Below are 72,089 nucleotides of genomic sequence, written 5' to 3' on the forward strand. Positions count from 1 at the left end.
GAGATAACGGTGGAGTCGGTAAGGACTATTAAGGAATTTCGGGATGTATTCCCGGATAAACTTCTGGATTACCCCGAATAGAGAAGTCGAGTTTGGAATCGACTTACTACCGGAACGACTCTGTGTCTATTGCGCCTTATCGGATGGCACCAAAGGAGTTGGTAGAATTGAAAGCTCGATTCAAGAGCTATTGGATAGAGGGTTTATAAGACCAAGTGTTTCCCGTGTGCAATGCAGATCGTTAAGAAGAAGAAGGATGGGACTATGCGAATGTGCATTGATTATCGGCGGTTGAATAAGTCGACTATCAAGAACAAGTATCCGTTACCAAGAATTGATGATCTGTTCGACCAACTAAAAGGAGCCTCAAGTGTTTTCTAAGATCGACCTTCGATTGGATATCATCAATTAAGAGTTAAAGAGGGGATATTTATAAGACGGCGTTCAGACTCGACACGGACATTACGAGTTTCGGTAATGCCATTTGGGTTGACTAATGCACCGCGGCATTCATGGATTTAATGAATCGGGTATTTCACCATACTTGGATCGGTTCGTAGTCGTTTTTATTGATGATATCTTGGTGTATTCAGAAACGGAAGAGAAACATGATGAGCATCTTCGTGTAGTGCTGCAAGTGTTAAGGGAGAAGCAACTTTATGCAAAGTTTAGTAAGTGCGAGTTTTGGCTTAAGGAAGTTACCTTCTTGGGGCATGTTGTGTCTGCCGAGGGGATCAAGGTGGACCCTCGAAAGATTAAAGCAATTTTGGAATGGAAGCCACCGAAGTCGGTAACGGAGATTCAAGTTTTCGGGGTTGGCGTGTTATTATCGGAGATTCGTGGAAGGATTTTACGTGTTGGCGACCGTTAATCTAAACTTATAAGGAAGGAGCACCTTTTGTTTGGTCGATAAGCGAAGAGGCTTTTGAGAAGTTGAAGAAGGTTTTGACGAAGCGCCAGTTTTGATTCACCAGTAGTCGGTAAGGATTTCACGATTACAATGATCGTCACATGTAGGTTTGGGTGCGTGTTGATGCAAGAGGGTAAAGTGGTCGCTATGCTTCACGACGCCTTAAGCCACATGAGGTGAACTACCTTACTCATGACTTGGAATTGGCAGCAGAATCTTTGCACTTAAGATATAGAGGCATTACCGTATGGGGAGAAATGCATCATCTATACGGATCACAAGAGTCTTAAGTACTTGTCGACTCAAAAGGAGTGAATCTTAGGCGTGAAGGTGGATAGAGTTGTTAAAGGACTATGACTGCTCGATCGAGTATCATCCGTAAGGCGAATGTCGTGGGCGATGCGCTAAGTCGAAGGGTGGTGGCGAAATTAAAGGCGATGTTTGCTCGTCTAAGTTTGTATGATGACGGAAGTTTATTGGCGGAGTTACTGGTAAGACCGACTTGGGTAGAAACAGATTAAGAAGCAGCAGTTGGAGGATCGAGTCGTTGATTGCTCGGTTTGACAAGTTGAGAAGGGGAGAATCGACTTTGGGTTAAATAGTGAGGGAGTTCTTTGTTTTCGAGGAAGAATTTGTATGCCGAAAGACTCCGACTTGAGATTGATGATTTTGAAAGAGGCACATAATGGACCTTGTGCTATGCATCCGGGAGGGAGTAAGTTGTATCGAGACTTGCGAGAGCAATATTGGTGGCCCGGGCTTAGCGAGAAGTGACCGAATTTGTTGGGAGATGTTTGACATGTCAACAAGTGAAGGTCGAGCATCAACTACCTTCGGATTGTTACAAAGATAAAGATACCACTTTGGAAGTGGGAAAGGGTAACTATGGACTTTGTAAGTGGGTTGTCGTTGACACCTTCTAAGAAGGATTCGGTTTGGGTGATTGTGGATAGACTCACGAAATCGCTCATTTCATACCGTCTCAACCGATTACTCACTTGAAGTTGGCGGATTGTATGTGGCGGAAATAGTACGGTTGCATGGTGTGCCAAGATCGATAATTTCGCATCGAGACCCAAGGTTTACATCTCGGTTTTAGCGAAGTTGCATGAGGCATTGGGAACGCGATTGATTTCAAGACGGCTTTTCACCCTCACGGATGGGCGATCGAGAGGGTTATTCAGATTTTAGAGGATATGTTGAGGGTTGTGCTATTGAGTTTAAAGGCATTGGGAGGACCATTTGCCCTTAGCGGAGTTCGCGTATAACAACAGTTACCAAGCAAGTATTCAGATGGCTCCATATGAGGCACTATATGGGTGAAGGTGTCGCTCGCCTACTTGTTGGGCAGAATTGGGGGAAAGGCAAATACTTGGACCAGAGTTGGTGGCAGATACTGAAGACAAGATTAAGGTAATCAGAAAGAGGTTAAAAGAGGCGGCGGATCGACAAAAGTCTTATGCCGATCTGAAGCGTAAAGATATTGAATATGCGGTAGGAGACATGGTCTTTTTGAAAGTTTCGCCTTGGAAGAAGATCTTGAGATTTGGTAAGAAGGGCAAGTTGAGCCCACGGTTTATTGGGCCTTACCGAGTCATTAAGCGGATAGGGCCGGTGGCTTATCAGCTAGAGTTACCTCCAGAATTGGATCGCATTCACGATGTCTTCCATGTGTCCATGCTAAGGCGATATCATTCCGACCCAACTCATATCGTTCCAGTTGCAGAAATTGAGGTACAGTCGGATTTGACCTTTGAAGAGGAACCTGTGCAGATACTTGATCGTGATGTCAAGGTGTTGAGAAGGAGGTCAGTCCCGTTGGTGAAGGTACTTTGGAGGAACCATGGTAAGGAAGAAGCTACTTGGGAGACCGAAGAGGCAATGCGTCGTGAGACCCTCAACTGTTTGGACTGTAAATTTCGAGGCGAAATTTCTTTAAGGAGGGTAGAGTTGTAACATCCCGATTTTGGGTTTCGCGATTCTTGATATTTTAAGTAAATTTCTAAAATTTGGTATGTGATTATAGAATTCATAATTTGGGTATGTTAATGGGCTTATGGAAGGCCCATGAGTTGGCCAAAACCCGGAAGAATTTTTAAATTTTGGACTTAGGAGTTAGGGGTTCTGGCTAGGTGCCCTTATATTAAGTTGTGGGTAAAATGTATCACACAAAGAGCTTTGGTAAAGTGGCAAGGGTGACGCCACTAAGCTCCTAAAAAGGTGGCGTGTGGAGCATAAGGGAAGTCCTGGGTTCGATTCCCTGTGTTGGCAAATAAGAGGATTTATTTTTATGTGCAGGAAGGGTAAGTGTTGGAACTTAAGTGGATTCTGTAAGAGGAGAGTTGGATCGAGTCAAAGGCATAAATTAAGGAGGGATAAGGGGAGAGATTTTAGGGATGTGATATGGAGATAGAGTTGGTAGAATAAGGGAGTTTGGAGAGGGATTTTCGGAGGGGTATTAGGTTAGTAATTTGGCATTAGGGTAGTAGTTGTGCCGATTTTGCTCTTTGGTGTGTAGCTTTTCTCTCTTTCTTTTCGGCCTAATCTACCTCCCTTCTACTCAATTATCTTCCTTTTTCTTCTTTCAAATCAGCCCACTATTTCCTTTCATTCACCATTGTTTTCCTTTATCTCTATTCTTGTCAAGTGTCATAAAAAGTCGAATCGGTGAAGATAGGGGTGCCGATTCTTTGTGACCAGCAACCTTTTCTTCCTTCTCAATAGTTGGCGTTCGATTCCCTTACCTTTTGGACATCCGGATTCAAGAGGAGAAAGACGTGGTAAGTGTTCAAACTCTAAACGATTCCTAGTGTAGCTTTGGTCAAAAGTCAAACTCCAAGTTTAGGGAGATGGTCAATATGGGCATAGACTCTATGGGGTCTTCTTTTAATATTTTTGGTTTATTTATTGAAGGAGCAGCAAGGTGTAGTGTCGTTTTGGAGTAGCTTGATCACGGAGTAGCTAGGCCTAGTCATCAATCGCGACAAAGGTAAGGTGCCTAAGGCCATTATGGATGGTGGCGAATGTGTAAGTGTTAATATTGGAAAGTTCTTATTTTGGTTCAATTATTACGAGCTGATCTAGTTAACAATTGATTATAGGAGAAATCGCATAGGAGATCTCGTCAAGGAAAATCGCAAATCAGGTGTGTAAACGAACCCTTTCATAGCTTAAAGCGATAAAATGCCGAAAAGCCGAAATGCCGGAATTCTGGCATTTCGAGGACTTGTGAGCAAGTGAACGCCCACTAGTTGGTTAGAATCGATGAGACGATGATCGAGAATGATGGAAACGGTAAGAATGTGATTTTTGGCGTTCTTGGTAAGTTGGGCCTCGAAGGGCCGAAGTGGGGCCCATTGGGCTTTCGGGCCCATTTGGGTAAAATTGGTAGAAAACGAAAATCTGTTAAATGGCATGATGAGACTGTTAAAACCGTTATGGAATATAGGCTAAATGGGCCTAGATGACGAAATTGGCTAAGTAGGGCCCATTAGGGGTTTTAGGCCCAATAACTCGATTTCGCTAAAAATGGGCCAGAATCACTGTTTGCACCCATGAATTGTTAATAATCGTTAATGAACATGGAAACCCTAATTTTTGGTAAAATTATGAGATTACCCTTATACCATGAAAATGACCGTTTTGCCCCTAGGTAAAAATGACTATTATACCCCTAGGGTTTATGTATGATCTTAATACATGGGATTTTGATAAATATGGTATGTATGATATGCACATGAAATGTATGATACGCACATGATATGTATGATATGCACATGAGGTAATCATAAATGCATTGGGTTAGGTTTTTATATGGATGGAGGAAGTGAAAAAGGGCTTATGCCCCAGTTATAAAAGGGCTTATGCCCCAGTTATTGAAAGGGCTTTGGCCCCAGTTATTAAAAGAGTCTAGGCCTCCAGTTATATGATAAAGCAGCTATGCTGCCAGTGGAGAGTTTGGCGGGGTGGGTCGAGTTAATCCCCACATGGTGTGTTGGTTGGTACGGGTGGAGAGTAGCGGATGGTGGGTTGAGTAGTCTCCCCAAATGGGTTGCATTCTTTCATTGAAATTATATGTGACATTGAAATGGGCCTAAGGGCCATACCGTTTCTGATAAAGGCTTCGCCCAAGATATGAAATATGAAACATGAAAAGGCTTCGCCCAAGAATATGAAATATGAAAAGGCTTCGCCCAAGATATGAAATATGAAACATGAAAAGGCTTGCCCAAGATATGAAATATGAAATATGAAAAGGGCTACTGCCCAAAGGCATGATTGAGATTGGATTTGGGCTTAGACCCAATAGGTCGTTATTGTTTTGGGCTCGAAAGGGCTTGTTGCACAATCGAGTTTCCAAACTCACCCCTTCCTTAACCTTGCAGTGAGCCTTGATGTGGGACTTGGGCGGAGAGGATTCAGAGTGGCCACTTGATCATCTTTGGGCTTTTAAACAAGTATTGGTTTTCATTTAAATTACTTTAATTATTATTTACTTTTGGGTTGTAATAAGGCCAATTTTAACTTTCCTTTTATTTCTTTTCGGGATTATTTTAATTTTAATAACTTTAAAAATTGGTTAACAATTATTCAAATGGGCTAGACTTAGGACGTGTTTTCAAAATGATACTTGTTTTCAAAATATCTCAACACCACGATTGATCGATTTTATCAAAGACGTCCACTTAAACAAATTTAAACTCGATATAACAAAGTGTGGCTATGGTTGTGGGCATGTCTAGGATTGGATCCAATCAAAGAGCTTGGTACTTAAGCAGCCTTCATGGCTCACCTCCTCTGTCTCGGATACCTACCTGGTGCCCAGCTTCCATACACTTTGTTAACTCAACAAAACATATGGTTTTTAAAACACTAAAACGAAACTCAGATTTTCAAACTCCAATGTGGCACGTCAGATTCGGCCATAACGTCTGGGCCGGGTTTGGGGTGTTACAAAGTGGTTAGTTATCAAATTTAGTGGAGGTTGATAGGAGTCAGTAGGTAGTTTTAAAAATAATAATAGATGGAGGGATTATCTCCTAATTATGCGTCCACTCCCTTATTCTGTTGTTTTACATTTCCATTTTTTTGCTCTCCATCTTTTAGTTTTGTTTCTTTTTACGTTAATTTCTTGGAGTTACCGAGAATGCTTATGGTCGTCTCTTCTCTGTTGTTTTTTCCTTTCTGGTTCTCATTTCACTTTCTTTTTTGTCATTTCTTCTTCTGTCGCCAGTGATAACTTTAGTTTTTACTATTCATTTTTTCCTATTTTATTGTTGTCATTTGGATGTTTTTGCCAAGATAGTCATTTCTTTTGGGTACTATTGTAGTTGTGTGAAAATGAGCGTGAAGCTGGGGTATTCTTATTTAGATAAGTGATTTCGTATTCTTTTGTTAATAGTGTCATTGTTGCTCTTTTTTATTTCAAGAAAGGTATGTGAGTAATTATTGTTTTGGTTTCTGATAGAAGAAGAATGTAAAGTATGCATCAATTCTCTAGCAGTTTAATTGCGATTTGGAGCTATTGTTGGTGCGAGGGTAAGTAATTATTCGCTATTATAGGGGATGGTTTTTCAACAATTAAATTCGTTTGGCGATAATTATGTCTTATTAGTAAGTTGGATTTTGTAAAATCATGCTAATTAGTCTGTTCTTAATGACAATTTTAGGATCTGGAGTTGCGAGTGTTGACTCGACATGAAAACTGATCAGGTGTGTAACGAAAAACTCGAAAAATAGTGAACAACGAAAAGCCAGAAAACATTTTGTTGACGTCACATGGACGTGTGCCAAAACATGTATGCCACACGAGCTGGGTTAATTGGGCCACGTGGGCCACACAGGCATGTGTGATGTTGTGTGGGTATGTGTGAGGCTGTGTGGACCACATTGGCATATGGGCCACACGAGAATGTGTGAGGCTATGTGGACCATACTAGCTAGTTGGGCCGTGTGGGCTACACGGATGTGTGGGCTCATTTTTTGAAAATTTTCATCTAGGCTTGTTTTGACCCATAATACGTATTTAGACTCTCCGTAGGGTCCATACTGCAAAATTAAGGTGTGAAAACATGATATCTATTAATATGATACTGTAGGTAATATGATTAAGGTATGTGAATTAAGTACGCATGATCTAACTATTGTTAATTCTGATGGCATGTATCTGTGCTGCTATGTTGGTTTATGAGTAAATGATTTCTGAATATGTTATTTTGTATTTCTACAAAGCTGTTATATGACCGTGCATGTAACGTTATGGTGAAACTAATTTGATTCTATTGGGTTTGTTATATATCTGTCTGCAAAGCATGTAATCACATGCTTACTAGTTTTTGTTAAAGATATGAATGCATGTTTAACATGCTTATTGTTCGGTTTTTGTATTTGCATGCCATGTCACATTGTATGGGGTTGGGATTATATGGTATGTAGGAAGTTTTGGCTGTTTAATGATCTACTCTATCTGGTGGTTTAACCACATACTTCTGTTATGGTAGCTTGGCTGCAATATAATGGCTCGCCACATATATATGATCTGACAGTTTTAACTGCAACTCTGGTGGCAATGTCTACAATTATTTGTTGGTGTGATTTGGTTTGACGAGTTCTGGAAAACTCTATTTTGGTGTGTAGCGGAGTTGGGTAGGAAGTTTTCTGAAAAATCTGTATTATGATTTCTAAAAATATCACATTGACATAATCATGCATTCTCAGTTTTTCTCAATTACTCATGATGAATTTCTTTGTGATACTCTTATTTGTATATTGTGATATGTATGTTCTATGTTTGAGTTTCGTTATACACTAGGCTCTATAGCTCACTCTTTTTTTTTTTTTGACCTTTCAGGTAATCAGTAAGTTTAGAATCGAACGGTGTTCGGGAGCTCAAATTATTTTTCAGTTAATTAAAATAAGGTTGTTTTCGTAATTAACTATTTCGAGACTATAATTCTGTTTTTAGCTAAGTTTTGGTTTGCGTTTCATTCATCGTCTTTTGGTATTTTAACATTAAACTGCGAAATCATTCATGTGAAAAATAAAATAGAATAAAATAAATAAAAATAAAGAACACATAAATTTTACGTGGAAACCCTTTCGGGAAAAAAACCACGGGCAGAGGAGAAGAAAATTCACTATGTCGAAAAATTTTTTTACTCAAATACAAGAGGAATAGACTATGTCTATTTATAGGCTTGCAAAGCCATATTCTAGTAGGATTGAAACACCTTATCCTAATCAATATAAAATAGATGGAGTTTAATAAGGTTTAAAACCTTATTCTAAAATAAAATAAAAGAAGTCTAGTTCTATATGGATTTTACTTTTATTTTATTTTCCATCGTATTTTATTTAAATAAGAATTTGGGTCACTTAATTCTAACAATCTCCACCTTGACACAAATTCTCAATGAACAAGTTCTTCATCGCGAACTTTCAATAAACAAGTTCTTCACCTCTTCCAAAAACCCCTTAAGGGTTTAACTTCAACAATGAACACCAACCAAGTCTAAGCAATGCTCAAACTTGGTTATAGGAAGTGACTTAGTCATCATATCTGCAGGATTTTCATGAGTGCTAATTTTGCTCACAACAATATCACCACGAGCAATAATATCACGAACAAAATGATACCGAATATCAATGTGTTTTGTTCTCTCATGAAACATTTGATTTTTGTAAGAAAGATGGCACTCACCGTCACAAAATCTCGTCTTGATTTGAAGGTCTTCATTGAGTTCACTAAATAGTCCCTTCAACCAAATAGCTTCTTTACAAGCCTCAAGAATCGCCATGTACTCGACGATTGGTAGACAAAGCGATCGTAGTTTGCAAAGTGGCTTTCCAACTAATTGCACAACCTCCGATTGTAAAGACGTAACTCGTGAGAGATCTTCTTCTATCAAGGTCTCCAAAAAAATCAGCATCAACATACCCTATAACTCCATCTTTAGTTCTTCCAAACTGTAAGCAAACATTAGTAGTGCCTCGTAAGTATCTTAAAATCCATCGAATCGCTTTCGGTTGTTCTTTACCAGATTCGCCATGTATCGCTAATCGCACCGACCGCATATGATAAATCGACGTGAACAAACCATAGCATACATGAGAGATCCTCTGCACTAGAGTATGGAACATGTGACATGTACTCAATCTCATTATCGATTGAGGAGATAAGGCCGATGAAAGTCTGAAATGGTCGCTAAAGGAGTACTAACAGCTTAGCACTCTGCATATTGAACCCGCAAAGAACTTTCTCAATGTACCCTTCCGACTTAGGTACAATTTACTTGCTTTTCTATCTCTGAGAATCTCCATACCAAGTATCTTCTTTGCTGGTCCTAAATCTTTCATCTCAAATTCTTCACTTAGTTGGGCTTTAACCTTTCTTATCTCTCTTTTATCTTTTGCTGCTATCAATATGTCATCAACATAAAGAAGTAGATACACAAAAGAACCATCACTGTTTTTCTTAAAGTAGACACAACTGTCAAAACTACTTCTTTTGAAATCATGAGAAGTCATAAAGGAATCAAACCTCTTGTACCACTGTCTTGGTGACTGTTTCAAACCGTAAAGGGACTTTTTCAAAGAAGCAAACATAGTCCTCTTTTTACGAGACTATAAAACCCTCTGGTTGTTGCATGTAAATATCTTCCTCAAGTTCTCCATGCAAAATGCGTTTTACATCTAACCGCTCAAGCTCCAAATCATGCATGGCCACAATACCAAGCAAAGCTCGAATCGAACTATGCTTAACAACTGGAGAGAACACATCTGTGAAGTCCACTCCTGGAATTTGACTGTAACCCTTTGCAACAAGCCTTGCTTTATATCTGGGTTCTTCAACTCCTGGAGTCCCTTCTTTCTTTTTAAACACCCATTTACAATGAACAGCCTTTTTACCTTTAGGAAGTTTTACAAGATCCCATGTTCTGTTTTTGTGGAGTGATTCCATCTCCTCTTGCATAGCAAACATCCACTTTTCTCGAGTCTTCACACTAATCGCCTCGAATAATTAAATGGTTCTTGATTCAGCATCTATATCTTCACCACATTTAAAGCATAAGCAACTAGATCAACCTCGGCATACTTCTTTGGAGGTTTAATTTCTTTTCTTGTCCTGTTTTTGGCGATAGAGTATTGCGGTGAAGAAGCAACTCTATTCTCAATTTTGTACTTGGCTTGAGGAGTTGATTCAGATTAACTGATGCTCCACCGCTTTTGGTTTTCTTTATTGGAAGAGTCTTTAAGAGATAAGTTAGGTAGCATAGCGCTTTCATCAAAACAACATCTCTGCTAATCACAACTTTTCTATTTTCAGGACACCATAACTTATAGCCTTTTACACCAACTTTATAACCAAGAAAACGCATTTAATGGATCTCGGTTCCAATTTTCCATTATCAACATGAGCATACGCAGACACCCAAAAATCTTTAAATCGTAATAATTAGCGGGATTACCGCACCATACCTCTTATGGAGTCTTTTTCTCAATGGCAACGGATGGAGATCGGTTGATCAAAAACATGCAAGAGAGGTCGCTTACGCCAAAATGACTTGGTAAGTTGGCATTTGACAACATACATCGAACCTTCTCCATGATCGCTTCGTTCATTCGCTCGCAACGCCGCTTTCTTTGTGGAGTATGACGAACTGTCAAGTGTCTCATGATCCTTCGACTTGCACAATCTATTAAACTCATCGTAATGTAACTCTAAGCCATTGTCTGCATGCGGAGGTATTTTATCTGCTTTTCCGTCTGCTTTTCAATCATAATTTTCCAAGACTTAAATGTGGAAAACACATCGCTTTTCGCTTGGAAGAACGCCCAAACTTTTCGGAAAAATCATCAATAAAGGTTAGCATATAATTAGCTCCACCTCTCAAGGCACTCTAGACGGCCCCCACGATCGTAATGGATATACTCCAACGTTTCCTTCGTGTTATGGATTCCTCTAGTGAATCGAACTCTCTTTGCTTCCCAAAACACAAAGGTGCTCACGAAATTCAGTTTGCAAATTCCTTGCCCATTAAGAAGTCCTCTTTGCTTAATTACGCCATGCCATTCTCACTCATATGCCCTAGGTGCATATGCCAAAGTTTAGTAATATCATCATCGACAAGGAAGAGGAAGCGACAATTGCATCACCATAATAATAGAACCTCAGAAACATATAACTTGGCAATCTTTCTTTGCCCTTTCATCACAACAAGGACCCTTTGAAATCTTTAAAACCCCACTTTCACCGTGTATCTGCACTTTTGAATCAAGAGTACTCAACGAAATTAAATTTCTTTTCAATTCGAACATGCCGCACGTCACTAAGTGTTCGACAACTCCATCAAACATCTTAACTTTAATTGTTCCAACACTGCGATTTTACATGAAGCATTATTTCCCATCAAAACAACACCTTCAGATCTTCGTTTCATAAGTTGTAAACCAATCCCGATTGGGACTCATGTGGAAGGTGCAACTGAATCAAGTATCCACTCGCCACTTTAGAATCATTGATGAAGCAACTAGAAGTTCACCATCGCGTAGTCTTCTACAACATCGCCTTCACCGAATTTTCTGGTTGTTTTCCCTTTTGATTCGCAGCCTCCCTTTTAATCTTATTTTGTAGCTTATAGCACTCAGATTTAATGTGCCCTTTCTTCTTGCAGAAGTTGCAAGTTTTACCTCTGCTTGAAGATTTCGATCTACCCTTAGATTTACCACGAGGATTCCGCTCGTGTTCTACCACGATCATCATCAACATTCCGGTCTTGTCTCCCACGAACAATGAGACCCTCTCCCGAGAGTTGGGTTTAACCACAAGATGCTTCATCTTATCATACGAGGTTAAAGAATCATAAACCTCATCAACTGTGAGAGACTCGCGCTATATAAAATCGTGTCTCTAAAGGTTGAATAAGACGGGCAACGAACAAAGTAGAATCAACCCTAGATCTTCCTTATCATCTTGAACCTCCATGGCCTCCAAGTTTGAGAGAATTTCTTTAAACACTTTTAAGTGTTCGTGTATGACGCACCTTCCTCCAAACGATGAGCATAAAGACGCCGCTTCATATGCAACTTGCTTGTTAGAGTTTTCGACATACATATTTGTTCTAGCCTCTTCCATAATGCAATGGCGCTTTCTCTTTCATCACATCCTGCAAAATTTCGTTGGACAAATGCGATGTAATTGTGTTAATGCCTTTCGATCCTTACGCTTCTTCTCTTCATCTGTTAATGTCGAAGGCATCTTATCTATCCTAGCAGGGCATCCTCTAGATCCATCTGCAAGAAGCGCTTGCATCTTAATTTGCCACAACGCAAATCGGTGTTGCGATCCAACAAATGAATTTCATACTTCAAAGACGCCATTACCGTGATCGAGATGAATAACCCTAAGCTCGATACCAATTTGTGAAAAATAAAATAGAATAAAATAAATAAAATAAAGAACACACAAATTTTACGTGGAAACCCTTTCGGGAAAAAAACCACGGGCAGAGGAGAAGAAAATTCACTATGTCGAAAAATTTTTTACTCAAATACAAGAGGAATAGACTATGTCTATTTATAGGCTTGCAAAGCCATATTCTAGTAGGATTGAAACACCTTATCCTAATCAATATAAAATAGATGGAGTTTAATAAGGTTTAAAAACCTTATTCTAAAATAAAATAAAAGAAGTCTAGTTCTATATGGATTTTACTTTTATTTTATTTTCCATCGTATTTTATTTAAATAAGAATTTGGGTCACTTAATTCTAACAATTCAAGTATAAGAAATTAAAACTCTGTTTTCAACTGAAACTCTGGAAGTTTTCCGTTGCAAAATTAAGTAATCGTTTAAGTATTTTTCTATAAATAACAAATAGTTTAAAACGAGTGTTTGCTTTTGAACAGAAAACGATTTGTCGGAACTAATACTTTCAAAATACGAGATTTCGGAATCAAATTTCGGGTTAAAAATAGTTGTTTCCTAACATAAGTTTTTTTTTTAAATATTTGTTAGAGTTGTACCAAAATTTATGTTTTCGAAACGTACACTGAGTTTGATTGAATCGAAGTCTTTTTTAAAAAAAAATAAATTAATGTAATTCTTTAGGATCAAGTGCTTACGTTTAGGCTGAACTTAGGGTGTTACAAATATTATTTTATCGAAGGATTATGCTGCTCTTTTATCTAATTACATCCATTTTTCAATAGAGTACAACATATTATATACTTTTACCAACTTTTTCCAACCAAATTGGAATAAGGCATGGTCAAAATCGATGAAAAGTGCTGCTTGATTACAATGCAATAAAGCACAAAATTTTGAAAATGAAAAATAAAAACAGTTGTGAAAATTGACTTTGGGAAAGTTTGTGTTCATAAGAGTTTTTAAGAGCTTGGTTTCGTTGTACTTTGTCACAAATTGAAAAGAAAAAGTAACAATTTATCACAAAATGTCAAAAAAATCAAACAAAACTTTTTAAATTGTAATTAGTTTACGAATTTGTCGTATAAGAAAGTCCAAAAATTGTTTTTGAATGCTGTTTTGATAGTGACAGGTGTTGTGGATCAAATATGGAATAAGATATAATTATTTTAAGAATTAATTATTATTGGTCAATTTTATTTTGAAATCTTAAATGCCATCAAGTATATAAATGTTTGAAAGGTCCCATGAAGTATATTTAATTACTCTCTTTTTATTAAAATGGTAGGCCAATGTAAATATAGTTTTATATTTATTTTAAAAAATTAAAAGGTAGACCGTTTAAATTGTATTAAATTCTTGATTAAATGTTTAAATTAGAGTTAAATTTTCTTAAAGAAGGGCTAAATCTTTTGGAATGTTGAAACAAAAGTTAAATATCTTTAGAAGTAATAAAATAATCAAATAAAATGTTTAATTATTATCCATCATGTATCAAATTATGTTTTTGTTTTATTTTATTCTTTTATTAATATTTTATTCAACAATCATGTGTTATATTTTAAATATGTTAGTATTAATCTATTTTTGTACTATAAACTTAATATTTATTTAAACACATTTATCAATTGACATGAGTATTATTGCAAATGCAGGATGTGGGTTTAAGTGTGCTAAAGTTCATTATCCTCTCATTTATGAGTTGGGGAGAGTTATAAGTAATTCTAGACATTATGTCAAAAAAACTTATATAATTAGAACCTATAATTAAATTTTTCAAAGAAAATATTATCTTATATTTAAATACAAAACTCTTGAAGGTTTAACGCCAATTTAAATATTTAGCCTAAATTGTTAATCTATTGTCACCAAACGTTGAAGCGAGTGCTTCCAAATGTAGTTGCAATTGTTTCAAAGTGTTGGTGTAATATTTAAAAATGTGAATAAAAAGTTGAGGCATTATAGAACATATAAAAATTAAATATGACATAGTTTGTTCGAATTCAACTAAACTTTTTTTTTTTAAGAACACAAAACAAAAATCAATACTTTTTTTAAAGAGGGGATGATCTTTCCTTGAGAGGAATCAATTACTTAGTACATAATTTGGGTTGACTTGTAAGCTATGTGTCTTAAATGTTGAGGCGAGTCTCGGTAAATTTTGTTAAGTCAAACTCTATTGTTAAATATCTATACTTACTATAAAACAGTAATGTAGTAAACATTACCAATAAATTATATTAAATTACTTTATCAATGAATAAAATAATAAAAAATTTAACAACTTATAAATAAATACCCATAAATTTTTTAATTATAATTATAATTATAATTATAATTAATTATAGCTAATGTGGTGACTGATTTACTAAGCCAGAAAACTTTGTTTTGCTCTAAAAGCTATGAATACTCACATGGCTTGAGAATGTGACGATCATATTTATAGTTAGTTGAATTGCGCACCTTTGAGATTGTCATATTACATGATATGTCATTATCTATTAGTTCTGACCAAGACTCGAGATTTACCTCCAGGTTTTGAGATAAATTACATGAATTTTTAGGCACGAAACTGAATTTCAGTACAATGTTTCATTCTCAAACTAACAGACAATCAGAATGGGTGATTCAGATATTAGAAGACGAGTTGTAGTGTTGTGCAAATGAATTCGTAAACAACTAAGAGAAATTCTACCATTAACATAGTTTGCATATGATGATAGTTATCAGTTGAATACTAAATGGTACTATGCAAGGCTTTATGTGGATGTAAATACAAAATTCCTCTGTGTTGATCAAAGTTGAACGATAAGAAACTAACAGGATTGATTTGATATGTGAGACAAAAGAATATGTTCGGTTTATTTGAGATTTCTTGAAACCTACCTCAAACAGTCAAAAATCTTATGTTGAGTTGCAAAGAAAAGATTTTGAATTTTAATGTGGTGATAAAGTGTTTCTGAAAATCTCATATTGGAAAAAAGTTCTACGTTTTAATAGAAAAAGAAAGCTCAATCCGAGATTTATAAGGTCGTATGAGATTTCTAAGAGGATTGGTCTTATGCCTTGACCTTTTCTTAGGAAAAATTTCGAGGACAAAATTTCTTAAGGTGGGAGAGTTGTAACAACTCGAAATTCAGTAGTGTCAAAAAAGCAATTTTAGAACCCCATTTTCTGACGATCGATATCATAAATATTATTAATTAATATTTATGAGTTTATTATAGTGTTATAGTGATTTTGGTCAAATAATTTTATTGAATGGATAGTTAATTAAGGTACAAATGTAACGACCCTAAAGTCAGTAGTGTTGGAAAATGAGGTATCGAAACCTTATTTGTAACGCCTCAAAATTCTCATTTTTGTTTCTGTTAAAATGTGATAACTTTGTATTTACTTTAGTGGTTAAATGTTCTGGGTGTGTCTGAGAAGTCCCAACTTCAAGCCCTATCTTTGGCAAATTTTGGTATTTTTCTAACTTAAGCTTTTTACCTGTTCAGCGGGCTTATAATAAATTAATAGTAGAAATATATCAGAATGGGTTTGCTGGTCTGGTGGTTAGGAGGAGTGTTGATTTATTGGAGGTTCTAGGTTTGAATCCTTGCGAGAACAAGGGAGTTTTATTTTTATTCGGCTCTGCGTAGGAGTTCCAGTGGTAGTAGGATTCTAAGTAGTGGGTGGTTGAGGATGAGTGATTAGTGAATTAATCAAAATTAGTTTTTATCTTTTGATCCAAAAAAATCCTGTTTCTCTCTCCTACCGAAATTCTGCTCAGAATTTTTGACATTATTTCTTTCCCTCTGCCCTTTTTTTTCTTTTTCTTTTTCAAACACAATTTTTTTCCTCTCTTCGTTAATCGTTTTGGCAAATATTGTGTGTTCTTATCGTGAGAGTTTGGATTGTACTTATCGTTGGTAAGTGGTAGTATGTTTTGATAAGTCGTAATTTATACATATTTTTATCCCATTCTTAGCATATTTTTAGATGAATTATCATTAGATTTGTGGAATTCAATGCTCTAAATCCTTTAATTTCATGTTTTATACTTAGGAGAGCATTGGAGAGTAAAAAGAGCGAGAAACGGGCCAAAAACGGAGAAAATGGGTTAATGTGGGAAATCAACACGGACTGGACTTCTTCATACGGGTAGACCACACGCCCGTGTCTATTTAACAGATTGTAACACAGCCTAAGCCACACCACACGACCATGTCTATTTAGCAGACTTTAAACATGGCTTAAGCCACCTCATACGGGCGTGTCCCTGTCGAGCCAAAGTCTAGTCCTATTTGGAAAAGGCCACTCTTGAGGGTTTTGAAGCATTCTAAAGCTTATATAAACACCCTAAGAGGTACCTAGAAAAGACACACGAGTAGGAGGCAAGGAATTACTCGAATAAAGCCGATTGATCCATCTCAGAAGCGAATTCTCCTTCAAGACTGAAGATCTTCCTTCAATTTCCTTCAGGGGTTTTTGGGTTTTCTTTATGTTTTGTTATTATTATTCTTCTGAGATGTTTCCTTTTACACTTATGAACTAAGTCCCCTAAATACCTAAGGGGAATGAAACCTAAGATGGATCTTGTTATTATTTTCAGAATTATATGATAAATACTTGATTTGTTCTTAATTCTGTGTTTTTAATTCTTGTTTTAATATTCCAGGATATTGATTCAAGTTTTAATGTGCTTATTCAGAGGAGCAAAAGTCCCTGTCTAAGAGTAGATCTAGCATAATTAAGTGGAGTTGATTGCACCCCTAGACATAGGGCGACATAAATCTGCCAGATTAGGCTCAAACATATAAGGGAATCCATAGATCGAGTTAATGCAAACTGGGGGTTTTAATTAGAAAGAGATTTCAATTAATCAACCTAGGGTTAGACGTTGTTAGTCTCAAGAGAGATAATAATATAACTTAGGGATTTCTACGGATCGAGTCAAGTGAATAAATCGTCTGGTTCAGAGTCAAGTAACAAGTGAAGTCTAGGTAGATTTTTCCTTGGGTATTGTCCAAATCAATCAGTTTTCCCAAAAGTATCTCCCCAATTTTCTTCCTGTGCATTCTTAGTTTAGTTAATTAGTTTAGATAAAGTAAATCCTTTTATTTTTAGGCTAGATAATAAAAAGAAAGTTAATACTAGTACTTTTAGTTCCTGTGGGTTCGACATTTCGGTCTTGCTATAAACTATACTACTGTTCGATAGGTGCGCTTCCCTTCATCGTGATAATAGTTAGTTTTCAATTACGATCAATCATAAATATAAAAACTTATCACGCATATATCAATTTTTTGGCGCTGTTGCCAGGGAACTAAAATATTAAGAACGCTTAACTTTATTACTTTACCCATTTATTTTATTGCAATTTAGATTTTATCTTAGTTTTGTTAATTTTACTAAATTTTCTTTTATTTTCTTCTAACAGGTTTTTATAGTTTATGACTAGAGGAAACCCGTCAGGACCATTACTTTTTGACAGTGAGATTGAAAGCACAGGTCGCAGAAACCAAAGAGAAATAAGGCAAAACCTAAGAAAAATAGAGGAAGGACAAGAGGAAAATATCCATAATACAACTGAGGAGATGGATGAAAATCAGAATAATCAAATTCCTTCTATGGTTGTTGCAAATCCAATAAATCAGAATCCTATTCTTCGTACTATGTATGATTATGCTAAACCTACTTTAACAGGAGTTGAATCGAGTATAGTTAGACTTGCTATTGCTGCAAACAATTTTGAACTAAAACCTAACACAATTCAAATGATACAACAGTTTGTTTAGTTTGATGGTTTGTAGGACGAGGATCCAAACACTCATTTGGTGAATTTTCTGGAGTTTTGCGACACTTTTAAGATCAATGGCGTTTCTGACGATGTCATTTGCCTTTAGTTGTTTCCCTTTTCATTGAGGAACAAAGCTAAACAGTGGTTGAACTCGTTACCAAGAGGGTCAATCACTACTTGGGAACAAATGACCGAAAAATTCTTACTTAAATATTTTCCGTCAGCTAAAATGGTTAAGTTGAGGAATGATATCTCTTCTTTTGTGCAGATGGATCTAGAAACACTCTATGATGTATGGGAGAGATACAAGGATCTATTGAGAAGGTGCCCTCACCATGGGTTACCTCTATGATTGCAGGTTCAGACTTTTTACAACAGTGTGAACCTCTCAACAAGGCAACTTATCGACGTAGCCGTCGATGGTACTTTAAACAAAAAAACTCTTGAAGAGGCTTACGAATTTATTGAAGAGATGTCACTAAATAACTATCAGTGGCAAGTCATGAGAACAAAGCCGAAAAAAGCAGTCGGTATTTTCAACCTCGACTCGGTCACTATGATATCTAACAAAGTAGAACTTTTAAATAAAAAGATTGACGGTTTATATGGTTCTACTCAGGTACATCCAGTGATGACGTGCGATGCAAATGGAGGAGGAGTGCACACAGAATATCAATCTTTCAACCCTAGCACCGAGGAGGAACAAGTTCAATATATGGGTAATAATAATTCTAGACCTCAAAATAACCCATACAGTAACACTTATAATGCAAGTTGGAGGAATCATCCGAACTTCTCGTGGGATGGCCAAGGAAATCAAAGGCCACAACATCCCCTAGGCTTTCAACAACCACCTTACCAGCAGGAAAAGAAACCGAACCTTGAGGAGATGCTAACGAAATTTATCTCGATGTCAAAAACTCATTTTTAGAATACCGAGACAGCACTTAAGAATTAACAAGCGTCGATTCAAGGGCTCGAAACCCAGATAGGTCAACTCGCCAAACTGATTTCTGAACGACCATAAGGTAGCTTGCTGAGTAATACTGAATTGAACCCAAGGGAACAACTCAATGCGATTACCGTTCGAGATAAGGAAGGGTTAGTTGAACCTGAACAAGAACCGAGGTAAGGAATTGTGGTAAGTAAAGGTAAAGGTGAGGTGGACCACAATGAGAAAGAACTAGTAAGTAGAGAGTACAAACCTCGTGTGCCATACCCTAGTGCGACAAGGAAATACCATACTGATGAACAATTTGGTAAATTCCTTAAATTATTAAAAAAAATTACATATTAACTTACCGTTTATTGAAGCTCTTTTGCAGATGCCTAATGTAGTTAAATTTTTAAAGGAGCTTTTAGCAAATAAGCGGAAGTTGGATGAGGCGCCGCATGTAGAGTTGAATGTAGTTTGCTCAGCCATTCTACAGAATAAGCTACCCAACAAGTTGAAAGATCCAGGGATTTTTACGATTCCTTGTTTAATTGGTAGTCTATACGTTAACAATGCTTTGGTTGATTTAGGGGCTAGTATTAATGTCATGCCCTATAAAATGTTTAAACAACTAGGTCTTGGGAAACCCAAACAAACTAGGATGAGCATTCAATTGACAGATAAAACAATCAGATTTCCTAAGGGTATTATTGAAGATGTACTTGTTAAAATTGACAAATTTATATTTCCCATTGATTTTGTTGTTCTAGACATAGAAGAGGATGATGACGTGCCTTTAATTTTAGGAAGACCCTTTTTAGCAACTGCTAGAACTATTATTAATATTGGTACAGATGAACTCATACTGCATGTGGGTGATGAAACAATCACTCTTCAAGCTCATAATTAGAGTAACACATCAAATATCGAGGGTGGTTGTATAAATCATGCTACTAATACTGATCATGTAGTGCCACCTTCTTTGCAGGAAACACGTTCAAGGAGCATACATGAGCCATGTTCAAGGAATAAGAAAAGACCCATCTATGAAGAGTGAAGGCTACAAATCGAGAAACTAGATGAATGGCATGCACAGAAACTGAGAACACACGATAAAACAAAACCACGCCATGACGAACTCAATGTTTCACCAAATCAACTTAAGGTTGGAGGAAAAGTACTATTAGATGCACCAAACCCTCGCATTACCACTTCTGAACCTAATGGAGCAATCCCTTTTACGGTACTTAACATTTTCCCATATGGTACAGTCGTGGTCACTCATTCCAAATTCGGCACATTTAAGGTAACTAGTACTCGTCTAAAACCTTATTTTAATAAAATTGATAGTAGGAATGAGGAGTGTAAACTCCTCACACCAGCATGACCACGCAACAGAGAGATAAATCTAGCTTAGACTATAAATAAGCGCCTCTCGGGAGGTAACCTGAGCACTAACGGTGTCGATTTCTTTAAATTTTAGTTTTTAACATCTAAATTGCTAACTGAGTCCTTGAACACAGGTTTTCCAAATCCACACAGCCAGACACACGGGCGTGCTTAGGCCGGGCTCATACCACGGGAAGCAACATGGCTGTGCAATACAATCGTGTGAAAATAGAGTAAAATTTTTCCCCAACACGGGATTCGATACGTTGCCACAGCCGTGCGACATGGCCGTGGGTAATCCTGCCAAATCAACACGGGTGTACAACACGCCCGTGTCTATAAATCATGGTAGAAATTGAGAAACAACACGGGCATGTGACATGCCCTTGCCCACCACCCGTGGTCAAAACTGTCAAATTAACACGGGCGTGCGCACATATACACAGGCATGGGAGAAGTGAACGAAGTAGGACACGGGCGTGCGCACAGATACACAGGCATGGGAGAAGTGAACGAAGTAGGACACGGGCGTGCAACCCGGCTATGTACCCCAAAATTTATATAAACCCCCACTATTCATCATCCCTTTTCCCAAAAAAATGCTAACCTTAGCTGTCGCAATCTTCCTTACCCACGCCTGTAGCCGACCCACATCACCCACTCCTCGGACGACCAACCTCCTCCCTCTACCAAGCACTATTGCATTTTTTCATTCTTTTCTCTCTATTATCTTCATTTCTTTTACTAATTTCATGTTTTTTCTTGTTTTATTTGACTATTTTTGATTAATCTTCACATTTCTAATAATAGTCATGCTTATGCTTTTTGTTCTTATTTAGAAATTTGCCATTTTAGTCGATGTATTAGGATACATTGATTCATTCTTGTGTTTCTATGGATTTCATACCTAACCACACCATATTCCATTTTATCATTCCCATATGCATTCATTCACTACGTATTTCGTTTAGCACTATTCTCATATTACTATTGCTAATAATGATTTGATATATCTGTCTATTAGGATTTGGCTTGTGACCCCTATGAAGTATTTCTATTTAGTTTTAACATGCTTGCATACTTTTTCATGCTATTCTTGGGGATTATTTTTAATAACTCGTCTTTTCATTACAGATACCATGTCAAATCCACGTGGTAAAAAAATCGCCGTCCCCGCGTCGAAGAAGCAAAAAGGAGCAGCATCATCCTCGGGTCCTGCAACTGAAATTCGGTACCCATTCCTACAGTTTCCACCGGGATCACAGGAGGAACTATTCCAGATACTACGGGTCCGACCCTTAGGGGTGGGCCGTTGTATTGATTTGACTGCCCTAGAGCAGATCTAACTCGCTGATGCAGTCCGAGCTCTCCTAACTACTGACCCATGGGGGCTCTTCTTCGAGATCGTCAACTCGACATATCTCGAGTTCACGTTAGAACTCTGTTCGACCTTCCACCTTCAATCCATTATGACAGAGTTCAATGATCCCGGAACGGTCCAATTCCGTCTCGGTGGTTTAGTTTTCCAGTTGAGCGTGCCTGAGTTCGGTGTCGCATTAGGACTGTATATGGAAGAGTTCATGGATGATGACCACTTTGACAACCTCCATCGCCATATCCACTATTCGCCTTCAAATTGCTGGAACGCCCTAGTCTCTGCTTCGACCACTTATGACCCTAGTCGCTTCAAGGCATCAGTTCTCGCCCCATCCCTGAGATACCTACACGCTGTCTTAGCCCACACCTTAACAGGACGGCGAGAGAGCACCAGCATTGTCAACACTAACGATGCCTATTTTTTATGGAGCATGACACATGGGCACGTATTTGACATTGCTTATTTTATCGCCCTCGCCATTCGACACCAGAAAGAGCGACATAGGAAAGGAGTCATTTCTATTGGCCCTTATGTGACTCACCTAGCGCGGTACTTCGGTCTCCTTGACACGGCAATGTAAGCATCCTCCCTCACTCATCGGTCAGATGTCCCTAGAGGGTATCTCGAGTATGCTCTATATGAGGATGATCGAGCGACGACTTGGATTTGATCCTCCCTAGTATCACCTTGTCTAGTCGGCCGAGTAGGAGGACCCAGAGGACATAGCTAATGATGTCCCACCACCTCATGAGGATCCACCCTCTCAACCACCACCTATTCATCTCCCAGTTCATGCGGCTGCTTCACTCTCTGACATCTTTGAGCGTCTCACTTTATTCGAGCAGTAATATTTTCAGCACTTTGATCACATTGATGCAACCTTACATCAGATTTGCCAGCACCTTCACATCTCATCGCCACCCCCACCTCGTGAACCATTTGGCGATGAAGATTTTTGAAGATTTTTATTTATTAGCTTTATGTTTTTACTTTTATCTTTTTAAAACTACTTTTTATTTTATTTCTCTTTAATTTTAATTTTACTTCATCCTTAGGTTTTAAAATTTATATTAAGCAATTTATGTTTCGGCCATTTCTTTACGACTAATCATGCTATTTTATATTTCCTAAAGAGTTAATTAATTCTATCGCAGCTTGTAGCACCCCAAACCCGACCGAAGTTATGGCGGATCCGCATGCCACATAAAAATGTAAAAAATTCCATTCTAAGTCCGAAATCGTACTTGATGTTCAAAAGATTAATTCATTAAAGGTTAAAGTGAATGGAAGTCATGCACCGTAGGAAACCGGAAAAGAGGTGGTGAGTCCATCGATCGCTAAGTACCAATCTCCTTCGGATCCAATCCTAGACATGCATACCGCCATTGCCACACCTTAACGTCATGGATATTTCTAGAAACTGATTTGATTAAGTCATTTTAGGAAAACTGATTAATTTTGGAAAATACTTTCATTGTGGAAGCTTTGCTTGTTGTCGGGTTATTTTGAAATTAATTGTTGTTTTTTGAAAACGCTACTAAAGCTATCCAATTTCAACAGTTAAAATAAGTAATACCTATATTAGTAATACATATTAAAACCATCAAAAATAATTAAGCGGCCTTATTACATTTAAAACCCAAAACTTCAAACGTAAATAAAAGAATGTCCAGCTTCACCGTAAGAAAATCAAACTTTCGAGCGGTGGCCACTCCGAATTCCTCACACTCCAAGCCCACTATGGTTGGGGATTTCTGCGTGGATGAAAAATAAAAGGGTGAGTTTGGGGAAACTCAGTGTGTAAGGAAAACCCATTCAAAGCCCAAGTCACTCAAGCTTATTGGGCCTAAGCCCATTCAGTATGAGTGGTATCTGGGCGAGCCCTTTTCAGATTACAATAAACCGGGCCTTAGCCCTTATTCAGATAATAAAGATGGCCCATAGGCCCATTTCAAAACACATGCAACATCAATAACATATGCAAACCCATTTGGGGAGACTACTCAACCCACCAACCACTACACTCCACCCGTACCAGCCATACACTCCATGTGGGATAGCTCAACCCACCCAAATTTCAACACTCCACAATTCTTGCAAAGATTGCCGCAGCTTATCAATAAATTGAGGCAAAGCCTCCAAGACGTGGACAAGCCACTTTCAGTACTTCCTCCGTCAATATCCCATCCATGCATCGATAATAACAACATGGCATGCGATAGATAACAACAAATCAAACATGCATTTAGGTCAATTTAACCTAGGGTATTTTGTAATTTATCTACTAGGGGTAAACGTAAATTTTTCACTTTTAAAGGTATTTCAGTAATTTATCTATTTTAGGGTTTTTCATGCATATTCCTACCTTTCACGTACTAACGTAATCACGCATCGAGGGTTCTTCTTGAATTGGGCCGTTGGCCCATCATTCCAATTTTGGCCCATTAAGCTCAAAAATATCGAGGGCACGTAAATCATGCACTTTGCGTCCAAATTTTGCAGCTTACCAAAAACATTAATCGATTTACCTTACGAGCATTCGCACACTCGCAAATCTACAAAATACCAGTTTTCGGCATTTCGGCTTTTCGACTTTTGCCGATCTAGACTAAGAAAGAGGGTGTTAGTTACACACCTGTTTGCGACGATATGCTGACTAGATCCACACACGAACTGCCTACAATTGGATTACTAACACGTTAATCTAACTATTCAAATACGAACTACGTATTAACCCCTTACAATATTCAGTCAACCACACCTACATATCATAGTAAGCTTATAAGAAATCAATAAGCAACTCATTAACAAATTTTTGTCAATGTTTACCACATAATCATAATTTCACTGCAAGCTGTCTTCCCGAGCAATAGTCACTAAATCATTTATAACTGGAGCTACGAAACTCCAAATCAAGTTCCGTTAATTTTCCCTGAAAATAGACTCATATATCTTCTATCCATAAAATTTTCAGAATTTTTGGTTTAGCCAATCAATACCAGAATTTTCTCAAAGTTTCCCATGTTTCACTGTTTGACTAATCTGACCACCCTTCATTACGAATCAAATTTCTCATTGTACAGAATTCAAAATATGTTCTTGTTTATTTCATTAGAAACTAGACTCAATAAGCTTTAAATACATAATTTATTCAGCTTCTAGTTCATCTCCCACAATTTATGGTGATTTTCCAAAGTCACATTACTGCTGCTGTCCCAAGCAGATTTATTACCAAATCACTCTTTCATACACCTATCTTGCATGCATGTTATTTAAACATGTATATCACCAATCAATCATCACATATCTATGATTTTTACTTAAGCATAATCTCCATTTCATCATTTTAAAGCACATGTTAGCTGATTTTTCCCTTTAGCATCTAAGGCACATGCATGCTCATTTGTTTGGCTCAACTTCACATATCTTCCATTTTTCATCAAAAGAACATGAAACAACAACCATTTCCTTCATTTTAATTCATGACTAAATGCTCACAACACAATTAAAAATCAAAATATACTTCAAGAGTTAAGGTAGAATCAAGAAGAACTCATGAACCTCAAAATAGAAGCAAGGTACCAAGAACTTACCTTCAATTTTCCTCCTCCTAATGACCGAATACTCAAGAGCTTTCTCCTCTCCTTTCTCTTCTCTAACTTTCAGCTATGATGAACAAAGATGGACAAAACTTTGTTCTTTTCACCCCTTTTTTTTCTTTTAATAAAACTTCATATTTCATCCATTTAATTCTTTAATACAAAAGACATGATATTCTTATCATGAAACATTTACCTAACCCATTATCATGAAACATTTACCTAACCCATTATCATGGAACATTTACCTAACCTATTATCATGAAACATTTACCTAACCCATTATCATGGAACATTTACCTAACCTATTATCAATTTGTATCAATTTGTACCATAAATTATGGATATCAAGTGTACATTTTGTCTACAACAACATGATGGTTGGCCACTTCATGTAAAATGGGAGGTTTGTCATGCAAATCCTCCTATTTTGCACTCCTATTTATTTGGCCACTTCAATTTAGCCTATAGCATTTTAGGAAAACTGATTAATTTTGGAAAATACTTTCATTGTGGAAGCTTTGCTTGTTGTCGGGTTATTTTGAAATTAATTGTTGTTTTTTGAAAACGCTACCTAAAGCTATCCAATTTCAACAGTTAAAATAAGTAATACCTATATTAGTAATACATATTAAAACCATCAAAAATAATTAAGCGGCCTTATTACATTTAAAACCCAAAACTTCAAACGTAAATAAAAGAATGTCCATTCACGGAAGAAAATCAAACTTTCGAGCGGTGGCCACTCAATTCCCTCACAGCTCCAAGCCCACTATGGTTGGGGATTTCTGCGTGGATGAAAAAATAAAAGGGTGAGTTTGGGGAAACTCGATGTGTAAGGAAAACCCATTCAAGCCCAAGTCACTCAAGCTTATTGGGCCTAAGCCCATTCAGTAATGTGAGTGGTATGGGCGAGCCCTTTTGATTACAATAAACGGGCCTTAGCCCTTATTCAGATAACAAGATGGCCCATAGGCCCATTTCAAAACACATGCAACATCAATAACATATGCAAACCCATTTGGGAGACTACTCAACCCACCAACCACTACACTCCACCGTACCAGCCATACACTCCATGTGGGGATAGCTCAACCCACCCAAATTTCAACACTCCACATTGCAAAGATTGTCTTTGCTCGATTAACATAAATTGAGGCAAAGCCTCCAAGACGTGGACAAGCCACTTTCATACTTCCTCGTCAATATCCCATCCCATGCATCGATAATAACAACATGGCATGCGATAGATAACAACAAATCAAACATGCATTTAGGTCAATTTAACCCTAGGGGTATTTCTTGTAATTTATCTACTAGGGTAAAAGCGTAAATTTTTCACTTTTAAAGGTATTTCAAGAATTTATCTATTTTAGGGTTTTTCATGCATATTCCTACCTTTCACGTACTAACGAGAATCACGTCTCGAGGGTTCTTCTTGAATTGGGCCGTTGGCCCATCATTCCAATTTTGGCCCATTAAGCTCAAAAATATCGAGGGCACGTAAATCATGCACTTTGCGGTCCAAATTTTGCAGCTTACCAAAAACATTAATCGATTTACCTTACGAGCATTCGCTTTTCATAAATCTACAAAATACCGGTTTAAGCATTTGGCTTTTCGACTTTTGCCGATCTAGACTAAGAAAGAGGGTGTTAGTTACACACTGCTTTGCGACGATATCTTGACTAGATCCACACACGAACGCCTACAATTGGATTACTAACACGTTAATCTAACTATTCAAATCGAACTACGTATTAACCCCTTACAATATTCAGTCAACCACACCTACATATCATAGTAAGCTTATAAGAAATCAATAAGCAACTCATTAACAAATTTTTGTCAATGTTTACCACATAATCATAATTTCACTGCAAGCTGTCTTCCCGAGCAATAGTCACTAAATCATTTATAACTGGAGCTACGAAACTCCAAATCAAGTTCCGTTAATTTTCCCTGAAAATAGACTCATATATCTTCTATCCATAAAATTTTCAGAATTTTGGTTTAGCCAATCAATACCAGAATTTTCTCAAAGTTTCCCATGTTTCACTGTTTGACTAATCTGACCACCCTTCATTACGAATCAAATTTCTCATTGTACAGAATTCAAAATATGTTCTTGTTTATTTCATTAGAAACTAGACTCAATAAGCTTTAAATACATAATTTATTCAGCTTCTAGTTCATCTCCCACAATTTATGGTGATTTTCCAAAGTCACATTACTGCTGCTGTCCCAAGCAGATTTATTACCAAATCACTCTTTCATACACCTATCTTGCATGCATGTTATTTAAACATGTATATCACCAATCAATCATCACATATCTATGATTTTACTTAAGCATAATCTCCATTTCATCATTTTAAAGCACATGTTAGCTGATTTTTCCCTTTAGCATCTAAGGCACATGCATGCTCATTTGTTTGGCTCAACTTCACATATCTTCCATTTTCATCAAAAGAACATGAAACAACAACCATTTCCTTCATTTTAATTCATGACTAAATGCTCACAACACAATTAAAAATCAAAATATACTTCAAGAGTTAAGGTAGAATCAAGAAGAACTCATGAACCTCAAAATAGAAGCAAGGTACCAAGAACTTACCTTCAATTTTCCTCCTCCTAATGACCGAATACTCAAGAGCTTTCTCCTCTCCTTTCTCTTCTCTAACTTTCAGCTATGATGAACAAAGATGGACAAAACTTTGTTCTTTTCACCCCTTTTTTTCTTTTAATAAAACTTCATATTTCATCCATTTAATTCTTTAATACAAAAGACATGATATTCTTATCATGAAACATTTACCTAACCCATTATCATGAAACATTTACCTAACCCATTATCATGGAACATTTACCTAACCTATTATCATGAAACATTTACCTAACCCATTATCATGGAACATTTACCTAACCTATTATCAATTTGTATCAATTTGTACCATAAATTATGGATATCAAGTGTACATTTTGTCTACAACAACATGATGGTTGGCCACTTCATGTAAAATGGGAGGTTTGTCATGCAAATCCTCCTATTTTGCACTCCTATTTATTTGGCCACTTCAATTTAGCCTATAGCATTTTCAAACATTTTCACATAGGTCCTATTTCATCATTTCACCCCGTTTTTCTTATGGAACAAAATTAACTAAAATTGCTGTGTTCTATCTTAAGCTTGGGCTTTCTAGAGGCCCACTAACATAATTAAACCTATGCCAACGTTCACGAATTCCGTAAAATTAGGCGTTACAACTCTACCCTCCTTAAAGAAATTTCGTCCTCGAAATTTACCTAATCAAACAGATGAGGGTATTGTCACTGATCGTCTCTTCGGCTCCCAAACTCGAAGTTTCCTTCCTTAACTTGTTGAAAACGAGCGACCAAAGACTCATCGTTAAACTGTTTTTCCTTAATCGATCCACCCAGTTGGCCTCACTTGCAACTCACCAATGACTTCAATCATCATACTGACTCGCACAAGCAAACATGGCTCTCGAGATCGAGATCTGACTCTACGACTTAGAGCATCACTACCACATTAGCCTTGCTTGGGTGATACTCGATCGAATAGTCATAATCCTTAAGCAACTCAATCCAGCTCCTTTGCCTAAGGTTCAGCTCCTTTTGAGTCAACAAATACTTAAGACTTTATGGCGGTGTATATAATAGACCTTTCTCCGCACAAGTAATGTCTCCAAATCTTAAGTGCAAATATCACTGCGCTAACTCTAAATCATGAGTCAAATAGTTTCCCTCATGAGGCTTAAGCTATCGTGATGCATATGTAACCACCTTACCCTCTTGCATTAACACGCAGCCCAAACCCACGTGTGATGCGTCACTTGTACACAAGATAAAATCATTCCCAGACTCTCGCTAAATTAATACAAGTGCTTGATCGAACTTTCTTCAACTTCTTAAATGCTTTTTGTCGCTTCTTAGTCCATACAAACGGTACTCCTTTCCTTATGAGTTTTGTCGAGGTCTTGCCATCACGAAAAACCTTCTACAAACCTTCAGAGTATCCTGCCATCCTAGGAAACTCAGTATTTTAAATCGACTTAGGCGGCTTCCATTCCAAAATCGCTTCAATTTTTCGAGGGTCCACTTTAATCCCTCAAGCAGAGACCACATGTCCTAAGAAAGTTACCTCCTCAACCAAAATTCACACTTGTGAACTTCACAAAGAGTTCCTTCTCCTTAATACTTACAAAGACTATACGGAGATGCTCATCATGTTTCGTTTTAGTTTCAGAATATACCAGGATATTGTCAATAAAGACGACTACGAATTGATCTAAAAATGGTTGGAACACATGATTCATCAGATCCATAAACACTGCAGGAGATTTCGTTAGTCCATATGGCATAACCAGAAACTCGTAATGACCATACCGAGTCCTGAATGTCGTCTTTTGGATATCTGCCTCCTTGACCTTTAACTGATGATATTCAGATCGAAGGTCTTGGAAAATATAGAAGCTCCTCTAAGCTGGTCAAATAGATCGTCAATCCTTGGCAGTGGATACTTATTCTTAATCGTCAGTTTGTTCAACTGGCGATAATCAATGCACATCTGCATCGTACCATCCTTCTTTTTCACGAATAGCACCGGTGCTCCCTATAGAGACACGCTTGGCCTAATGAAGTCCCTATCCAACAACTCTTGAATTTGAGCATTTAACTCTACTAACTCCTTGATTGCCATCCTATACGGTGTGATAGACACAGCGCCATTCCGAGCAACAAGTCTATTCCAAACTCAACTTCTTGATTCGGAGGCAATCTTGGAAGCTCCTCGGAAAAACATCTTGGAACTCCTTTATTGTCCTAACCTTATCCACCGGTCCCTCCTCTTCTCGACCGACTTACAAATGCCAAATAGGCCTCACAACCTTTCCGATCCACTTTTGGCTCTTAAAGCCGACACCACATTGGACAAATAATCCCTTCGCTCACCTATCACTATAACCTCCTCATCCTTTGTGGTCCTTAACTCCATTCGTTTAGCAGCACAATCCAGAGTCGCTTTATGCTTAACAAGCCAGTCCATTCCCAAAATAAGATCAAACTCTCCGAATGGTAACTCCATCAGATCTCCAGGGAAAATCTTACCTTGAGTTTCTAAGGGTACATTCCTATACAGTTTGTCTACCCTAACCGAGTGACCCAAGGGACTTAGTACAGATACCCCACTCACAATCTCCTCAGAGCAGTCCAAGTCGTCCATAATCCGTTCTGCGGCCTCCAACCAATATTCCGCCACATTCGGGGCTATACCAGACACGCCCTTAAAGATCTTCGTTCCGTTAGTCCCGAAGTCATTCAGAAATTGATCCCTGAATTTCGTTGCCCGAACTTGCTCCGGCAACCCTTTCCAGAACATGAAGCATTGCCTGTGACAAGGCATCATCCTCAGTGGCCCTATCATACGGCCCATTCTCATCCGTCGGTGGTGGTCGTGCTACTCCGGTGGGTATGTGTTCGAAAGACGAAGATCCAATTTGAGTACTACCTCGGCCTCGACCACGGCCTCTTCCCCGAGTAGCTCTCGTACTCATATCGATTTATCTTGATTACGAATTTTTATGCATCAATTAATATTCCAGTGTTTATTACAGATGTTTTATGAATCGACGATGAGTTCGAGTTTGTTTTTGCGTAATCAAAGTCTAGCTACGCTTTTAGTCTCTTATCGATTTTCCTATGGTTTCGGTATCATCCTATCTAGAGTATCCTAGCGAGGATTTCAAAGATGAACAGATAAGTCGAAAAAATATTCGAAGAGTTCGAGTAATACTTACAGACTTGGTAGGAGATTCGAATGCCACCTTCTAAAGATCTAAATTTTAAAAATCGAGTTTTTCGCATACTTTATAAAATTTTGTTTTCAAAATCTTTATTTTTGTAAACCCATTCCACAACCGAATTGTTACAACCTAGGCTCGATACCACTAAATGTAGCACCCCAAACCCGGCCCAGAAGTTATGGCGAGATCCGGCATGCCACATCAAAATGTAAAAAATTCCATTCTAAGTCCGAAATCGTACTTGGTGTTCAAAAGATTAATTCATTAAAGGTTAAAGTGAATGGAAGTCAGGCACCGTAGGAAACCTGGAAAAGAGGTGGTGAGTCCATCTGATTTGCTAAGTACCAATCTCCTTCGGATCCAATCCTAGACATGCATACCGCCATTGCCACACCTTAACGTCATGGATATTTCTAGAAACCGATTTGATTAAGTCATTTTAGGAAAAGTGATTAATTTTGGAAAATACTTTCATTAAGGAAGCTTTGCTTGTTGTCGGGTTATTTTGAAATTAATTGTTGTTTTTTGAAAACGCGCCTAAAGCTATCCAATTTCAACAGCTTAAAATAAGTAATACCTATCTTAGTAATACATATTAAAACCATCAAAAATAATTAAGCGGCCTTATTACATTTAAAACCCAAAACTTCAAACGTAAATAAAAGAATGTCCAGTTCACCAGAAGAAAATCAAGAAAATCAAACTTTCAGAACGGGTGGCCACTCCGAATTCCCTCACAGCTCCAAGCCCACTATGGTTGGGGATTTCTGCGTGGATGAAAAAATAAAAGGGTGAGTTTGGGAAACTCAAGGTGTAAGGAAAACCCATTCAAAGCCCAAGTCACTCAAGCTTATTGGGCCTAAGCCCATTCAGTAATAAAGGGTACTAGGCCGAGCCCTTTTCAGATTACAATAAACGGGCCTTAGCCCTTATTCAGATAATGAGATGGCCCATAGGCCCATTTCAAAACACATGCAACATCAATAACATATGCAAACCCATTTGGGAGACTACTCAACCCACCAACCACTACACTCCACCGTACCAGCCATACACTCCATGTGGGATAGCTCAACCCACCCAAATTTAACACTCCACATTCTTCAAAGATTGCTGCTCGATTAACGATAAATTGAGGCAAAGCCTCCAAGACGTGGACAAGCCACTTTCAGTACTTCCTCCGTCAATATCCCATTCCATGCATCGATAATAACAACATGGCATGCATGAGATAACAACAATCAAACATGCATTTAGGTCAATTTAACCTAGGGGTATTTTAAATTTATCTACTAGGTAAAGCGTAAATTTTCACTTTTAAAGGTATTTCAAGAATTTATCTATTTTAGGGTTTTTCATGCATATTCCTACCTTTCACGTACTAACGAAATCACGCATCGAGGGTTCTTCTTGAATTGGGCCCGTTGGCCCATCATTCCAATTTTGGCCCATTAAGCTCAAAAATATCGAGGGCACAGAAATCATGCACTTTGCGGTCCAAATTTTGCAGCTTACCAAAAACATTAATCGATTTACCTTACGAGCATTCGCACACTCGCAAATCTACAAAATACCGCTTTTCGGCATTTCGACTTTTCGACTTTTGCCGATCTAGACTAAGAAAGAGGGTGTTAGTTACACACATGCTTGCGACGATATCTTGACTAGATCCACACACTAACCGCCTACAATTGGATTACTAACACGTTAATCTAACTATTCAAATACGAACTACGATTAACCCCTTACAATATTCAGTCAACCACACCTACATATCATAGTAAGCTTATAAGAAATCAATAAGCAACTCATTAACAAATTTTGTCAATGTTTACCACATAATCATAATTTCACTGCAAGCTGTCTTCCGGGCAATAGTCACTAAATCATTTATAACTGGAGCTACGAAACTCCAAATCAAGTTCCGTTAATTTTCCTGAAAATAGACTCATATATCTTCTATCCATAAAATTTTCAGAATTTTGGTTTAGCCAATCAATACCAGAATTTTCTCAAAGTTTCCCATGTTTCACTGTTTGACTAATCTGACCACCCTTCATTACGAATCAAATTTCTCATTGTACAGAATTCAAAATATGTTCTTGTTTATTTCATTAGAAACTAGACTCAATAATCTTTAAATACATAATTTATTCAGCTTCTAATTCATCTCCCACAATTTATGGTGATTTTCCAAAGTCACATTACTGCTGCTGTCCCAAGCAGATTTATTACCAAATCACTCTTTCATACACCTATCTTGCATGCATGTTATTTAAACATGTATATCACCAATCAATCATCACATATCTATGATTTTTACTTAAGCATAATCTCCATTTCATCATTTTAAAGCACATGTTAGCTGATTTTTCCTTTAGCATCTAAGGCACATGCATGCTCATTTGTTTGGCTCAACTTCACATATCTTCCATTTTTCATCAAAAGAACATGAAACAACAACCATTTCCTTCATTTTAATTCATGACTAAATGCTCACAACACAATTAAAAATCAAAATATACTTCAAGAGTTAAGGTAGAATCAAGAAGAACTCATGAACCTCAAAATAGAAGCAAGGTACCAAGAACTTACCTTCAATTTTCCTCCTCCTAATGACCGAATACTCAAGAGCTTTCTCCTCTCCTTTCTCTTCTCTAACTTTCAGCTATGATGAACAAAGATGGACAAAACTTTGTTCTTTTCACCCTTTTTTTCTTTTAATAAAACTTCATATTTCATCCATTTAATTCTTTAATACAAAAGACATGATATTCTTATCATGAAACATTTACCTAACCCATTATCATGAAACATTTACCTAACCCATTATCATGGAACATTTACCTAACCTATTATCATGAAACATTTACCTAACCCATTATCATGGAACATTTACCTAACCTATTATCAATTTGTATCAATTTGTACCATAAATTATGGATATCAAGTGTACATTTTGTCTACAACAACATGATGGTTGGCCACTTCATGTAAAATGGGAGGTTTGTCATGCAAATCCTCCTATTTTGCACTCCTATTTATTTGGCCACTTCAATTTAGCCTATAGCATTTTCAAACATTTTCACATAGGTCCTATTTCATAATTTCACCCCGTTTTTCTTATGGAACAAAAATTAACTAAAATTGCCAGGTTCTATCTTAAGCTTGGGCTTTCTAGAGGCCCACTAACATAATTAAACCTATGCCAACGTTCACAGAATTCCCGAAAATTAGGGCGTTACAGCAGTTATAAACTTAGGAATTTGCAACTCCACAGGAAAAGGTCCTCCACGACTGCCATGTCTTGCTCTACCACCAGTGGAGTATCCTCCTCCAATCTCACCCTTGCCTTAGCCGATTACTTTCCATAACTCCAATTCAAGGATTCCATATAACATTCAGGAAGTTTGACTTTTTTCCCTAACTTATGATCTTATATCTATATTTTTCAGTAAATCTATCTTTGTACATTGAGGACAATATACATCTTAAGTGTGGGGGGGTTATTTATATCATTATCAGAAAAATCTCTGAATTTTGTCTTATTCTCACGTGACTCACTCATATCACTATTAGAATGAATTTTGATTAATTTATGATTTTTATTGATATGTCTTGAATTAAAACATAGGTATTTATGCATTTATTGTTTAAACTTTAAGGAATTAAAGAATCAAGCATGATAAGTTGATTTTTGAGAATTAAAAATTTTTAGATTGTTTCCCCAAGTTTAAGTATTATCTTGAGTTGAAATTCATAGGTTTAACATCAAAAAGCCATAATTTTTGTGAGATCTTGAGTCTTTAGATCATATATTATTTCTTTCATGCTCACTTTTATTGTTGCTATGAGTGCGTCAATATTGATTTGTTATTTTAGAACTTGCTTCGATTATGCATGTCAAGACCACACCATTTGATTTGATATGTCAAGATGATAAAGGCACTTAGGTTTAACCCACTTACTCCATAAAAGTCTACCCTCATAATTAACCCTTAGTGAACCCCTTTGAGCCTAACAAGCCATTCATTGATTTACCCTTAATATTAACCCATAACCCATTATTGTTGAAATCCCCTCATTTGATCCTTATTTTTGTCGAGATTTGATTTGAATAAATTGCTTAGCTATGTTTTATTTTTGATAGTTAGAAAAGTTCTATGTTATTTTGATTTGTTCTTAATATATATATATATATATACATACATACATATTAGTAGTAATTTTTTGTTTTTGAGCTTAAGTATTTAATTCCATATTCCATGAAGAAAAGCTCAATTCTAGGATCTTCTAATTAGGAATCTAATTTGTCAGTTTTAGTATTTTTCTAGTTAGGTAATTTTTTAATTCAATCTCGATTCTAACCTTCTCTTTCAGCTTGTGACCACACCCCCTAACCAAAGCCACATTACAACCCTCTAAAGACCTTTTGATTGATGTATCATCTCAATATATAGTGGTGGAGATTTGATTTTCACGCAAGCCTATGGTAATAACATTTCATATTGGATGTTGAGTGCTAAATTTCTTGTCCTTAAACACCTCGAGTGATTTGAGTGAATCTTTAGTGAGGATGTGAAACTCTGTGATATTTTGAATCAAAGGTGATTACTTAGATGAGGGGAGACACCTATGTTTTCGTGATTAAATGCTCAACTTGGAATGTATGAAACTTTGATGTTCTTCAAGTTGAATTTTCAATGTATGATTACTTATGTATTATTTTGAGATACTATTGATGAGAATTATAAGTTGAGAAGAATTTATTTTGATTGTGAGTTTAGGATTTTACTTGAGGACAAGCAAACGCTTAAGTGTGGGGGTATTTGATAAGTCGTAATTTATACATATTTTTATCCCATGCTTAGCATATTTTTGGATGAATTATCATTAGATTTGTGGAATTAGATGCTCCTAATCCTTTAATTTCATGTTTTATACTTAGGTGAGCATAGGAGAGTAAAAAGAGTGAGAAACGGGCCAAAAACGGAGAAAATGGGTCAACGTGGGAAGTTAACACGGCCTGGACTTCTTCACACGAGTAGGCGACATGCCCGTGTCTATTTAACAGATTGTAACATGGCCTAAGCCACACCACACGACCGTGTCTATTTAGCAGACTCTAAACACGACGTAAGCCACCTCACATGGGCATGTCCTTGTCGAGCCAAAGTCTAGTCCTATTCAAAAAATGCCACTCTTGAGGGTTTTGAAGCATTCTAAAGCCTATATAAACACCCCGAGAGGTACCTAGAAAAGCCGCACGGAGTAGGAGGCAAGGAATTACTCGAAAAAAGCCGATTGATCCATCTCAAAAGCCGGATTCTTCTTCAAGACTGAAGATCTCCCTTCAATTTCCTTCAAAGGTTTTTGGGTTTTCTTTATGTTTTGTTATTATTATTCTTCTGAGATGTTTCCTAATACACTTATGAACTAAGTCCCCTAAATAACTAAGGGGAATGAAATCTAAGACGGATCTTGTTATTATTTTCTGAATTATATGATAAATACTTGATTTGTTCTTAATTATGTGTTCTTAATTCTTGTTTTAATATTCCAGGATATTGATTTAAGTTTTGATGTGTTTATTCAGAGGAGCAAAAGTCCCTATCTAAGAGTAGATCTAGCATAATTAAGTGGATTTGATTGCACCCCTAGACATAGGGTCACATGAATTTGTCGGATTAGGGTCAAACCTAATAAGGGAATCCATAGATTGAGTTAATGCAACACTAGGGGTTTTAATTAGAAAGATATTTTAATTAATCAACCCAGGTTTATACGTTGTTAGTCTCGAGAGAGATAATAATATAACTTAGGGATTTTTACGGATCGAGTCAAGTGATTAAATTGTCTGGTTCAGAGTCAAGTAACAAGTGAAGTTTAGGTGGATTTTTTCTTGGGTATTGTCCAAATCTTAGTTTTCCCAAAAGTATTTCCCCAATTTTCTTCTTGTGCATTCTTAGTTTAGTTAATTAGTTTAGATAAAGTAAATCCCCTTATTTTTAGGCTAGATAATAAAAAGAAAGTTAATACTAGTACTTTTAGTTCCTGTGGGTTCGACATTCCAATCTTGCTATAAACTATACTACTGTTCGATAGGTGCGCTTGCCTTTATCGTGATAATAGTTAGTTTTCAAGTACGATCAATCATAAATATAAAAACTTATCACGCATACATCAGTTCTGCTGAGGACGAAGCCTTTGCCTACTCTTTTAAGCCTTGTTAAATCCTCTGTTAATTTTGTGCTTGTGTTTTAACAGCAGCAAATCCAATGAATAGGGGTTTCTTTCGTGTGGAATTTTGATCGAATCGTCGAGGTAACTGAGTAAATGTTGGATTTCGGTATTGGTTTTGTAGTTTCTTTTAGTCACGAATTAAATCTAACTCTTAGCATTGGGTTGTCAATTTTGAGGTTTTGGAAGGCTAGGGAGTGTTTTCGCTGCGAAACAATACCAGGTGTGTACTCAAAATGCAAAAAAATGGGATTCAATAAAAGCCGAAAAAACCCCACTGTCGATGCCACACAAGTGTGTGGTCGCCCGTGTGGTAGGCTGTGCACGACAACACGGCTGTGTGATTGACGAAGGCCAGGCTGTGCGCAAGATACGACCATGTGATGGCCGAGGTGTGGCCGTGTGGACCGCACGGGCATGTGGGCCCAAACGGGTAGTCCACACGGGCATGTGGGGTTTGAGCCAGACCGTGTGATCCATACGGGCCAAGGCCAATTGGGGTGTGTGGGCCACACGGCGTGTGGGGTTTGAGCCAGACCGTGTGATCTATACGGGCCAAGGCCAATTGGGGCGTGTGGGCCACACGGGCATGTGGGCTCACACAGGCAAGCGACATGGGCGTGTGGGCCCATTTAGCTAAAATGTTTCCTAAGGTTGCATGGGTCATCCAAGTCGACTGTTAACCTACTGTAGGGTCGGTAAGCATTACTTAGACCACCCTAAATCATGTGATCAACATACAATGTATGTATTGAGTATGTTAAATATATGCATGTTTACTGATCTGTATGTATGACTGATAACTAAATATTAGCATGTAAGCATGTATTTCTGTATATCTACATTGAACATGTTTAGTTGCGTCTGCATTGGGGTAGGATGATTGACTATTGGAGTAAGTGTACTGAAATGCTTTCATGCCTACTATCTGGCAGCTGAGCTGCAATATTACTAATATGTGCCGCATTCGGTACGACTTGGTGTGTAGGGCTGAGTGGGTGTTTTAAACCCCACATGGTGCGTAAGGATGGTTAAAGATGGTGTGTAAAGGCTGGTGGGTAGGATACTAATTTCTTTACTGTATGCATACTTTATCTGAGATGGGCTAAGGTCCTAATTTATATTTGAGACTGTATCTGAATGGGCTAAGGCCTAAACTGTATCTGAATCTGTAATGGGCTTAGGCCCAGACTGCATTTGACTGATATCCGTTGTTTGACTGTATGTATGTCTTCTGTGGGGATTACACACTGAGTTTACGTAAACTCACCCCTTTCTGTTTTATCTATATAGGTAATCCACAGACTTAGACGAATCAGTGCAGCGGAGGGCTCAACGGTGACCACATGATTATTGAACTGTTTAAATTTCATTTATGGTTTTATTTTCTATTTGCTTTCTGGGGTATTTTTTATGTAATTTGGGACTTTTGGATTGTTTGCCTTTGTTTTGGATTTTAACTGTTTTCATGAACTTCAGAACTGTAATGAAAACTCGGTTTTATTAAATACAACGTTTTTCCTAAAAGTAAACGATTTTATTAAAATATAACGGTTTTAAAAGCTTCCACTATAAAAGATGTTTTTAAAGCAAATCAAATTAACGAGACCATAGTTTTGAAATTAACGAAAAATAAATAAGAGCTAATAAACAGAAATGGTTTTAACTTGATAAATTCGATTTCAAATTCCATTCCATGTGACATCGCCAGATTCGACCATAACGTCTAGGCTAGGTTTGGGGTATTACATTATTTCTGCAAATCGAGCTTGTAAATTTTTTTTATTAAATATTTATGGAGTTATTGTATAGTTTTATTGAATTTGAATAAGTAAATTTATCGAACTAGTGATTAATTAATATACAAGGATTAAATTGTAAAAGTGGTAAAAGTTAATCATTTTGGATTTTTAAGCAATTGGAGGAACAATTACTATTATACTGATCGATAGTGAAAGACATTGTACAGCCAGTAATGTTATTTAGCTTAATTAAGATTAATAATTAAGATTTATTAAGCTAATTTTAGTTAATTAACAAATTAACTTAAGTACATAAAGTAAAAATTAAAAGAATCAAAAGCCAAATTCTCTTCCTATTGTCTTCCTCACCGAATAAGAAGAAAAAAAAAAGTGTTTCAGTTTTGAACTTTTTTCCCTTCAAATTGGTAAGTTTACAAGCTGTCGAAACCATTTTTTCGAGTTAGGAAAAAATGGAGATCGACTAAAACCAAATGTGGAGTCGCACCAATCTTTTGTTTAGGTGTGATTGGGTCACCTACTAAAACATTTTGTTCCATTTAAATCCATTTTTGGTCCACGTAAAAATAAATGGGCTCGGGAGCCAGTTACGTATGAGGAAAGGTTAACACCCTCAATACACCCAGAAACTGGAACAAGATTGATTAAATGCTATCCTTAGATTTTAAAGAAGTTTCGAAACATAATTCTTATTAAAACGCTTAAGTGGTTCAAGTTCGATGTCAAAATTCTCTTGTTTTAAAGGTATGCAGTATCATATCTAGCACGATTGGACACGATCCTTTATACCTTCAAAAATACGATTGATTTTTGACTTTCAAAAGCTTGTACACTAAAAATTATAAAAGGAATATCCAAATATTTAGTCCAATGAAAAAATCACACCTAGCACAATAGGGCATGATTCCTCGAATTTCCAAATATTGCATATTGCCTTGCTTTTAACAAAGAATTTAAATAAATGGTTGTAAATTATCTCAAAACACATTGATCTTACTGGAAATAAAATGGAATAATTGATTTCAAAGAGTTAAAAAACCACAAAACAACATTTTGTAAATCAAAGGGAAAAGAAGTGATGAATAGGGGTTAATACGCATGAAAAACGTACAATACTTGACAAGTGCAGATAACATAATCTTATTCAATCAATCAAATCAAACAAACAATTAATTTAAAACAGCAAAATTTATGAGTATGGGTGAAACAAGTAAACACGATGTAAATATACATGAAATGACGTGAGGACAATTGACTCATGACATACCAAGCAATATAAAACTGATATAACACTAAAATAGTTTCTAAAAATGATAGATAACGAGCAAATAACATATGCTAGGGCTTGAAATAATTTATAAAAGGAAAAAAATTAAGACTATAAATATAATTAGAAACATTTGAATCAAATAAAATGCCAAATATTTAGAAATAAAACATTTATTTGAAATTTACAATATCTATACAATAAAGATAACTTTCTAAAAAAACATAAAATATGAAAAGATTGCATGTGTATAAAATATTAAACAAAATAAATGTATATGTGAATAAATTTCAAAAACAACGATATACAAAAATAACATGGAATTAAAATATAAATCATAAGATCAAATTAACTTCATCATGCATTATGTATGTACGAATATATATTCAAACATTTAAACGAAATATTATATGAAGTGTTAAAATAAAATGATATTAAAAAACTTCAAAATAACGATTTTATAAAAAATAAAGTAAGGTTATTAAAAAATAATAAACAAGCGGATTTCAAAATAATAATTGTTAAAAATAAAACTTGATTAAAATAACATATATGTACAAATATATAAAAAGATTTGAACCGGATATTATATAAAATATTGAAATTATATGTTATAAAGAAGAATTTCAACGCAATTATGCAAATAAAGACAAGGCGAGATTATTTGAATAAATCAACATGCATAAAAATATTAAATGAATTTTAAAATAATAAGTCATACAAATAGGAAGCTTAATTAAAATTGAATTAAAACATAGGGGATAATTTATAAATAAAATAAGTCATTTAAAATTAAAGAGAACCAGCGCGCCACGCATGTGAATATTCAGGGGCCAAATCTGGAAATATTACATATCCTAAAACACAGCACCTATGTAACGCCCCAATTTTCGGGAATCCTGTGAATGTTGGCATAGGTTTAATTATGTTAGTGGGCCTCTAGAAGGCCCAAGCTTAAGATAGAACCCGATAATTTTAGTTAATTTTTGTTCCATAAGAAAAAGGGAGTGAAATTATGAAATAGGACCTATGTGAAAATGTTTGGAAATGCTATAGGCTAAATTAAAGTGGCCAAATAAATAGGAGTGCAAAATAGGAGGATTTGCATGACAAACCTCCCATTTTACATGAAGTGGCCAGCCATCATGTTGTTGTAGACAAAATGTACACTTGATATCCATAATTTATGGTACAAATTGATACAAATTGATAATAGGTTAGGTAAATGTTCCATGATAATAGGTTAGGTAAATGTTCCATGATAATAGGTTAGGTAAATGTTCCATGATAATGGGTTAGGTAAATGTTTCATGATAATGGGTTAGGTAAATGTTTCATGATAAGAATTTCATGTCTTTTGTATTAAAGAATTAAATGGATGAAATATGAAGTTTTATTAAAAGAAAAAGGGGTGAAAAGAACAAAGTTTTGTCCATCTTTGTTCATCATAGCTGAAAGTTAGAGAAGAGAAAGGAGAGGAGAAAGCTCTTGAGTATTCGGTCATTAGGAGGAGGAAAATTGAAGGTAAGTTCTTGGTACCTTGCTTCTATTTTGAGGTTCATGAATTCTTCTTGATTCTACCTTAATTCTTGAAGTATATTTTGATTTTTAGTTGTGTTGTGAGCATTTAGTCATGAATTAAAATGAAGGAAATGGTTGTTGTTTCATGTTCTTTTGATGAAAAATGGAAGATAGGTGAAGTTGAGCCAAACAAATGAGCATGCATGTGCCTTAGATGCTAAAGGGAAAAATCGGCTAACATGTTGTGCTTTAAAATGATGAAATGGAGATTATACTTAAGTAAAATCATAGATATGTGATGATTGATTGGTGATATACATGTTTAAATAACAAGCATGCAAGTTAGGTGTGAAAGAGTGATTTGGTAATAAATCTGCTTGGGACAGTAGCAGTAACGTGACTTTGGAAAATCACCATAAATTGTGGGAGAAGAATTAGAAGTTGAATAAATTATGTAATTAAATCTTAATGAGTCTAGTTTCAAATGGAATAAACGAGAACATATTTTGAATTCTGTACAATGAGAAATTTGATTCGTAATGAAGAGTGGTCAGATTAGTCAAACAGTGAAACATGGGAAACTTTGAGAAAAATCTGGTATTGATTGGCTAAACCAAAAATTCTGAAAATTTTATGGATAGAAGATATATAAGTCTATTTTCAAGGAAAATTAACGGAACTTGATTTGGAGTTTCGTAGCTCCATTTATAAATGATTTAGTGACTGTTGCTCAGGAAGACAGCTTGCAGTGAAATTATGATTATGTGGTAAACATTGACAAAAATTTGTTAATGAGTTGCTTATTGTTCTCTTATAAGCTTACAATGATCTGTAGGTGTGGTTGGCCGAATATTGTAAGGGGTTAATATGTAGTTTGTATTTGAATAGTTAGATTAACGTGTTAGTAATCCAATTGTAGGCGGTTCGTGTGTGGATCTCGTCAAGATATCGTCGCAAAACAGTGTGTAACTAACACCCTCTTTCTTAGTCCGGATCGGTAAAAGTCGAAAAGTCGAAATGCCGAAAACCGGTATTTTGTAGATTTGCGAGTGTCGCGAATGCTCGTGAGTTAAATCGATTCATGTTTTTGGTAAGCTGCAATGTTTGGACCAAAGTGCATGATTTACGTGCCCTCGATATTTTTGGGCTTAATGGGCCAAAATTGGAATGATGGGCCAACGGCCCAATTCGTAAGAACCCTCAAGACGTGATTACGTTAGTACGTGAAAAGTAGGAATATGCATGAAAAACCCTAAAAGCTGCTAAATTACTATAATACCCTATGTATGGAAAATTACTATTATACCCCTAGGTGCAAAATTACCAAATACCTCTAGGGTTAAATTGACCTAAATGCATGTTTGATCTGTTGTTATTTATTGCATGCCATGTTGTTATTATCGATGCATGGACCGGGATATTGACGGAGGAAGCATCTGAAAGTGGCTTGTCCACGTCTTGGAGGCTTTGCCTCAATTCTATCGATAATCGAGCAAAGAAAGGTCAAGCGTGGAGTGTTGGGCTAGGTGGGTTGAGCTATTCCCCACATGGAGTGTATGGCTGGTACGGGTGGAGTGTAGTGGTTGGTGGGTTGAGTAGTCTCCCCAAATGGGCTTGCATATGTTTACTGATGTTGCATGTATTTTGAAATGGGCCTATGGGCCATCTCATTATCTGAATAAGGGCTAAGGCCCAGTTTATTGTAATCTGAAAAGGGCTCTGGCCCAGTACCACTGTTACCTGAATGGGCTTAGGCCCAATAGGCTTGAGCTGACTTGGGCTTTGAATGGGTTTTCCTTATACACTGAGTTTCCCCAAACTCACCCCTTTTATTTTTATCCACGCAGGAAATCCCCAACCATAGTGGGCTTGGAGCTGTGAGGGAATTCGGAGTGGCTACCCGTTCTGAAAGTTGATTTTATTCTGGTGAACTGGACATCCTTTTATTTACGTTTGAAGTTTTTGGGCTTTTAAATGTAATAAGGCCGCTTAATTATTTTTTTATGGTTTTAATATGTATTACTAAGATAGGTAATACTTATTTTAACTGTTGAAATTGGATAGCTTTAGGGCGCGTTTTCAAAAACAACAATTGATTTCAAAATAACACGACAACAAGCAAAGCTTCCGCAATGAAAGTATTTTCCAAAATTAATCACTTTTCCTAAAAATGACTTAATCGAATCGGTTTCCTAGAAATATCCATGACGTTAAGGTGTGGCAATGGCGGTATGCATGTCTAGGATTGGATCCGAAGGGAGCTTGGTACTTAAGCAGTCCGATGGACTCACCATCTCTTTTCCGGTTTCCTACCTGGTGCACAACTTCCTTTCACTTTAACCCTTAATGAATTAATCTTTTGAACATCAAGTACGATTTTCTGGACTTAGAATGGAAATATTTTTTTTTTTACGTTTTGATGTGGCATGTCGGATCCGGCCATAACTTCTAGGCCGGGTTTGGGGTGCTACAACCTAGGTGCAGACTGAAATGCAAAGACATGCAGATTGTAGGGAAAATTTGAAATAAAATAAAATGTAAATAAAGATCAATTTAAAGGTCTGCACGAAGACGAAGGTCTAGTCGCGCAATTTGACCATTCGAAGTGCCAAAGTGCAGATCCAGCATATGGATCGGGTCTGCGCACGGATCTTCCCAACTCTACACGGCACCGTTTCAACCTCTGCACAAAATCAAGCCTAAAAAACCATAAAATCCAACATTCAGACACTTAAGAACAAATTAAAATAAAAAACCTACAGTCTATCTCCCTTATTCATTCGGCCGAACATTAGGCACCTTTCAACTGCCGTTTTGCCTCCATATTTGGCTGGTGGTCATCAAGTGAAGGCCAAATCTGGCCCTATTCGACCACGAATCCAAGAGCCTTGCTCAAACGCTTCAAGATCCTTGTTTAGGCTTTGATTACGATGAAGCAAGCAAGGACATGAAGGAACCAACATTAAGGTAAGTCCCTTTTCCCTATTTTTTTCTGTAAAAAATCTATATGCAGGAACAAAGAAGGAAAAAAAAAACTAAATTAGAACAGGGAAAAATGAATATGAAATCACGTTAGTTTCATTTCTTTTTTCTTTTTTGTATCTAGTATTTCGTAAATCCCCTTTTACAGTAAATTCAATGGCTTTTTATAGCCGGATTTTACAGCATAAATAAAAGAAAAAAAATCTATTTTCTTGCTGTCATTTGTTGTTATCTGCTGACTGCTGTTGTGGTTGTTAGTTCGTTGCAGGTGTGCATGGCATGGAGGAGTTATTCGTGGGCATGGAGCGTGGCGTACGTGAAAGAATCGGTTGGAGGCTGTGTTGGTTCATTGACGTGAAGGCCTGCTTCTAGGCTAACAAGCGGCGGCACAAGGAAAAGAAACCCTTAGGGTTTCTGCTCAAAAATGTCTTGGGCCATTTGGGCCTGTCTTAGGATAATTGGGTAGGGTTTCAATTGGGTTAAGCTTATTTGGGTTAATTTGCTTGTAAATGGGCTAGATAATTCGGTTTGTAACATGGACATTGAATTGCTGATTATTGGGTTTTATTTTGTTTTTATTATTTATTATTTTGGTTTTGGTATGGGCTCGGGCGAAATGGGCCTATTACAGCTACCCCTATTTGCTCATTGTCGTGCAACGAGAATAGAGCAAAGACTTCAAATAGGTCCAATTTTGCCCGGTTTTACTAAATCTTGACTGTAACTTTAGGTAAATAGGATGGTGACTTAAATCTGCTCCATTGCCAATACATGGAGATAAGATTCGCCATCCTTAATTTTCTCTACATCTGCTTAGGGAGATAAGATCTTCAATCTTCAGTCTGCTTCTTTGCTACATCAGGAAGATAAGACTACAATTGCCAACCTGCTCTCTTGCTACCTCAGAGAGATAAGGCTAGTGGTAAAATCTGCTCCATTGCCGATACATAGAGATAAGATTCACCATATTCGATCTGCTCCACTACTGCTTGGGGAAATAAGATCTTCAATCTCCAGTCTGCTTTCTTGCTACCTCAGAAAGATAAGACTCAATCTTTAACCTGCTCTCTTGCTACCTCAGGGAGATAAGACTAGTAAAATCTGCTCCATTTCCAATACATAGAGATAAGATTCACCATCTTTGATCTGCTCCGATGCAACTTCAGGGAGATAAGATCTTCAATTTTCAGTCTGCTTTCTTGCTACCCCAGAAAGATAAGACTCATTCTTCAACCTGCTCTCTTGCTACCTCAGAGAGATAAGGCTGGTGGTAAAATCTGCTCCATTGCCGATACATGGAGATAAGATTCACAGTCTTCGATCTGTTCCGCTGCAACTTCATGGAGATAAGATCTTCAATTTTCAGTCTGCTTTTTTGCTACCCTAGAAAGATAAGACTCATTCTTCAACCTGCTCTCTTGATACCTCAAAGAGATAAGGTTGGCGGCAAAATCTGCTCCATTGCCGATACATGGAGATAAGATTTGCCGTCTTTGGTCTGCTCTACTACAACTTCAAGGAAATAAGACCTATCACTTCAACTTGCTCCACTGCAACTTCAGGGAGATAAGTTCAGTGGTAAAATCTGCTCCATTGCCGATACATGGAGATAAGATTCACCATCTTCGATCTGCTCCGCTACTGCTTAGGGAGATAAGATCTTCAATCTTCAGTCTGCTTCCTTGCTACCTCAGGAAGATAAGACTACAATCGCCAACCTGCTCTCTTGCTACCTCAGAGAGATAAGGCTAGTGGCTTAAATCTGCTCCATTGCCGATACATGGAGATAAGATTCGCCATCTTCGATCTGCTCCGTAACTGCCTAGGGAGATAAGATCTTTAATCTTCAGTCTGCTCTACTGCAATCTTAAGGGGATAAGACTTGTACATTGAGCCTGCTCCACTGCAGCGTCAGGGAGATAAGGTTTGTTATGATCTGCTCTATTGCAACTGACACTTCAACCTGATCCACTGTAACTTTAGAGAGATAAGGTTTGTAATTTTCGATCTATTCTGTTGTAACTTCAGGGATATAAGATCTGACTTCACCGATGTTACTACACCGTCCTTTGGGGAACATGTCCTGTAGACTCGATTTTATATGCGCATGTTTATGCCCAATGATTAGGATGCTATGATTGAAATGAATCCAATGCTCCTAACTAAATGAGTGATGTCAAATAATTAGGACGCTATGATCGAAATGAATCAAATGCTCTTAACTAGATGTTATGCTTATGTCAAATAATTAGGATGCTATGATCAAAATGAATCAAATGCTCCTAACTAGATGTGTGATTTATTATGCTGTCATCTTGTTCGGCAGGTATTCTTGATAGAAAACCCAAAGAAACAATCACATTCTGCTCAGCAAGCTTGCCCCGCTGTAATTTCGGAGTCCCTTACACTGTAACTTCTGGGACATAAAGTTTGAACTTCCCACTGCAACCTTAGGGGAATAATCATTTGATTTCTTCTATTCATCCTGTAACCACTCAAAGGTATAGAATTTTCATCATCTTCAATCAATTTGACCTATTACACTATTCCCTGGGTATAATGAACAAACGTATATGCCTGATATCTACATGAATACAAAATACCATTTTCCTTTTCCGAGAACAATCCCATTGCTCATTCTTGGCCAGGATTATAACACTGATTAATATTTTCAACGGAAAATCTAAGGAGATAATCTCAATTTGGGCTTAAATATTTCCAACCCTTAAGCTTGGTGAGTTTTAAACAATAGTCCTATTTCAGGCTCCTATATTATTTAGAAACTTCCCAAAGTAATATGCGAAACTCCCTTTATGAAAGTATTATTAGTCCAAAAATCATTATTTAATGTAAAATGCTTGAAAATGATCATAACCATGGACAAGAAAGGGATTAATTGAGAACATAGCTCGAAACAAGCAAATGCAATCCAAGAAAGAAATTTACTGGGACGCGACCTGAAAAGAATAAGGTAATCAAAGATAACAACAAAAAAATGGGTAAAAATAGAAAGCTAGGTACCCTAGATATCGCAGCTTGAGCTTACCTGTACCAACTTCTTGAGGATCATTTTAAGCTCAATTTGTGTTTAGGGGATTCAGAGTACTTTGTCAAAACCCCAAGACATAACATACTTCTTTCATTGTTCATTCAGGCATAGCAAAACTATTGTATGCCCCATTTTAATCCAAATTTGAGCCGCCCTTTTCGGGTTTTCAACTCAAATCCCCTTTGGTCTCAAAGCGTCTTTTGCAGGTTTTCGCCCTGGCCTCTCCTTTTTCTTTCTTTTTTCAATTTCTTTGATTGATTCTTTCTTTCTTTTTTTGATTTTTTTCTTTTTATTTCTTTTTTTATTTTGATTTTTTTAAGGTCTCAAGCCGCCCTTTGCGGTTTTCACCTTGGCCTCTCCCATTTTAGGTAGAATACTCTTTGACTGCACTTTGAATTTCTGAACTGGGCAAATCCTTTCGGTCAATATCAATGCTCCTCCAGAATAGGCCTTCTTTACTACATAAGGTCCCTCCTAGTTTGGCAGGTTTCTTCCTTTGAAGTCCTTTTGTATAGGAAGGGTCTTCTTCAATTTCAAGCTCCCCTCATGGAATTCTCGAGGATAAACCTTTCTATCATAAACCCACATCATCTGACTGTGACAGATATCCTTTAAATTTGACTGATCATATTAGGATTGAACCCATTCTGATCCATTCAACTTTAATTCTGCCAAGACTCGAAGAAAAACTGTTTTAGTCCTATGAATCAATGTGTTGCCTTGGTGAAGATTCTGGCCCACGTTCGATAATAATAGAGGGTAAATGATAACTTCTTTATGCCAATCCTTACAAGACTCAATCATTTTTCACTATTACCTTTGCTCTATTGTTTGCTTTTCCTTTTCTTTTTCTATTTTTGTACTTTTGTTTTGCTGTTTGGATGCCTTTGTTACACTGTGATATAGTGTCTGATCTTTGAATAGACTATAAACTTTTGACATTGTGCAGTTGTATTTGAAAGTGATCCTTTTTGACATTACTTGTCAGTAACCCTTTTTTTTTTTTTGAAATTTGGTGACTATTGATCTTGTAATATTGACATATGAAGCGATCTTCACCCTCTTTATGAAGTAATCAATGATTGCCAAGATGAATCGATGTATATTAGATAAGAATGGCCTGATAACATCATTGCCCCACATAGAGAAAGTCTGTGAAGAAATGAATGAGACACATGAATCTTGTCTCTCTAAATACAGCCTAACTAATACAATCCCCTTCTATGGTGAACTAACAATACCCAAACCTCATGATTAGCATGACTACCATAAACCCATCAACATGTTCTTCTGACAATGTATAGACATTTTGTATTATCCACAGATCTTAGTATCTCAGGTATATCTTGACATGATCATGTGAGAACATCTTTCAATCCTTGGAGTAACTCAATGACGATTCATTTTGTCTTTGTGATGACTCAGATTTTGATCTTTGCCTCTTGTTCACAATGTCCACTGACCCTTTGTAAAGTAGGATCAATTTTTCAACTTGTTTTACCGTCCTTAACAAATCAGGAAATAAGTCACAATCTCTGTCATCTTCGAAGTTCTGAGATCCAATTAAACACACATCTCACCCCAAAAGAGAGTCAGTTACAGCGTTGCTCATATCATTGATATCTAGGGACCTATTGTAGGTACAAAGACAAATTCCTAAGAAAAATGATTCTAAGGATAATTATTTGTATGGTATGATCATGAATGAGGAATGAAAGCATATTTTTAAAAAAAATAGTCCAAAGAACAAAAGAATAAAGAATGAAAGAATATTTATTCAAAAAGCATGCATTTTATTGAAATAAAAATTTTTGGACACAAGTCTATTTCACAAAAGGATTCTTATTGCCCCTAGGCTTAAGGCAACAAGCGCGTTTTGAATATTACTCTAAATCAGCTTTAGAAATACAAGGATCTCTCCCACAGTCCCATTGCTTAAAACAACCCCAAATACATAAGGGTTTGGAAACCTTTATTCCCTGGACCTCTCTTTGGATACGTTATTCAAATTCCCTTTGATAATTAATGGTTACAACCCTTGGCTGACCTATGTTGACCAATTTTGAAGGCATGCTCATGATGTTCACTTCATTTTTCTCATTTCTCAAGGTTAACCTTTTGGCGCTTTCTCCCATATCTATCCTTCTATTTCTTATCGCATCTTTAATCATCTCACCGGGCATTACTATATCTGAAAAGCTCAGAGTAGCACTTCCCAACACATAGTCAATGAACGGGGCTTTCAAAGTATTGATGAAAAGCATCATAGTCTCCTTTTCCAAAAGAGGCGGTTGGACTTGTGTTGCTACCTCTCTCCATCTTTGGGCATATTGCCTAAAGCTCTCATTTTTCTTTTTTTCCATATTCTGCAAGGTAATTTTGTCGGGTGTCATGTCTGTTACATGACTATACTGCTTCATAAAATCTTATGCTAAGTCTTTCCATGAATTGATTTTAGCACGACTCAACTGATTGTACCATTTAACTGCTGACCCGATCAGACTGTCTTGGAAGCAATGGATTAATAGTTGGTCATTGTTAACATACCCTGTCATCCTTCGACAGAACATTCTGATGTGAGTTTCAAGACAACTAGTCCCATTGTACTTTTCAAACTCTGGAGTTTTAAATTTCAACGGGAGTACTAAATCGGGGACCAAACTTAGATCCTTGGCGTCAATGCCACAGTAAAAGTCAACAATCTCTATTGCTTTCAATTTTTCTTCCAACCACCTATACCGATCCTCGAGTTGTTTTGGCAGTCTCATCTTTTCTTTTTCCATTTCATCCAGATCAGGAGCTTTAAGATTAGTTGAGTTGCCCCCCAAATTGGAGCCTGAGCCTATCAGGTAATCCATTAGTGCCGAGGTACTAGCCTGATACTACTGAGTTTTGATAATAGGTACACCTTGCGGATATGTCTGAGCATTTTTTAATGTAAAACTGGGAGGGTAGAAAGGCTCCTCATTGTCCTTCCCAGTATTGATCATGGATCTTTTCCTTTCTTCAAGCCCCTTTGTCAACAATTGAGACAACTGGCTCAACATATTCCTTTGAGACTCTAGCACCAGATCCATCATATCTTGCCTAATCTTCGCCAGTTGCTCTTGCATCTGTATTTGTAACGGGTCTTGCATCTCTCTTTGAAGTTGTTCAAGTCTTTCCAATCTTTGATCTATATCTTTTGTCATAGCACGGGTACCGAAACAACACTTGGTTGGTAAATTTTTATTGGTCCCCAGATTAACTGAAATGATTTCAACTAATTAGAGACCTTTTTATGAAAATCTAATGCAAATGATGCAATGATGCAATGTAATGCAAATGCATGAGATGAATGCAAAATAAATAGAGGTGTTGATTTTGAATTTAATTCCATTAGAACAACTTTTCTAGAAAACAAATTCCTTTACATAAAACGGAATACATATACGGCATTGCTTTCATATTCCAGGCGAAGACATCGATCCCTTTTCTTCGTGAAATCCAAATCTCGCAAACCTCCAATAAATGCCTCAACTAGCTCTTCTTGGCTTGATCCAGGCCACGTCTCATTATCTTCAAGACGTTGATTAGCTCCGTTAAGAAAATCGAGATGCGACGGCTCTCGAACAATCTTTATCGGTTTGAATCTTCAGGTAAAGACTTGTATTTCCTCACGAACTATCAGCCTTCTTCCGTCAATTTAGACAACCGTATTATAATCCACTTCATCAGGAAATTCATTTTCTTATGACAAACTGTTCTATTTAGCAATCAAATATGAATCAACACCTCCTTTCTATGATGATGTAATGCAATGCAATTATAAACAAAACAAAAACAAAACACGTTAGTACAAGTGAGATAAATATCAAATAAGTACCTATTCAGGTGACCACTAAATTTGGGCAAGGTTCTACTAAAGGTGGATTCTCAAGGTTCATTATATGTAGCTTGGTTCTAGAGAAAAGGGTACCTAAACCAGCAAATTCCTCAATTCTCACCCATTATAGGCTCATATGAATCGAGTTCAGTTTAGGGGAATACATTTCCCTATGACCGTGCGGAGATGAAAATCTCACGAAATCATAGGTACGGATGTATCCCGGAAGCAATCCACTAGCCCATACAGAGGTGAAAACCTCACGAAAGCATAGTTTCTTACTCCCACTTAACAGGTATAACCACAGCGGTCATACAATGTAATATTATTCTACAAGACTCGAACCACAACAATCATGCAAACAAATACAATTAAAAGAATCATGATTTTCAAAACAAATTTTCAATTCTTTTACAAAAGGACAACAAATAATCAATTTTATGGCCTGACTCTCTTTGTTCAATCCCCAGTGGAGTCGCCAAGCTGAAACCATTTTTTCGAGTTAGGAAAAAATAGAGATCGACTAAAACCAAATGTGGAGTCGCCACCAATCTTTTGTTTAGGTGTGATTGGGTTACCTACTAAAACATTTTGTTCCATTTAAATCCATTTTTGGTCCACGTAAAAATAAATGGGCTCGGGAGCTGGTTACGTATGAGGAAGGGTTAACACCCTCAATACACCCAGAAACTGGTACAAGATTGATTAAATGCTATCCTTAGATTTTAAAGAAGTTTTGAAACATAATTCTTATTAAAACGCTTAAGTGGTTCAAGTTCGATGTCAAAATTCTCTTGTTTTAAATGTATGCAGTATCATATCCAGCACGATTGGACACGATCCTTTATACCTTCAAAAATACGATTGATTTTTGACTTTCAAAAGCTTGTACACTAAAAATTATAAAAGAAATATCCAAATATTTAGTCCAACGAAAAAATCACACCCAGCACAATAGGGCATGATTCCCCGAATTTCCAAATATTGCATATTGTCTTGCCTTTAACAAAGAAATTAAATAAATGGTTGTAAATTATCTCAAAACACATTGATCTTATTGGAAATAAAATGGAATAATTGATTTCAAAGAGTTAAAAAACCAAAAAACAACATTTTGTAAATTAAAGGGAAAATAATTGATGAATAGGGGTTAATACGCATGAAAAACGTACAATACTTGATAAGTGCAGATAACATAATCTTATTCAATCAATCAAATCAAACAAACAATTAATTTAAAACAGCAAAATTTATGAGTATGGGTGAAACAAGTAAACACGATGTAAATATACATGAAATGACGTAAGGACAATTGACTCATGACATACCAAGCAATATAAAACGATATAACACTAAAATAGTTTCTAAAATGATGGACTAACAAGCAAATAACATATGCTAGGGCTTGAAATAATTTATAAAAGGAAAAATACTAAGAATATAAATATAATTAGAAACATTTGAATCAAATAAAATACCAAATATTTAGAAATAAAACATTTATTTGAAATTTACAATATCTATACAATAAAGATAACTTTCTAAAAAAACATAAAATATGAAAAGATTGCATGTGTATAAAATATGAAACAAAATAAATGTATATGTGAATAAATTTCAAAAACAATGATATACAAAAATAACATGGAATTAAAATATAAATTATAAGATCAAATTAACTTCATCATGCATTATGTATGTACGAATATTATTCAAACATTTAAACGAAATATTATATGAAGTGTTAAAATAAAATGGTATTAAAAAACTTCAAAATAACGATTTTATAAAAAATAAAGTAAGGTTATTAAAAAATAATAAACAAGCGGATTTCAAAATAATAATTGTTAAAAATAAAACTCGATTAAAATAACATATATGTACAAATATATAAAAAGATTTGAACCGAATATTATATAAAATATTGAATTTATATGATATAAAGAAGAATTTCAACGCAAATTATGCAAATAAAGACAACGCGAGATTTTTGAATAAATCAACATGCATAAAAATATTAAATGAATTTTAAAATAATAAGTCATACAAATAGGAAGCTTAATTAAAATTGAATTAAAACATAGGGGATAATTTATAAATAAAATAAGTCATTTAAAATTAAAGAGGACCAGCGCGCCACGCATGTGAATATTCAGGGACCAAATCTGGAAATATTACAGATCCTAAAACACAGCACCTAGGCCCAGACTGAAATGCAAAGACATGCAGATTCTAGGGAAAATTTGAAATAAAATAAATTGTAAATAAAGATCAATTTAAAGGTCTGCGCGAAGACAAAGGACTAGTCGCGCAATTTGACCACTAAAGTGCCAAAGCGCAGATCCAGCACATGGATCGGGTTTGCGTGCTGATCTTCCCAACTCTACATGGCACCGTTTCAACCTCTGCACAAAATCAAGCCTAAAAACCCTAAAATCCAACATTCAGACACTTAAGAACAAATTAAAATAAAAAACCTACAGTCTATCTCCCTTATTCATCCGGCCAAACATTAGGCACCTTTCAACTGCCGTTTTGCCTCCATATTTGGCCGGCAGTCATCAAGCGAAGGCCAAATCTGGCCCTGTTCTACCACGAATCCAAGAGCCTTGCTCAAACGCTTCAAGATCCTCGTTTAGGCTTCGATTATGACGAAGCAAGCAAGGACATTAAGGAGCCAACATTAAGGTAAGTCCCTTTTCCCTATTTTTTTCTGTAAAAAATCTATATGCAGGAACAAAGAAGGAAAAAAAAAACTAAATTAGAACACGGAAAAATGAATATGAAATCACCTTAGTTTCATTGCTTTTTTTCTTTTTTTGTATCTAGTATTTCGTAAATCTCCTTTTACAGTACATTCAATGGCTTTTTATAGTCGGATTTTACAGTATAAATAAAAGAAAAATAAAAAAATCTATTTTCTTGCTGTCATTTGTTGTTAGCTGCTGCTTGCTGTTGTGGTTGTTACTTCGTTGCAGGTGTGCATGGCCTGGAGGAGTTATTCGTGGGCGTGGAGCGTGGCGCGCGTGGAAGAATCGGTTGGAGGCTGCGGCGGTTCATTGACTTGAAGGCCTGCTTCCAGGCTAACAAGCGGCGGCACAAGGAGCAGAAACCCCTAGGGTTTCTGCTCAAAAATGTCTTGGGCCATTTGGGCCTGTATTAGGATAATTGGGTACGGTTTCAATTGGGTTAAGCTTATTTGGGTTAATTTGCTTGTAAATGGGCTAGGTAACTGGGTTTGTAACATGGACATTGAATTGCTGATTATTGGGTTTTATTTTGTTTTTATTATTTATTATTTTGGTTTTGGTATGGGCCCGGGCGAAATGGGCCTATTACAGGTATGATTATCACCTTATTTCATGCATTTTTATTATGCATTGTCATCTATGTTTGTCTTGCTTAAGAAGTGTATATGAGGTTGCAATATGTACTGAGAGGTATTGTATTATGCTACTTATAGTTTAAAGTAAATGTGTGGTTGTTTTTATCTAGCATTTTGCTCGAACTTTAGTTTTAGTCCCCTAAATATTTAGGCATCATTTTCACACCCTATATGTTGTTGCTTGTACCATAAGAAAGATCTGTTGATTTAGTGTGTTGTGTAATGTGGACATTTACTCCAATTACATGCAAATATAATATGAATATGTACAACTTGGGGATTATTAATTGTGATATTTATATCTATAAGACCTTTGTAGGATCATATCTACCTCCATTTGAATCATTTAGCACCAAAGGTGCTCAAGGAGAGGCTTCCAAGTATCTCTAACACTGCTATCATTTTTGCTGTATGACTGTTACAAAGGAGTCTGTAATAGGCCCAATTCGCCCGGCCCATTATAAACCAAAATAAAGATAAAAAAACAAAAATAAAAAACAAAAACAATAAATAGCCCAAGATAATCTAATGCCCATTTACAAATTATTTAACCCAAAAAAATTTATATAATAACAGCCCAATTATTAAACTAAACCAAACTTATTATAGCCCAATAATTATACCCAAAGTCCTTAACCCAATAAACCTAAAGGTCCAATCTAAGACTAACCCTAGCCCCAAACCCAGTTGCTAATTAGCGCCGTAGCAGTAGTCTGCACTCCTGGCCATTCATTCTCGAAGCAGGCTCATAGAGCCCAGGCCAGAAGCTTCTGGAAGTCACCAGTAGCCAGCCAGGATTGGGCTCCTCACGAAACGGCCTCCTTCACATGCGCCCCTCCTCGTGCTCCTGTATGGATGCTCCTGCAAAAGAACATGCGAGAATAAGCAAATAATAGAATATGTAGTAAATTATAGCAAAGCAATTTGATTTTTCTTATTTATTTTATTTCCATTTTTCAGCTATAAAAAGCCACTGGATGTACTATGTATTCTTACGCACACTAAATAGGCATATTGAATAGAAAAATTCAACAGCAGTTTTTAAGAAGGTGATCTCCGTTTTTAATCTCTTTAATTTTCTGTTAGTTATTTTATTTGGTTTTCTTCATCATTTACTTTTAAAAAAGGAAAACAAATATGAGAGGAGAAAAGTGATCATACCTTGCGATTAGGCCGTCAGTTCTCTTTCGCTTCGTCGAAATCGGAGTTTAAAGGGAATTCCGAGGCTAAAAAATAATTCTTCGAAGCCTATGAGCGCTGGTCGCAATTCATAGTGGTGGATTGGTGTTTGAGGGAGAAAATTTAGGGTTCGGCTGAAGGAGAGGGGAAGACCTAGGTTATTTCGGCTGAATGGTTCAATTTTAGGCCTTATATAAGACCAAATACGATACCGTTTTGAGCCTGATTCAGTGGCTCCAAAACGGCGTCATATTGATTAAACCCGACCTGATCCGATCCTTTCACCCCAGGATCCGCGCGTTTTTGCGGAGAGGGGATAATCGCGCGATATGTCCTTCTCTTTTACACGGGCATTCAATCACATATTATTTATTTTACTTTATGTTAGAATTTCGGCCCTGTAATTTGAGCACGTTTGCATTTTGGTCCGCGCTACAGCGCTGCGTTTCGGGGTCTGGAATATTGCCAGCTTTAGTCCCTTGGCATTTGTGTGCATTGCGCGTTAATCCTCAGTTCAATTTTTAAAAATTTTAAATTATCCCCTTTCATTTTAAATTTATTTTAATTAAGTTTTCTATTTATATAATTCATTGTTTTGAGGAAATTCATTTATTTTTTATGCGTTGAAGTTACTCTAATAATTTTACTTTGTTTAAAAGAATCATTGTTTTGAAGTTTTTGTATCATATTATTTTAACATTATGTATAAAATTTTATTTAAATATTTATTTATATACTTGTGTACACCTAGTATTTTAATTAAGCTTTCTATTTGAAACACTTAATGTTTTACAATTCATTTAATATTTTTATATATGTGTTAGTCTATTTTGGTAATTTTGCTTTGTTTTTATTTGTATAATTATTTTGATGTTGGTTTTATCATATTATTTTAACATTTTATATAATGTCTCATTTAAATATTTTGTGTATATTTGTACATATAATGGAGTTTTCTATTTAAAATACTATTGTTTTAAAATTTATTTAATATTTTTGTGTATATGTCAAGTTATTTTAGGAACTTCATTTTTGTGTTTATAAAATTATTATTTTGAAATTCATCTTTATATCATATTATTTTAATATATTATATAGTATCTCATTTAAATACTTTTATATATATTTGTACATATATAGCAAAATTAATTTAATCTTGTATGTATTATTAATTCCATGTTGTTGTTACAAATAATTATTTCTAAATCTATTTATATATATATGTTTGGTAAACCTATTATGTGTATTTTCTAAGATTATATCTTATTATGTATTCTTGCTATCCTTTCATATTTTATATATTATTAAATTTTTCTTTATTGTATATATTTCAACAAATGTTTTTAACACTTTGTATGTTATTTGATCTAAAATCTTCATTCTATAATACATATTTTAATGATTACATATATATCTCTAGTTTGTTTTTACAAATAGTTTCAAATTCATTAATTCATCAATTCATATATTATATGTGTTCATCATTATTTAAAATTTGTCTTATACCATATTTTTCTATTTTTTTCATTTTGTTATGTATATTTTGCATTGGTTGTATTATATTAGGCTATACATCATTGTTGTACTATTTCTTTCATTTTGTTGTTATCTCAATTGTTCTCTATGCATGCTAGAAAGGTGGTTTCATTTTGCTTAGATTAGCTATAGTCAATTATTTGATTTAGTTGGTTAAGTAAGGTTATGTTATCTTCGTTCACCAAATATTGTATTTTATGCATGTATACTATCCCATGCTAATTATTTTTCTTTTGGTTTACAAAATGTTGCTTTATAATTCCCAACTCTTTAAAATCAATCATTCCATTGAATTTCAAATAAAAGTAATATGTTTTGGGTTTACAAATATCTTTAAAGATCCTAAAATAAGACAATGTTCAGTATTTAGAAATTCGAGAAATCGTACCCTATCGTGTTGGGTTTTGATTTTTCGTTGGACTAAATATTTTGACACCCTTTTGTAACTTTTGACTTAAGAGCTTTTGGAAGTGAAAACTCAATCGTGTTCTCAAAAGTATAAAGGATCATGTCCTATCGTGCTGGATATGATGCTTTATACCTTTGAAACGAGAAAGTTTTGGCGACCAGCTTAAACCACTCAAATGTTTTAAAAGGAACCATGTTTTAAATTTTTGAAAAACCCTAGACATAAAGACAACAATTAATCAATCTGGTACCAGTTTTTGGGCGTAATGAGAGTGTTAACCCTTCCTCATACGTAACCGGCTTTCGAACCCATTTTTAAATTTATGTGGACCAAAATTGATTTAAATGAAACAAAATGTTTTATTAGGTGATCCAATCACACCTAAACAAAAAAATTGGTGGCAACTCCACATTTGGTTTTAAAAAATCGATTCCCATTTTCTTAAATAAAAATCGACAGAGTCCATCTCTTTCTTGCCTACTATACATTATAAAATCGGTAGAACTCTTATAAAACACCATGGAGAGGTGTGGTATTCAGATGCATATATGTATATTATATGTGGTTGTTTTTAGTTTTAATTTTTATGTACATGGGTATATAGTCGAGCAGGTTTAGTGGAATTTAATTGTGTTATTCATTTTAGAGATACACAAAACAAATGCATATTATATATGAGTGCTTTTTTTTTAGAATTTACACAAAAAAATGCATTATATATAAGTGTTTTCTTTTGAGAACTTTTTGAAAGTATGAAAAATATTAAAATTTCTAGTTGTATCGTTTTCAAAACTAACATCGAATTACCAAAACAATATACTTACAAAAATAATAACTAAAAGAAATGCAAGATAGCACTATAAAAACCATATAATACTATTATTCTCAAAACATTATATAATTACATATAACAATAAAATTGAAGTCTTTCTCATAAATTATCATCAATCTTTTGAGATTCTAAACCATTTAAGAAATGTTCTTGAATTAAAAGTATTATATTGTTAGATAAACCCTTAAATTATACATATAATAATTTCATCCAATATAAGTAAAAACATATTACTTTAGTCTTGAATAGCGATGGATCATTATTTTCCAACATTTTAGTATAACTCATGTTACATGAAGAATTGAACCTCCAATTTGAATAAAAATCCTACATAAAAATATTTTCACAATACATGTACTTAAGTATTTACGACTTTTGACATTTAAAAAGAATAATGCATTCAATCAATACTTGTAGAGGATGAAAAAATGGTTATAATAGTTTGGAGTCATTAACATTGAAATTTGATGATAAGAAGGATAAACAACAATTATTTGTTAAAACTAAATATGACAAGATGTAAATTAAAGTATAGTAAAGCAAAACTTAACTATTTCTTTATTTTTTCATTAAAATAAAGACATAAATTAATTAAATAACATAACAAATATATGCAAATATAATACTAAAGGAAAGCATACTCACTTGATATTGTCTCCCTATCTTTTGAAACTTGAGAGTTCATTGCCTTCTTTGTTTTTTTCTTTTGATTTTGGTCAAATTGGCTTTTCATTTGAGAATTTTTTGAACACTTTTTTTTTTTGACACATACAGGATCAAACATTGATTTTTCACTTAATCTCCTATTGGTATCATTGATAGCATCTTGAAAAGATGTATGTTTGAAATTTCCTAATCTTTAGCTTCTTGCATAATTGTCATCTCCTTTTCAATTAATTGCAATGCCTCAAATAGTTTTTCTTTGACAATTTGAGTACACTTAGGAGTCAATGAACATTTGTCAAAAAGGTTGTAACGATATGACTCAATTCATTGGGGCGCAATAAACAGCTAGATTTTTCTTCATGTGCTGATGAGGCTCTAAAATCACTTGCCAACAACAATTTTGTTTTTTTGTCCATCTCCCAAGTATATATTTTTCGAGTATCTCTTTAATGTTATTCATAAGATGAACCTGTAAAGCATGACGGAAAAGTAATCTAAGACTTTCAAACATATTACAACTATATGAGACAATGTTATTTGAAACACCAAACTCCACACAATAAATTCTTTCACGTCCATCTTCAGTCACATGATATAAAGAAAATTTTTTTATGTTACTAACTTCAACTCAATTCAAGCCTATACAATCCATCAATTCCTCTCCAAATATTTTAAACATAGCAAGAGTTTAAACATCGGATGCACACTTCAAAATCCCATATTCATTAACATTTTTAGTTCCATATTTTTACATAAAAAATCTTGATTTAACTTTATTTGGCAAAATTCTTTTGCCTTTTCCTCATAATGTTGTATAACCTGAATAAGAGGCAAAGAGAAATTCATAATCTGATGTAATATGTTGTTCATACTCTCACTTCTTTGAGTGGATCTAATCCAAGCCAAAAAAATATTTATGCTAAAGGCAGGGCACCATTTTATGTGAAGCTCATAGTCTCTTAAGCCAAGCATGATCTTGAATTTGAAAATTTTCAATCATGGTAGCCCAACTTGATTCAATTTTTTTCACTTGCACATTCACAAAAGCATTTATTAAATTGTACTTTGAACTCAGCATTGGCAAAACAACTAGCAAGATGTTGTTTAGCATTATTTGAAATGTGCCACATGCATAATCTATGAGAAGATTTTGGGAGCACAATCTCTATTGCTTTCATCATCGCTTGATCTTGATTAGTAAAAGTCCTCTTCAGTTGTCGGTGGCCCGTGGCTTCTAAAAATGTTTCAAATAGCTAAGTAAATGACTTAGTGGTTTCATCTGATAAAAAAACACAACCAAACAAAACAGTATTCCAGTGATTGTTGATTCCGAGCACAAACCAAATTATACTTATTGGTTCTATATGTGGTATCAAACACAAGTACATCTCCAAAACAATTGTAGTCCAATTTTGATCTTTCATCTCTCCAAAAAAAATTAGCTAGTCGATTATTCTGGTCCACTTGCATTGAACGGAAAAACATAGGGTCTTATCTTCCTTATATTTGAAAAAAATGATAATGCTCCCCTGCCTCAATCATTTTCTCTTTTTCAATTCGCAAGAAATTATGACAATCTAATTTGGTAACTGTAATATTTTCAAACCCAATCTCCTTATTGAGAAATGAATATGAACTTGATTGTTTGATTCTAACATCTACATGTCCTTCCAAAATTTTTCTTCCTAATCTTAAATTAATTCTTTCTTTTGAAGTTGCTAGGTGGTAATTATGATAATCATTAAAGTAAGAAACAATCTAAAGACCTTTTTCTGTTGTAAAACAAATTTTAGCTTGACAACCTGTCTTTGTTTCTAGACGATTAAATTTTTTTCACTTTGTCAACATCTTCGTATTTATGATACCTAGATTTCAAGCATAAAAATTCATGTTGTCTTATAGGTTTAGTCATACGTCGTCTCTTATTTCCTCTTCGAAGACTAAACCCCTTACTCAGAGCAAACTGATTATAAATATTGTAAGCCTTTTATTCAAAATGCACTTTCAGTCCCACTTTTATTTCTTCAACGGAATTATTTTTTTATTGACAAGATGAACTATTTTGACTTGATGTGTCTCCATAAATGAAAATTATAAATTAACAAAACTTGGGAAGAAATTTTAATATCTAATAAAAATCATGATAATAAAAGAAACCGCTAAAATTTTTAAAATTCAATTAAAATATAATAAAAACATAGGTTGAAAACCATATAGATTTTTTTTCACTAAGCTAAATCATTATTATTAAAAATCACAACTCTTTCAAAGATTCTAAATACAACTATATTTCAAACAAATGAAAACCAAGTGGAAATACTTAACATCCCAAACAAACACAGTTCCACACCAAACTAAAAAAAAAAAAAAATCTTTAAAACATGCACACGATCACTAACCAGAAAATATCCATGGTTTGCAATAGTGTAATGCATATTTAATTTAATCATGTCTAATATAAAAAAAAAATCAACCAATAACAACAGCCAATAACTTTGAATTATTGTATCTTCTTTTCAATTTTCATGATTCAATGATCATCATCATTATTGTATTGCGAAAATAGAAACTATTAGAATTAAAACTTATCTTAAAACAACAATTGAATAGTAGTAGCCAACAATTGAATAGCAAAATAGCAGCTAGCAACAGTTGCCCGAAAAACAACAAATGAATAGCAACAGCTAGCAGTTGCAGAGAAGTGTCAAGAAAAACAACAATTGAATAGCAGCAGCCAACAATTGAATAGAAAAATAGCAGCAGTTACTGGAAAAACAACAAATGAATTGTAGCAGTCAGTAGTTGCAGTGAAGTGCCAAGAAAAACAGCAATTGAATAACAGCAACTAGCAATTGAATAGCAAAATAGCAGCAACCATTAGTTGCCAGAAAAACAACAAATGAATAGCAACAGCCAACTGTTGCTGAGAAGTGCAAAGAAATTCTTAATTAGGATTGAGTTGTGGCGGGAAATTTTTAATTGAGATTTTAGGATTTATGGTTAAAAAATTAATTAAATGAGTTGTGAATGACATGTAAAAATTATTTGACATGTCATTAAATGGTTGAAAAGGGATACAAATGACGTGGCGTCACTGTTTCATAAAATCATTTCCCTTACAATGTAATATAATATATGAATAACCTATCAACTATTTTATTAGGCTAATTTACTAAAAAAACGCCCATTTCCAAAATTATTTACGAAAATGGGCCAATTTTTTTATTATTTACCAAAAAGGTCTAAATTCCCCAAAAGCGTGTCCATGTCAACACGATTTTAGGGGATATGCCAGCAAAATGCGTCCCTGGGGGAGCATTTTTACCATGTCAGCACAAATCACGCCCTCATAGACGCATTTTGCTAATGTAGCAAACCCTCCCCCAAGGACATGTTTTAGTCCGTGTTTAAATTTACAAGAATAAACCTTAAAAAAGGCTCAAAGTGACAACACCATTATTTTTTAAGGTGTCACCAATTAATATGGAAATAAAAGTTACAAAGCAAATCTTTATATAGACCCAAAGTCTCATATCTCTTATCTTCTTAAGCAACGTGGGATATGAGATATGTGTATATATAGACTCATGAATAGGTTTGCAGCTTGTTCCTAAACAATGTGGGATTCCTTCTTCTTTTAATTAACAACATGAAACTAAATGCTACACTATATTTATAATTTTTTTACAAAACAATTTCTATTTTTTTTATATTTTGTTAACATTTTCTCATATTATAAAATTATCTTTTGAGAAATTTAATCTTGTTGCATTTTAGAATTGTTAACATACATAAAAGAACTATTAAAAAAGAGAACAAATTGCACATATGAAACTTGTACATGCAATAATCTTCTATTCAACTTTAAAATTTTGAAGTTAATATCAATGCAATTCTAATTTTTAAAATAATTTTCCATTATTTAAATCTAGAAGTTATACTTTTAATTTTTAATTTTATTTTTGATTTTATATTATGAATGTTTGATTAATAAATAAATGGCGAGTATTTGGCACTCAAATAGTATTTTTTGTAATTTTAAAAATTGATATATCTTTTTAAATATTCACTTATTTTAGTATTTTACAATACTAATTAATTTTTTAATTCTAATTTTAATTTAATTTTCATCACTTAATGAATGCTGATAAATTTATTTTAGATGTATTTTGACTAGATAGATAATCTATTTAAACATAGTATATAATTATGTTAAATAAATTTTTTATAGAAATATATAATATACATAAAATATAATAATTATTTTTATATTTTTATATCTAGATTAAATTACATTAGTAAACACTTAACTATGATTTTTAGCTATCGAATTATAAAAAGTTACAAAATGATCACTCAACTATTAGTAATTTTTAAATATTTATTTTTAATATTTTACCATACTCATTTTATATTTTAGAATTTTTTACTTATAGAGTTTAAAATTTTATTTATAATGTAACAAATGTTAACTTTTGTAAAAAAATTTAAACTCTAAGTAAAAAATATAAAATATAGTGTAACTTTTAATCTCTTTTGTTAGTTAAAGAGGAAGGAATCCCACATTATTTAGGAACAAGTCAAACCTATTCATGAGTCTATATATACACATATCTCATATCCCACAGTACTTAAGAAAATAAGAGAAATAAGACTTTGAGTCTATATAAAGATTTACTTTTTAAGTTTTGTTTCTATATTAAATGGTGACATCTTAAAAAAAGTGGTGTTTTCACTTTGAGCCCTTTTTAAGGTTTATTCTTATGAATTTTTGAAAAAATTGGTCTATTTTTATAATATTTAAAAAAATGATCTTTTTTGAAAATTTAAACATGGGCTAAAATGCATCCTTGGGGGAGCATTTTTGCCACATCAGCAAAGTACGTCCACAAGGGTGCGATTTGTGTTGACATGGCAAAAACATTCCCCGAGGGATGCGTTTTGCTGATATAGCCCCTGACTCTGCGCTAACGTGAACGCGCGCTTTCAAGGAATTTGGCCATTTCCAGTAAATAATAAAAAAATTAGTCCATTTTTGTAAATAATTTTAAAAATGGGCATTCTTTAGTAAATTGGCCATTTTATTATCAAACACCTTTTCAAGTCTTTTAACAATTATGGTCCTTAAAAAGCAAAATGTTGTGGCGATGAGTTTGGTCCAAAACAAGTATCAAAAGATACAAAGATTGTAAGCACAAGTATGAAAACCATCTATTATGCCAATGCCATGTACATCAGCTAAATCCAAAATGCTATAAATTTTTAATCCACAAGTTAGTTCAATGCAAAAAATTCTTAACAACTACTTTGTCGTAAGGACATCTTTCTCCACTAAGTTATTTGATCTGGTTTCAACTGTTGTTTGAATTGAATACTTGGTTACTATCCAACTATATATATATATGTTCACTTTGATAACCTTAGTTCATTCGCCTCTACTTTTATAGTTGCTCCTTTTTATAACTTTTTCGGAGAGCTATAAATAAAGGCTTAAATATTTCATTTGTAATCTTTTGATTGTTTGCCTAGCTTAAACATATTCTAAGTTCTCTATGCATCTTTCTCTAAACAATCACAGCCACCACCACAGCTTTCAATTCTTTTAGCCACCAATTACTTCCATCACCAATGCACTTGTTTTTCAAGGTGCGCCGATCTTTCTCTCTTTTTCTCACTTGAGGTCTTTATTAGATTTGTATCTATCTTACTCTAAAAGAAAGTTTCATGATTTCTAACATCGTAATTAAAAGAATTGATCGACACTCACGAATGAATTAAATTTATAATTTATTCTAAACCATAATTATATTAGTATTATATTAGGCTTAAATGTATAAGAAGCCCTTAAAAAAAAATTAAAAATAATTAATTAAACCTATTTAATTGAGCTCTTGTTAATAATTCGCAACTCAATTAAACTCTTCCATTAACAATTTCCATCTTAAACCATGTTAATTATTAAATCAATTGGTAGGCCAAATAGATGAAGATATGTGGCAGCCCTAGATTTAATGGTTCATTTTCTTATACAAATTTATAAAACAAAATCATAAAATTTGTATAAAAAAATGTCATAAAAATTGTAAAATATTATATAAACATATAAAAAATTATAAAAGGATAAAATTACAAAAAATTATAAAATTATTATAAAATTATATAAAAATGTAAAAATTATTTAAAAGTTATAAAATATATTAATATATTAATATAAAAGTATAATAAATCTCAACTCGGTTCAAAGTGCCATCACCATCCAAATCACCTTCACCCAACATACAAACTACTACATCATCCTCCATATTACTCAGCCGCAACATCACACTCCTCGTTTTCAAACTTTCTAATTGGTGTTAGCTAATTTTAACAATCAATGTAATAAAAAATCATTATTAGAGGTACTTAATTAAAATTTTATATTAATAAAACAGTTCAATTAAGTATAAATTAAATTAAAATCTTAATTTTTTACTTAAAATTTTATACCTTTAAGCCTAATATATTAAAATTCTGTTTCAAAACACAATTAATTGTTTAATTAAAATTTTCTAAACCCCAGGAACGTATAAAATAATTCTCGCACTATGCGAAAGAAACCTACATTTTTCTATCATTTTCCTCCATTTACGTTTATATCTTTTAAGTTTTTTTATATCTTTTAATTACAAAAATTATTATTCTCTAGCAATATTTGACTAATAAAGTGTAATTATATTGTAATTTTTATATCATGTTATGTAGTATAAATTATAATTACACGGTTATATAATTTATTTATTTTTAAAAAATATCAATAATATTTTTAAGAAAAATTCTAAACAAGTAACATATCAAAATCAAATAACTGTATGTAATATGTTAGTCCAAGAAGTAGTAGAAAATATTATTACCAAAAAAATAACAAGAAAATAAGCATCATATGCAATTTTATTTAATTGCTCTAGCATTTCATATTTGTTAGCCTATTCCCTGTGTAATATTTAACATATACTCTTTATCATCATCAGTTGGTCTTTGACTAATTAGTTCATCATCTGAATTGGAATTTGACTATGCATCATTAGAATTAATAGGATCTTTTTCTTCTGTATACTCTTCAAAGTATAGGTCATTTCACATATGAATGAAGTTAGGAAGTATGCAATATGTTAGCATAATTCAACATTGACTTATCAGACTATACTAAAGTGGACAATTTTTTTAGAACAAAAAGTGTCCTCTCAACCATGTAACACCTAAAAATTTTAGTTTTTGAATTATTAAATTTATTAAAGTGATTTAATCCAATTTAGTGGATAGGTGTTGTACTTGTGTGTGTGAGGTTCTGGATTCGAATCCTTTTCCTTTGAATTTTGTTATTTTTTGTCTAAACCCCTATCTCTTAACTTTGGGCTTAAATTTTATTTTTGTGCACCTAAGAATAAAATGAGTCTAATGGTTTAATAGTAAGGTGTTAGCTTACCATTTAGTATTGTGCTCAAATCCTTGTACGTGTAAAACAAAAATATTTTTGCAATGTTTTGCTTGTGTTGTCCATATGGTAGAATTAGGGTGAATTTTAGTGGGATTATGTGGATATTGTTTTTAAATTATTTCAAAGAAAATCCCAAAAAAATCTCTCCCACTTTTCTCTCTCCCTTTGTCTCTTTTCCTTTTTGCCGTCTATACTATTACTTTCCTCAAAATTTTCCTTTTCAAGTTTTGTTCCTTCTCATTCTACTCACCGAAACTGTTCTTTGCTCATAACATGTTTTTTTCGAGTTCTTTCTTTATTGTTCCAAACTCTGCGCTAGTTGGCGTGAGTTTCTTTGTTTGAATCCTTTTCGGTTGTTCCAATTTTTGGGTGTTGGATGTACGCATTTGTGGTATTCGATAAGACAATAATTCTTTTTGGTTGATGTGTAATATTTGGTTATTAGGTTCTTTACGAAGAAAGTGGTTTTAGTGTTCAATTTATGTGTTTTGGTGCAATTAGGAGAAGATCATGAGACGGTTGATCCTCTAGCAAACTAAGTTTTTATTTAGGTTATTGTTTCGTTCAAGGTTAAGTGATTTTGCCATTTGTAGGGGTTGTTTTGTTTTTGTAATTGCGTTCGATTGTTGATGGTTGTACTAAATTAGTGCATCGGGTTGGTAAAAAGCATGCTAATTAATTTGTGTGAATTGTACTCAGTTCTTGAATCTACATCGGAAACTAACTAGGTGTGCGACTCGATCCCGTAAAAAAAACAAACGGCAGAAAGTCGAAAAATCCACTACTGGCATTACACGACTGTGTGTTAGACCGTGTGGACCACACGAGCTGGGCTATTTGGGCCAATTCGCCTGTGTTGGCCACACGGGCATGTGGGCCATTTTTTGGAAAATTTCACCTAAGGTCGTATTGATCTATGATGCGTATTTAGCCGCTCAGTAGGGTCTATACTATATAAATAGGGCTTGAAAACATGATATCTAATAGTATGCTACAACAAATATCCCCTAACCCAATTTACCCAAAACACTAACCCAACCCAAACACAAAACAGAAGGAGAAAGAACCCTAGCCTAATCAGCACCGTCCCATCACCACTTGCCTCCACCGCCTCTGACTCCCACCGCCCCAGTCATGTCAACAGTGCAAATGGCCTCTGCTCCACCGCCCATTTTCCTGCAAAGAAAAGACAATGTAAAAAAGGATTTGTAATGGCTATATAAAGCCGAATCCAAAACCATTTGAAAGTTCAGCATTTTTTTTTGTGAAAATAAAAAACAAACATCACTCGATTTCAAGCAGAGAATCTCTAGCAATATAAAACAACAAAAACAGCCCAAACAGAGTAGAAAGATAAACAGTCGAAGGTGATTCATCCTCATCTTCTTTCTTTTTCTTTCTTTTTAACCAATTTTGCCCGCATATACATATATATACGTTTTAAAAATAAAAAATGTAAAATTTCTTACCATTTTTCATCTCCACGGTGGCCGGCACGGCGAACGGCACGGCAACGACCGGCCTGCACCTCGTCGGCTTCTGGGCTGGCAGACCGAGAGAGAGAGAGGAGTTTAGGAGTTTTTTTAAAGGGAGAGGAGAAATGAAAAAAAAAATAAAAATAAATGGGTTATATAGGCGGGCAAAACGCACCGTTTTGCCCGGCCATTTTAAAACACAAAAACGGTGCCGTTTTAAGCGCCGACCCGAAACCCGGCCCGCTCCACAGAAGGATCCGCGTGTTTTTGCAAGCATGGTCTAATTGCTTACGCAGTCCTTCTGGTTTTTACATGCTTTGCAATCAAGTTTTTAATTCTTTTAAATTAGCCCCGAGGTTATCGCATTTTGCAAGTTGGTCCTCTCTTCAGCGACACCATTTCAAGGGCTCGGGTAAATTGCCCTTTTGGACCTCGTATGTTATTTGCACTTTCAAATTAGTCCCTTCTCTTTATTAGTTTTTTAAATCGGCCCCAAAACTTAATATTTGTTTCAATTTAGTCCCTTTCTCCTATTTAATACAGTTTCTATATTATTTTTACTCTTTATTATTTTAATATTATTCATTATTCTATTGTACCATTCTTGTATTATTATTTTTAGCATATTTTATTATTATTTAGCCCTTTTAAATTAATACTATATATATACATATTATATATATTCTTATAGTTGTTTTATATATTATTATTGTTCCTAATATATGTTTTATGTATACAAATTCAAATATTCTATTATGTACATTTTGTTATATCTATTTTTACCTCTATATTATTAATATTTATTATATATCTTTAACATATATACTTATATATTTATATATTATTATTATTATTAGTTTTGATATTATTGTTTTGTTAAATACATTCGTGTCATATATACATACTTTTAATATATATGTTATACTTCATATTATGCCCATGTAAATTAATATTATATTATGTATATCATTTTATTATAGTTTTATATGTTGTAAATATCATATTATGTTCTATAATGTATATTATGGAGGTCATGTATATGTTTTAATATATTATGTGTATACTTTGTTTTGTATTTCACGTACATATTATGTATAAACATTTAATATTATCACATATTTAATTTCAATATATATTTATACAATGTTTCTTTATTATTATCATTATCTCTCGTATTATTACTATTATTATTATTATTCCTTCCATTACCATCACTATGATATTATTATTTTTATAACATTTTATATATAATTATCTATACGCTATTGTTTTTACACTAACTAATAATATATACACATTTTTATGTACATATTTCGCTTATATATATCATTACCCACGGTATTATCGTTTCATCACCTATTTATACCGTCAGAAATTCTTTCAAGCCTTAAGTCATTCATTGGTTGCATTATTATTATTAATATATATATATATACTATGTAATTTTATATTATGTATACATTCTATATTATGCATATGTACCTTGTAATATTATTATTATGTATATATATGTTTCTATATTTCTTCTTACTTTTATTATCATGCATATACTTTAGTACATATAATCATTATTATTGTTTTCATTATCATTTTATGTTACCATTATTTATTTATTTATTTGCTTATGCTTCGATCATTTCATTTTTTTCCTCACATATGTGTTTACATTTGCTTAGCCTCGTCATTATATCATCTTTTACAACTATTCATATTATTGCTTTTGACACTATCGCACCCGTCATTATGTTATTATTCATATTAATTTGCTTTTATGTTTACTATAAATCACGATTTTACTCAAAACATTAATAATTTTCTCATAAAAGTAAATATTCCGTATTTAGTAATTCGAGTGTAATACCCCTACCCGTACTCATTGCCGGAATAGGGTACGAGGCATTACCGGAGTTTACGAATTAAATTTTTTTTTATATTCAATATAGCCCTTTTATAAATATCTAACCTTTCCTGTAATATTAAATCGAGACCAATCCACATCAACCAAATCAATTCAACATATTTTCATGATAGATTCATGCATTTATATAAGATAACGTCATCACATATCTATAACCAGGTTTGTTAACCATACTAATGGCTAACTTTACATTCATTTCACGTTAACATTTACTTTGTTAGCTTATACATGCCATTGATTTCCAAAATAAAGTTTCTTTATATTCCGAAATTCTGAGGTTGACAGTGTGATGTGTCTCCAACCAAATCCGACCTCCGAGCTCTTAACACTACAAAACAGGGAAAAAGGAAACGGGGTAAGCACTTCGTGCTTAGTAAGCTCATGTAACAAGAATTATACTTACCTAATATTTTCAATACAATACAATAAACATCCATATATCCATTCAATGCATTATTACCCTAATATGTACAAACTCAACATTCAAGTTAGTACAATAATTTCCATGTACCAATAATATATACCATGATTGATGAGCTCGTCAACACCATGATTTCCATTTTCTTGTTATTTTTCCATATTTATCCCGTTGAATTTCTTGGAATTTTCGATGGATTTTCAGAGATACACTTTTAGTGTATATTTCCGGGTCCGTCAATTCATATTCATGTGTGCACATATCCATTTCAGAGAGCACACTCCTGCGAACCTCAACCTTGCAGCGGGATTACCAGTCCAGACTAAATCCCCTGCAATATAAACTCATAGAGTATTGTCGGGATTATTAGTCCAGGCTAAATCCCCTGCAACGACAATTACTCTAATGAGCTTGGATCTGAATTACCAGTCCATGCTAAATTTAGACCCTAATTCGGATTACCCGTCCGGGCTAAATCCATTTTACACATATTCTTCGAGAGGACTATATCAGGATAGGATCACCCGTCTGGGCTAGATCCTTTTTACCGTCAATTCCTTTTCAAAGATCCATCGAATTTTCCTTTTATTCAATCGGGATTTCTTCCCATTTTATCAAATATATCAATGTTTCATTAATTTTCATGTAACACCCCAAACCCGGCCCAGAAGTTATGGCTGGATCCGGCATGCCACATCAAAAATGTTAAAAAAAAATTTTCCATTCTAAGTCCAAAAAATCGTACTTGATGTTCAAAAGATTAATTCATTAAGGGTTAAAATGAATGGAAACTGTACACCAGGTAGGAAACCGGAAAAGAGGTGGTGAGTCCATCGGACTACTTAAGTACCAAGCTCCCTTCGGA

At 34.8% G+C, this 72,089-nt stretch overlaps 2 long non-coding RNA genes and 1 other non-coding gene across 3 annotated transcripts; 2 read left to right on the forward strand and 1 right to left on the reverse strand.

Moving 5' to 3' along the window:
• Window positions 1–18,355: 18,355 nt before the first annotated feature.
• Window positions 18,356–18,462, reverse strand: LOC128281816 (small nucleolar RNA R71). Its single transcript, XR_008272089.1, has one exon. It is a non-coding gene; the product is annotated as a small nucleolar RNA R71 (small nucleolar RNA).
• A 26,088-nt stretch (window positions 18,463–44,550) lies between these two features.
• Window positions 44,551–45,603, forward strand: LOC128284047 (uncharacterized). The gene is made up of 2 exons (XR_008274359.1): window positions 44,551–45,003; window positions 45,277–45,603. It is a non-coding gene; the product is annotated as an uncharacterized LOC128284047 (long non-coding RNA).
• An 8,540-nt stretch (window positions 45,604–54,143) lies between these two features.
• On the forward strand, window positions 54,144–55,406 carry LOC108461482 (uncharacterized). The gene is made up of 2 exons (XR_001867768.2): window positions 54,144–54,620; window positions 54,911–55,406. It is a non-coding gene; the product is annotated as an uncharacterized LOC108461482 (long non-coding RNA).
• Window positions 55,407–72,089: the final 16,683 nt, after the last annotated feature.

This window comes from Gossypium arboreum, chromosome 1 (assembly GCF_025698485.1).
Source record: "Gossypium arboreum isolate Shixiya-1 chromosome 1, ASM2569848v2, whole genome shotgun sequence".
Classification (NCBI taxonomy): Eukaryota; Viridiplantae; Streptophyta; class Magnoliopsida; order Malvales; family Malvaceae; genus Gossypium; species Gossypium arboreum.